Here is a 71332-nt window from a genome sequence, read left to right as displayed (position 1 = left end):
TCGTAAGACTATCCTTATACCTTTTCAGTTGTCCGCCAGCGTTACGTTTACTATTCGTTAGGTGACTATAAAGTAGCTGCTTTGGCAGTCTACTCTCGTCCATGTGGGTAACATGACCAGACCAACGTAGTTGTTCATGAATAATGGTAGCCTCGATGCTCCTACAGTTGGTGTCAGCGAGAATACTGGCATTTGTTCTCTTGTCTTCCCAGCGAACTCAGAGAACGTAAATATTACATGGAGTACAAGACACCGCAGTGAAGACTCCTGAAGGGTCAATGTATCCTGAAGAAGACAAGTGACGGGACGAGGCACTGTCTGAGTTTGATGAGTCTGTTGAAGCATTAAGTGTTACAAGGTCAGTATGACCTGACTTCTGCATGTAATTGAATCAAGGGATCAGAGTTGAGTACAGGTGAGGGAGGACAGGTGTGTGTGTGTGTGGAGTGTGTGTGTGTGCGTGTGCGTGCAGGGCAGATGGGTGGAGGACTGATAACCCCGACGATAAGAAAGATGAGTTGAACCATTGAACCTAATAACCATAATAGATTGTATGGTTGGTGACTATTGGGAAACATTAACTCAGACAAGAAGAGGGAAGAAGTATCATAACTATAGACGGACGCATAGACGGACGCATACGAGGACGTGCTGAAGGATGCAAGCGTGTGTGTGTGTGTGTGTGCGTGTGTGCGTGTGTGATGGGAAGCCCGCATACCAGCCAGTCCTCCACACGGAACAGAAGCGCATGGTAAGGTTGGAGAGTTTCTTCACGATGGGAAAATTAGTCAAGTTTGGTTCATCATCCACCGAGAGACTGTGATGGTGTGGGAGGGAGGCGAGTTGAGTGACGCAGTGTGATGACGACAGCAGTCAGAGGATTATTATTATTATTATTATTATTATTATTATTATTATTATTATTATTATTATTATTATTATTATTATTATTATAGTTGTTGGTGGTGTTTTGTGATATTCTTGTTATGTTTCTTCTTATTATTATTATTTGTAGAGCGTTTTAATTAGAAAGAATTGAAGAACCCACGAAACATATTCTAACCAGTCCATGTTACCAATCAAAGGTGTTTCATCAATAATATTATAATCTACACACACACACTTTGTAACAGGCGTAATTATATCAACACCTATAACTCTATACACATCAATTATTAAGAGAAATATTCGATTATATATCAAGAATATTAGAGGTCTCTTCTTTCTCTTGTTATACTACGGATATATTATATTTAGTTAGTGATAAATAACAGTATATTAGGGAACATACGGAGGTGGTCATGGTAGAAGCCCAAGTCGATCTGAAATCCATCCCTGTCTGTTATACTACTGTAAACAATATTATACTCTGTTATACTACTGTAAACAATATTATACTCTGTTATACTACTGTAAACAATATTATACTCTGTTATACTACTGTAAACAATATTATACTCTGTAGTACTACTGTAAACAATATTATACTTTGTTATACTACTGTAAACAATATTATACTCTGTTATACTGTAAACAATATTATACTCTGTTATACTACTGTAAACAATATTATACTCTGTTATACTACTGTAAACAATATTATACTTTGTTATACTACTGTAAACAATATTATACTGTTATACTATGTAAACAATATTATACTCTGTTATACTACTGTAAACAATATTATACTCTGTTATACTACTGTAAACAATATTATACTCTGTTATACTACTGTAAACAATATTATACTCTGTTATACTACTGTAAACAATATTATACTCTGTTATACTACTGTAAACAATATTATACTCTGTTATACTACTGTAAACAATATTATACTCTGTTATACTACTGTAAACAATATTATACTCTGTTATACTACTGTAAACAATATTATACTCTGTTATACTACTGTAAACAATATTATACTCTGTTATACTACCCTATCATCCTCTACTATACTACACTATATCACACTCTGTTATACTACAGTGTATTGTATTATAATCTTTCTATACTCTTCTACGTTAAATTTTATTACTACGTAGTAATATATAAAATCCAGGTAAGTCCAACGGGTAGGATTCAGACAGGTTAATTAATTTCCATAAAAGTCAACCTCTAGCCATTGCTTCAGCATACTTGAGAGAGAGAGAGAGGGGGCGAACGAGAGAGGGGAGAAAAGAAAGAGAGAGAGAGAGAGACAGAAATGGACAGAGACAAAGAGAGAGTGACCACTCCCTACCATTGTTACAGGCCAGGTAACACATTAAACTTGACAGCAGTACTCACATTCCTGTCTCAGATGACCCATTCACATTCTTCCATGCTGCCTCATACCGATCGAGACTCACCAAGGAGAGAACTCTCTCTCTCTCTCTCTCTCTCTCTATATATATATATATATATATATATATATATATATATATATATATATATATTTATCCATTAATCTATATATTTATCTCTCTCTCACTCTCTCTCTCTCTCACACCAGCTGAGACATGTCAACCAACGAGACGCCAACACATAACAAAGAAGTGACGTCACGTGTTACAGACAGAAGGAGAAGTAAACAATAAACAAACACACAAACAATGAGTGACCCAGATGGTAAACAATGGGGTGATAAACAGTCAACAAACAAACAATAGTAAGGATGTAGAATAGAGATAGTGACGTTAATAAAGATTAGAAATGAAAGAGACTGAATGTTTAAAGGGAAAGTATGTGTCTGTCTGTCTGTCTGTCTGTCTGTCTCTGTCTATTTATTATCATCTAATTATTATGAAAGTCAAACAGAGTAATATATATGACTTTACAAAACTAAGATGAATCGTAATGTCAATTTGTATGTCTAAAATATACACAAATTAGAAGTAAATTATTAGAAGGAGAAATTAGAGGTTTAAGAAAAAAAAAATAATTGAGAACTGTAAGAGCAAAGGTAGTGGTCACGAGTGTAAACAAGGTAGTCACGCAGATAATACCTACCGGATGCCATTGAGCCTCACAGGAACCAATGAGAACAGTCGTATATCTAGCCAATGTAATATGATTCGTTCACATTAGGGCAATCTTCTTTCTCATGCTAGTTCCGTGTTAACCAATAAAAACCCGGTATATTTTGCGAGGACATGATGATTCGGGTTACGTCTTACGAACTAGGAAGACACGTGAGCAGTTTTTTTTTCTTCAAATTAGCCAATTAAAATACCGTCAATCTATCCAGCACGCTGTAATTTGCTCACAGAAGTTGAAGACAAGGAAGACACGTCAGCTGAGCCACCCGGATACCAGTCAGGAATGTACCAATGAAAATCAACATAATTTTACTCCGTGCATTGTGATTCGCTCTAAGTTAAGCCCTTCTGTTATTTACCTTACATTCCTAGTTATCCTTGTATACACGCAGTTACAAGCTTATAAATACGTCATAGTATTAATATTATGAAAGTCTTTGATGTTATTTATCGTCTTGAGATCGTATTAAGATTGTAGCGCACTGGTTGGTGTTTAGTATGAACGAATCAACTAGACTGGATTCACAGTGACGATTAAGAAGTGTTGTGAATCCGCGTGAGGGTTTAAAAAGGAGTCACTAGTGGATATGAGTGGGATTAATGGTGTGTGGGGTGTGTGTGTGGGTGTGTGGGGTGTGGGGTGGGGTGTGGGTGGTGTATGGGTGTGTGGGTGTGTGTGGGTGTGGGTGTGTATGGGTGTAGGGGTGTGTGTTTATTACTTATTGTCATGTTCTTTTCTATCTCTGTGTACACTTTTAATATATATTTTTCTTCCTCACTTTGGTTTGTGTTCATTGTTGATATTCTCTTTACTGTTTTTCCTCATTTTACTCTCTCAATGTAAAACAAGCACGCGAAGAGAGAGACATACACAGACGCTGTACGTAAAAACAAGTATAGTTACGTTTTGATAAATGCGCATTTCAAACAAATCTAACTACATACATACATACATACATACATATATTGACACACACACACACACACACACACACACACACACACAACATAGGTTAAGCTTATGGGTTCGAGGTTAAAGACCAAAATGACAGGTCCTGATGATGCCACCTGACCCGGGAAGGAAATCATCTCAGGTCATCTCCCAGGCAGGTCATGGGGACTCACCATGGATAATAAAAAGGTCACAGAAGGGGGTCACAGAGAAGGATTTAAACGTGTTGTTCTCAGGTGGATTTGATGCCAGGAATGGTAACTTCGTATCGTGTGTCGTCATGACCTTGGGATGAGATGGGATGAGTCTAATGTGATGTTAGCTTGTGATTGAAATGGTTGTGTGTGTGTGTGTGTGTGTGTATTTGTGTGTATGTGTGTGTGTGTGTGTGTGTGTGTGTGTGTGTGTGTGTGTGTTACCTTAGGCGAAACAAAAGTCCGGGTAATATTGTGTTTAGTTTAGTCTTTTGTTATATCAGGATGGAAACAAATATACCAAACAGAGGAGGAGACAAGATCCGCCTTTAGGAAGAACACCAACATCACCCAAAAAAAAATTAAATCCCCGTTTTATGATTTTTTATTTACTTAACATTATGTGGACTTTTATATCTTTTTTTTAACATTACATTTACTACTACTTTAGTATGTGTAATTTCCCCCAATAGGCCTGTAATATTTCCCTTATTTTTTTATATATTAAGTCAAACTAAATCAAGTATCATATAGCAATCTTGATCATGTTGAGAACCATCTTATAGGCCTTAAAATATATAACTATTTTAATAAGTTAATCATTAATGGAAAATGATTGAAGAATTTTGACATAGGTTAGGTTAGGTTAGGTTAGGTTAGGTTAGGTTAGGTTAGGGTAGGGTAGGTTAGGTTAGGGTAGGTTAGGTTAGGTTAGGGAAGGTTAGGTTAGGTTAGGTTAGGTTAGGTTAGGTTAGGGAAGGGTAGGTGATGAGTGTTTACTGGACCAACCTGGAGATGCAACGAGGAACCTTTGTCCCTTAATGGAAGGTCGGGAACGTGGGAGGAAAAGTCTCTTAGTAGGTTAGTCAGTCAGGTAATCAGTTATTATTTTAGTCAGGCAATTAATCAGTTAGTCAGAATCAGTCAGTCAGCCAAACAGACAGTCAACCAATCGAACAGTCAACCAGTCATACAGTCAACCAGTCATACAGTCAACCAGTCATACAGTCAATGAACAGCCAAGGAATACAACACCAGCTGCTGCTCCTGAAGGGGTGAAGAAGCGCAACCCGCCAGGCCCCACACCTTCTGTCCTTCAGTGTGATGACGAAGCTCTAGTGTGTGTGTGCGTGTGTGTGTGTGTGTGTGTGTGTGTGTGTGTGTGTGTGTGTGTGTGTGTGTGTGTTCTGATGTGAATGAAAGAGTGGACATAATGTATGCGTTTGTTGATGAGAATGCACATGTGTGTGTGTGTGTGTGTGTGTGTGTGTGTGTGTGTATGTGTGTGTGTATGTTTGTTGGTGCGATTACAATGGCTTAGCTTCTGAGTACAATGATTAGCACTAATTACTAGAGTACAATGACCTTCACCCTTTGAGGTACGATGATTTATTCCCAAAGAGTACTATGATATTATATTCAGGGAGTTAAGTCATTATACTCAAGGGTTTAAGTCATCATACTCAAAGGGTTAAGTCATCGTACTAAAGGGTTAAGTCATCGTACTCAAAGGTTTAAGTCATAGTACTCAAGGGGTTAAGTCATCTTACTCAAAGGTTTAAGTCATAGTACTCAAGGGGTTAAGTCATCGTACTCAAAGGGTTAAGTCATAGTACTCAAGGGTTTAAGTCATAGTACTCAAAGGGTTAAGTCATCTTATTCAAGGGGATGTCATCGTACTCGAAGGATTAAGTCATTGTACTCAAGGGTTTAAGTCATTGTACTCAAGGGGTTAAGTCATCGTACTCAAGGGGGGTTAAAACCTACGGACTCGTCTCAACAGTTCTCACATTGAAGGTTATAACATCTTATCATTATTTCTCAATATATGTTTCTCACTAGATCTCCTAAAACAGGTTTCTTATTTTTCGTCTTATTGTCGGTAGAAAACACGGTATCACGACACTCAGAAATTACCGGTATCTACTTTTGCTATGTACTTTTGCTATGTACTTTTGCTATGTACTTTTACTATGTACTTTTACTATGTACTTTTACTTTGTACTTTTACTATGTACTTTTACTATGTACTTTTACTATGTACTTTTGCTATGTACTCTTGTTATGTACTTTTACTATGTACTTTTGCTATGTACTTCTGGTATCTACATTTTGTTATGTGTTACTATAGGTAATTTTTAAGAGCAGGTAACGTCATCCCTCAATTGTTTAAATTACTAGGTTAGGTTAGGTTAGGATAGGTTAGGTTAGATCAGGATAGGACTGGGACCAATTAAGGATGTAACTTCTTAAAATCAGGATATACTTGACCTTTGACCTATTCTATGCCCAGTATTATAAGGTTAGATTAGGTTAGGTTAGGGACTATTAAGAATGTGACCTCTTAAAATCAGGATATACTTGACCTTTGACCTATCCTATGCCCAGTATTATAAGGTTAGATTAGGTTAGGTTAGGGACTATTAAGAATGTGACCTCTTAAAATCAGGATATACTTGACCTTTGACCTATCCCAAGCACAGTATATATGGTTAAATAATTTAGATTAGTCTCCCCATGTTAGTGATGACCAATAAACTCTAAGGCTCCTCCCTGCACACTAGAGACTCACCGCCATTTTCTATACGTTATGATAATAGACGTAAATATCCTTAATTATTAAAGTACATTGATCTAATTGGATATAGAGAGCATAATTAATATCACTAGTTAATTATAATACTTATTTTTGTATCTTAGTGAAATCCCAGTGTAAGAAATAAGAGACATAAAAACAAGAGTTTATGTTGACTGTAAACTATGTCCTGTGACAGAGAACAGAGGAATACAGGAAGAGGGTGATCGAAGGCTGGTTTAAGACCTGGACATTCCTGGTCAGAAAGGAAGTCTAAGTTAAAAAAAATAACTGTTTACTTGTTCAATATTATTACCAAAATAACATAAGATTTCATTATTACAATACTTTAGATGAATATACATTATTTTCTTCTTTCAAGGGTTGTTATTTTGATGTTAAAGCAAGAGTAAAACGATTGTTGGACCGACTTCACCCGAGCCCCACCCCTTCTCACCCCCTCTCACATCCCCCTGATACCCTCTCACATCCCTGACACACTCTCTGACAATACCTCTGACAATAGCCCTGACAACTCACCCCCGAGCGAACCCCACCTGCACAACCCACCCCCCCCCCCCGGACAAAACTTCTCCTTGGACATGTCAAATATTACATTAATATCATAATAGTTTGATAAAGAAAGCATTATGAGCATTATATAGGAACACACATTAACACTAACATTATAATTGTGTAACCATTATATTGGACCACATGTTAACCCTAGACATTATAAAAGGATAATTATACCTTATCTAGTCAAAGTCAGCAAACAAATAAAGCACATTATTAAAAAGTTCATTCAGCGTTCATTGTACCTGAAGCTGTGACCTACACCTTCAGAAGCTCCTCCAAGGTCTTCCTCCCATTCACACAGTCCAGACACAGGTTCTTGACACACTGTTGATGTTCCTTTGTGACTTATGTGACTCTTTATCTTGGAGCCTCACCACGAGAATCCTTAACCAGGGCTGTTGATTCAAGAGCCTGAGTCTTTATGATACTTTCAATGGCCTTCCAGTTGGTTGGCTGGTCATGTCCCACTCATAGGCTGATGGTGCGATCCAGCCTGTCAATGGTCGCCTGGTGGACATTACATAACTGTAGTGGAAATTGACGGAAACCAGAGTCAGATCACTAAAGTCAGGTCATTCACGTAACAGTCTTATATTTATGTTTTGTCCAGGGGAAAGAATGTCAGTGGCTTATGTAGGATCCTCTATTATTCTAGATAGTCTTGTCCAGGGCCTATTTTGACGTCCAGTACCTTTCTCGCCTTTATGGTTTGTGCTGGTAGACAGATGTATAGGTCTGCCTCCCTCTGTGTGAAACGGTACTATTTTCGTCCTCTTAAGACACATTGACAAGTTGTGGCCTCTCATGCTGGTGGCGCGAGATATAACCAAGAAATAGACTGGGTTACGTTTCCCATCCCTTTCAATATGTTGAGATGTCTATGAGACCTGCCTAACTGAGTCTTGTCTGAAGAACCGTTAGTCATAGGTCTCTCACACTGAAAAATCGAGATGATATAGTTCCTGAATCATCTTTACCGGTTTGTGTTGTACCTTTTCTTGGGATGCTAAGTCCTTTTGAGGTAAGGTTTCCATGCCTGTATACAGTAGACCTGTGGTGTAATGGTCAGCATGTTCCCCTCGTAAGCTAGCGGACCCGGGTTCGATCCCCGGGCAGGGTGAAACTAAGGGTTTTCTTTACGCCATTTGCCTCTGTCTACCCAGCAGTAATTGGGGACCTGGATGTTAATCGATGTGCGGATCGTGTTCCGGGGTAATGGTTAGCCGGTGGAGTTGTCCGGTCCTCTCGGACTGTTCCTTGACACTGGGTCATGCAACTCGTTAACTCAGGGTGTGGTTGTTGTGTTGGCGACAGCTTCTACACCTTAAATAGTGACCCCAGGGCCGGCCATCCTCGTTACACGAGGGGCAACCATTATTATTTCAGTAGTCTAGATGGAAACGTACGAATTACTTATGAAGTCGAAGGATCATTTTCTTATCTTTGAAGGTATTATGAATAATTCTTAAAGACTGATTGGCTTTTTTCTCTGCTGTTCCTACTTTTTGCGCCGTCTTTAATGACTGGAGGGGTTGAGGGGAGGAGGTTGGGAGAGTGGGCCAACAGTGGCCAGGGCAGCTGCCGCCGCAGGAGCACGCGCCGAATAGGTCTTGACCCCCCGCTTGTGTGTGTGTGCTGAGTATATCAACAAAAACGCTGCCAGATATGGATGTGGACAAATCCTCATTAAATACACAAAAAAACCTTTAAGCAGCCAAACAGTTACAGTAAGGTGTGCCATCACTTAGTCTTGGGTAATAGTCGTTTGTTACAGTCACAGGAATCAGTGCTTGTCCTTCATCTCCTGAGGAGGGCTGAGTTACTATCATTGCTAATGATTATGTTGATAGTTTGCCATCTGGTGAGAGAATGTCCGAGTCAAAGTTGTCAACTATGACCTGAACAAGTCCATCCTCGTGACTACCGACCTTGAGTATTTTGTTGCTTAGTAGCAGCAGCAGCAGCAGCAGCAGCAGCAGCAGCAGCAGCAGCAGCAGCAGCAGCAGCAGCATACCTTTTGAACAATTGTGCTTCATCGTAGCTGCAGGTTACACCATAGTCATGCAGACAACTCAGCTGAGTTTTGTAAGATCAGTGGGTTGACTTTGACAGCTGATGTGACCATGTATAGAGCAGGCACTGAATGCTTCAACTTTGGGGAAACTGCAGCCAGTAGATCCACCAAGGAGGTAGATGTTGCCTCTTGTGCTGTGTTGCTGTCAAGATTGAGTGTGTGTGTTGATTTGTCCAGGAGTACAGATTTACATTCTGTGATGATTTTTTTGGCTATTCTATTAATACTTGGCTTGACATCATCCTCGTCATTGTGATCTTTCTCTACCTTCAGCAGCTTTGCAGCTTGACTATGAAAGGTTATGATGTGCGCATATCCAGGTGATGACAGAATAAGGACCTCGCTGCCGAAATGATCTAATACAGCATGAACTAATTGTGACCGGGAGAGTATTGATCCGCCATGATCTTGATACTCTCTAAAGAGATCAATGGAGTTCCAGAGCCTCGTTTTACCATGAGTTAGAACATCTATGGTGTATTGGAAGGCCTGGTGTTCATTCTGTTGAAGACCCGATGTTAATGGACCACATTCTTTCCTTTTCTGGACACGCTTTGTCTTGGATTTGGAAGTGTATCTTGATAATGCATTGTCAGATCCTCTTCGAATATTCTGGTTTCTAAAGTGTTGTGAAGGTTATAGAATGTACCCAGGAAAGTCCTTTGCTCTGTATGCAAGGCTGGGTTCTGTCACAATTGTACTTATATTCAAATATACAAGCTGCCTCCATCATTCAGAGACCTGTAAAGAGAACCACCACCACATTTAGTCTACCCATCACCACATCATGCACATTGAGATTGTGAGCTCTATAAATATAAGTTGGCCACCACCAGAACATTTTGGTTACATTTTGAAAAAAGAAAACGGCGATGAATGAATTAATCAATTGTCTTCATATCACTGGTAGTAAAGATCACCTTTACCTGAAACACAATTAAAATATAGTTGCATATATAGGTCATGGTTGCATATTATTCTCGGTGTGTCCATTTATCTATCATTTTCCCGAGACGGTGAATTTGGGATGACTCATAGGGGGAACATATTCTAACCCTCAACTCAGGAGATATCTCTTGCTAGAACAGGAATAAATCACAGGAAATGCTCATCATTGATAAAATTTAGATAATATTATGGGGGAAACACCATGAAATGACACTACCATTTGACTTGTGGAGAGCTGGACCTGAAACTACATATGGCAGCCATTTTTAAATTAGCCTATAGAAAAATTGCCCAGAGGTTAGTACACCACACCCAGCTGGAATCATTTAATGAGACACTATATTAACAATCAAGAGAGAAAAAAAACTATTTCCGGTAACAAGGGGTTGACCTATATTTCTGCCAGACTATATTATGTTCTGTAAGACTCTGGTGTTGGGAATATTTACTGTCAAATAAAACAACTATAGTATTTCCGCGCTAACCTGGCCCAGTGGACCATAAGCCACGCCCCTCTTCTATACTAATAGCTGATTGGTTCATATAAATTTCAAACTAAACGTGTTCACAATTGGTAAGCAGATCTGTTATTACCTCAAATAATGTTATATATCTGGACTATCAAGATGCAAATAATTTCAAAGCATTACTACTTCAGAGAGGATGTTAAATTTTTAAAAATATTTATTGTAAAATGTTGATATAAATACTAACTTACGTGTATATACGCTCAGTCCTGGGGGAGGTAAAACGCTCAGGGGAACCAATTAGCTATTTGTAGCTATAGACGAGGGGCGGGGCTTACGGGCCAGGTTAGCGTGGAAAGGGTATAGTTAAAAAAAGTGTCTATGATGTAAGTGTGACTCTGCCCTAATTACTGTACATCACCCAACAGTCACTAACCTAATGTACCTCTCAAACTGAAGGCAAACTTTGAGCATAGTTTTGATGTTACAATATTTCTGTGTTTTATCTCAAGTGCAACAGTTTATTACATCTTATATCACATAAACCTGTTTCTGAACCTGACCACAGATGGACCTCACTATCGGCAGTCAAGTATAGACCATAAGCAACTCCTCACGTGTACTGTACTGTATGTCAATGGTGAAGAACACAAGGTCTTAACGGAGATAAACAAATGCATTTTTATTGGTTCCAGGACAACAATTCTCTAGATAGAAGAATCAACAAGTGATAATCTTGTACATATAAACAGGAGAGAGAAGGCTAGTACACTCCTGCTGACTCCATGGGTGGCGCTGTAGTACATCAGATGTGTTTGGTACAGTTGTGTACAGGAGTATGAAGGAACTTTAGTTCAAGATCATAAAGGAACGCTACTGCTGACAGTAGACTGGGGAACGTACGTCTGGCGTAACCACCATAGTGGAAGACACAAAAAAGGTTTGTTTGAGAATACTTGTGCTGGAGAGTTTTTTAATGACATGATCCTAAGAGTCAGGGAAATTATCTGGTCCTCGAAGGATGGTTCATCTTACTCGAAGGTGACGCCGGCAGCTCGCTGCTCCTCGGCGAAGCGGATCTGCTCGATTGCGTGGGCGGGGAGGGGGTGAGATGTGGGCAGCAGGTCAGATACGGGCAGGTAGCCTCTCTCGTCAGCGGTGAAACGGACCTCAGCAGTGGTGCCGTCAGGGAGGATGAAACTGCCAAGGATAAGAAGTAACATTTGAATAAACAAAAGATACGAGGAAAATGGTTTACCTTAGACTGTACCTCTAGGGCTTAGAGGTACAGTCGACAGATATTGACTCATATCAGGAGACAGGTAAGGTCTGGTCAGTTGGACTACATTAAAATGAATAATTTCCACCTCATCTTACCTTATTCTAAATGTGTATTAAGAAAATTATCTCTCCTTTCTGTCTTTCAAGAAAACATTTTAATAATCATAGCTTAAAGTGTGTGTGTGTGTGTGTGTGTGTGTGTGTGTGTGTGTGTGTGTCTTAAGGGAGGGTTCATGTACCTTGTGATGGCGTCGCTAACTGCTCTACCAGACAAGACAAACTTCCATCATAAACCTTTGGGTCTTGAAGACTCTCACTCGTGTCATCAGGGGAGAACATTTGTGTTGTGTTGATCAAAGTGACTCTTACATTTCTGACAATATGTCCTCTGTGATTTTATATTTTTCACTTTCACTCTGTTGCATCTTCCTCTTTGGCTGTTTCTCCCCAGCATCCGTTTTTGTAATTCATTAGCAAAAGATACCTTCCCATAACCTACCTGTAGACTCCCTCCATGTTGGACTGACCCTCAGCACCTGGAGTGCCGGAGACGGACATGCTGATGCCGTTATCGGCCTCGAAGGCGTAGTTGAAGTTGCCGTCGCCAGAGTCGCTGCGCTCGTCTTTGATGATCTCAACAATGGGTTTCTGGTCTCCCTGAGGAGCGGCGAAGGCGACGGCGGCCAGGCAGGCGAAGAGTACCTGCAGGAGGCAAAATCGTGATTAGTGACCAGGAGTTTACAATGGTAACCCAGCGCTGGAGTCTCTAAAAGATCAATCAACACTGACGGATATTAAGAATTTCCTATACACAGTGTTTGTGTCAACTCCCTCCAACCTCCGCTGTACCACGTGAGGGTAACAGGTCACATGGACAACAGCCACAGTGATTACGCTACACTGTGGGGCTGAGGGCGTCTGACGTGGGGATATATACACATTTTTCTGAGAAAATTCTCTTATTTATCCCCATTTCACTTTCTTTCTCTTTATAACCTAACTCTAAAATTTTATTCCTTCAACTTCTCACTCTATTATATTTCCTTATCACTGTAAAACACGAAATTACGTTTTCTGTCCTGAATAAAGAAACGAATGTTACCTTACTTCAGTATACACCAAAACATACAATTTCCAACATAAAACATTCACAAGCTGACTATATTATTGAGTCATCGTTCACTTACTCCTCCACTAACTTGTTCTTGGCCACGAGAGAACACACGCTCTTTTATGTACCAAACACCAACATACTGTACACCTTCAAGCATTAGTCATACACTAACCCACTGCATAAAACACAACAAAAACACACATACAAGAACCATCCAAGGACAGTATGTTGTGTATGGGGGACCTTTACGACATTCCATACACACTCATACAACTCCCAACGTACAACATACATTAAATACACGTTAACCATACGATTGTCGACCACGTCTGTCCATACAGTACTTAACAACCCTCTTGCTATAACCCACAACACAAACATACAACTCTTAGTGTACAAACAAAACACGGCGCTGACTACAACTTATCTCTGACATAAACACAGAAAGAATCATCCTACAGCATCCTAATAATATCCCCAACTACGTGTAAGATACCAGGAGCACTTACCAGCTTCATGTTGACGGTATCGAGGATCAGCAGAGGATGATGTTGAGGACGGGGAGCAGAGTCCTATATATACTCCTGTCTAGGTCCTGCGGGGAGAAGAGATTTGGGACGAGCTGATGAAGGTCGTATACTTAGTCGATACAGGTGAAGGCAACGATGACCTCCTCCTCCTCCTCCTCTTCTTCTTTTTCTTCTTCTTCCTCCTCCTGCTCCTGCTCCTCCTCCTCCTCCCTTAGAGTACCTCCCCCTTTCTTGTCCTGTGAAAGTAGTGAGGAAACAGGTGGTGGTGTTCCGTTTTGTATAATTTAATGTCGTAATATCTGAAGATTTATAGGAGAAAATGGTTCGAATTTCAAACGAGTCGGATTCGAATAAAATTATACCGGAGATTAAAGGTTCGAATAAAAGGTTCATTTACGAGTAAGGTTTATTTTTGTGGTATAAATATATGAATACAGATTACTAGCATTCGAATAGAAGAAAATGAAGTTCGAATCAATGAAACACCCGGAAACTAATATTCGAATTAAATGTATTTATCTCTAACTGAACTATATACATTTACCTAACAAATATAGAAACTTCGCCAGGCATTTGTTCGTCTGCCTTCTGCCAACTCTGACGGAAGTATTTTTTTTATATACATGAAACTAATAATCGAAGAGTTGTGTATGTGGAGAGAAACGTGATAAATAGATAAATAATATTAAAGGCAATACAGAATAACTTATAGTTGAGAAGGAAGGAGGATACAGGAATGACAAGCAATATGTGATCCCTTGTAACAGAACATCGTGATGGACTTGGGGGGAAACGAAGAAAAAAAATAACAGTTTGGTTTAGAAATTTTACAGTGACGCAGCTTTATAACGTAGAGAGAGAGAGAGAGAGAGAGAGAGAGAGAGAGAGAGAGAGAGAGAGTACAAGATACGTTATGTACTTATAGAAAGTCTTACTAAGCTTACAAAATGATCATCCCTGTACTTCAAGCTGACGTATTAAGCTTACAATCACCTCTATACTTCATGCTATGGTACTAAGCTTACAATCACCTCTATACTTCAAGCTGTGGTACTGAGCTTACAATCACCTCTATACTTCAAGCTGTGGTACTAAGCTTACAACCAAGGTCACATCAACAGCAGCAAGTGAAAGAACATAGCTCTTTCAGACACGTACAGCAATCTGCATAATCAGACACAAAGATAATATTTACTCACACACGCCACACAACACAACCTAGTCTCACTTGTTGGCAAACTGGTGGTAAGAGATATAAGATGAAAAAAATAGTGAAAATGTATAGAAATAGTAATGTGTGGATAAATAGGGTATATGTGGTAGTAGTAGTAGTAGTAGTAGTAGTAGTAGTAGTAGTAGTAGTAGTAGTTTAAACAATCAAGTCTCCTCTTCCAAATCGATTCTGTGTGTTTTTACTAACTGTCTTGTAAACTGTTGTAGTATTTCACACAATATTTTTTTTACAGTTTAACGAAATATTTACAAAACGAAAGAAGACAGAAGACTTAGAATAAACGTGGCCTTCGGTGGGTCGTTTATATGCAAGAGACTTTAATAAATCAGTTAGTTGGTTTTGTCTTCAAGGTTTAATAGCTTCTGTGTGTGATTTGCATCTATTCAACTCATCATCATTATCATCAAATCCATCATCATAATTACCCTCGTTATCATACCATCGCCATTATCACCACACCATCATCATACTCACCCTTATCATCATTATTATTGTTATTATCATCATACTATATCACCATGACTAATATCACCACACCATCATTATCATCACTTTCCTCACTACTACCATTATTACCATCACCATCTGCCATTAATCGCTGCCACACTTGTAATTTCTTGTTTCTTAGTAGTAGTAGTAGTAGTAGTAGTAGTAATAGTAGTAGTAGTGGTAGTAGTAGTAGTAGTAGGAGACGATAACAAGACAAATAAGGACGGGCCATAAAACGCTTGGGGTCCAGTACTCAACCCAGCGGCACTCCTCCTTATGACTACATCAAGAAGGTTTATATAGTCAAGCGAGCTGTGAGTATATGCAGTCAACCTACATGTTTTACCCATTTGCCCGGATGTTTTTATAAGTGTGTGTGTGTGTGTGTGTGTGTGTTTTTCAACTTTCAAAATTTTAGTTAGATGTTATGATAATCTTTAAGTTTTTCATCATCTTCGTCTCAGGAAAAGTTGTGGTTTGTCGATTTTCCTTTTTTTCTGATGTTATTGGTTATCTAATTATTGTTGTCATGTTCTGAAGTCATAATGAAGGTGAATGTCTTGGTGGGTCTTAGTTTTAATGTGCCCCGGTTACAATAGGCCCCAATCTCAATTGACTCCAGTAACACTGCGCCTCAGTCCTAATAGGCCCTAGTCCCAACACTCAACGTTCTAACCTAACCTAACCAAACTCTTAGTATTGGCTGGAACCATCTAAGATTAGCGTCCATCTCGCATATAACCAACAACCAAGATCTATAACACAGATCAGTTTTCTGTTGTAACGAAAATCAAAAGACAACAGAAAACTCGACTGTAAATCTGAACGAGAGACGAGACAACAGTCCAGCCATCATACGCCACCAGGTACTAACAAATTTTTACTTCCTCCGGGGTTAAGCACGTGTCAAGAGGGTCATAGAGTGGAAGGGTATGTTGGTACTTATCCAGAAGTTCCCAAAAGGTAACCCCCCTCCTCCCCCCCTTTACCCTCCACTCACCCCTCTGAGGTCCTCCTGTTCATGGGGTATAAATATGCGATTCGATTCGGGCAGTGAACAGTAAGAGATGCGTCTCCCATGCAGGACACACGATTGACGTACCTGAGTTCTCCTGAAGGAAGTTTTGGGAGGTGGGAGGCGGGATAGGAAGGCCTCAGAATGGATATTGCCTTTTATTATAAACATTCTGACAAAAGGAATCTGTGGTTTTACGAGTTAACAATAGGAGGCTGTTGGTTTATGAGTTAACAATAGGAATCTGTTGGCTTATGATTTAACAATAGGAGGCTGTTGGTTTATGAGTTAACAATAGGAGGCATTTGGTTTATGAGTTAACAATAGGAATCTGTTGGCTTATGATTTAACAACAGGAGGCTGTTGGTTTATGAGTTAACGAGGAATCTGTTGGTTTATGAGTTAACAATAGGAATCTGTTGGTTTATGAGTTAACAATAGGAGGCTGTTGGTTTATGAGTTAACAATAGGAGGCTGTTGGTTTATGAGTTAACAATAGGAGGCTGTTGGTTTAAGAGTTAACAATAGGAGGCTGTTGGTTTATGAGTTAACAATAGGAATCTGTTGGTTTATGAGTTAACAAGAGGAATCTGTTGGTTTATGAGTTAACAATAGGAATCTGTTGGTTTATGAGTTAACAATAGGAGGCTGTTGGTTTATGAGTTAACAATAGGAGGCTGTTGGTTTATGAGTTAACAATAGGAGGCATTTGGTTTATGAGTTAACAATAGGAATCTGTTGGCTTATGATTTAACAATAGGAGGCTGTTGGTTTATGAGTTAACAATAGGAGGCTGTTGGTTTATGAGTTAACAATAGGAGGCTGTTGGTTTAAGAGTCTAACAAAAGGAAGATGTTCTGTCAGAGAATAAAGATCATTCTAAAGTATGAGACTCACTCGAAGGTTTTTTTATATAAGGAGTGTAACAATAGTGGATCCTTAATATAGGCGTCCATTAGTGTTTACCATCGTTACTGGACTGCTGTACTGTAGAGGAGAGAGCTCTATAAGCGTCTGGAAGAGATAGGAATGTGATCTTTTTTGCTGTGTTGAGGTATTTTATAAGGGTTCTTCGTGATGTAACTGTCAACAGGGAGTAAATATGACGAACTAGTTTCATTCTGGCCGTGGCAAGAAGATGATGACACACAGGTTAAAGGTCGAGAGTGATTTGACAGCCAATAAAACAGGGCCACGTCACGTTCTGGTAGCCAATAAAACAGGGCCACGTCACGTATTAGTACCTAATAAAAACGTGCCACGTCTTGACTTGGAAGCCAAAAAAATAACCAAGTCACGCCCTGGTAACCAATAAAAGAGGGCCACGTCACGGACCGGCAACCAATTAAATAGATACACGTCATATGTTTACGGTTAATAAAACAGTATTGGGTCACGTGCTGGTTTACATATTTCTATGCACTCGCTCTCACAAGACGCTGTAAATAACATCGGCAGACATTTATGAGCATCATAAAGTGGTGGTACATCAGAGTGGTAACGGCAAATAGGATTAAAAGTTACTTTCAACTTATACATATGAATTACTCTCCTCTTCCATGCCGCGAGGGAGAGTTAATTTTAGAGATGTTACAGCGGAACTCTCAAACACTTTCCTTTTCGATTCCTTCTTCAAGTTTCATTCTCACCAACTGGACTAAAGTCTCCGTCTCTTTCTTCGTCTCCTTCTTCACCTAGTCCATTGAGAGCCGACAATATTATTACCTGTAATTAAAACTCTCATCTGTGACTCAATCTCCAAATCAGTTAATCAGTGGCTTGACCTTTGACCTGATTCCCCAAGACTATCACAATGACCTTGACCCTGTATTGTCACCATCGGCTGTTTTCCTTATCAATAGTATAACAATAGCAAGGTATCGGTACTACTTGATGAGGAGCTCCGAGGTACAACATAGTGACATAGTGGCTTAATATGTGTTTATTATGGCATTATAATCGCCAAACTTCCCATCATAAACAACATGGCTCGGGATTTTAATGGCGATCGCGTGATTGGTTGTCTTAAAACACCAACATTATAACCCCTAAGTTGTAGACAATGTTTACTGTAGTACTAAAAACATTGATGCGATCTCCACTAAAGTCTACTATAAGCCAGTGTATGTATTTTTTTTTTTGAGACACCCTGTATGTTTGTGTACTTATGACAGCAAGTTTATGAAGGTGTCGTGTTTATTCCCGACAGCAAGACTTATTGAGCAGGTGATTAACTTGTCACCGCTTAGTACAGTGGTGAGGAGATGTGTAGAGAGGCCCGTGGACACCTCTGTGGTCTCTCTCTCTCTCTCTCTCTCACTCTCTCTCTCTCTCTCTCTCTCTCTCTCTCTCTCTCTCTCTCTCTCTCTCTCTCTCTCTCTCTCTCTCTCTCTCTCTCTCTCTCTCTCTCTCTCTCTCTCTCTCACCTTGGCAGACCTCCTTGCTTAGTTTACATTCAAACACTAACACTTTACCATAAATGTTAGTCTAAACAACATATTCTTAACTGTAAACTCTTAAGACAGCCTTGATACGTGTTAACTTAACAACAGATGTTAAATGAAAGTTAATCTAGTGATTTTAATATAATGTAAAGAAGAAAGACTTAATTCACCGTCATCAAAGGGTCAAATCACCGTATTCAAAGGGTTAATTCGTCGTATTCAAAGGGTTAAATCACCGTCCTCAAAGGGTCAAATCAAATCACCGTCCTCAATGGGTTAAATCTCCGTGCTCAAAGGGCTAAATCATCCTCCTCAAAGGGTTAAAAAAACATAACCCATTTGTTTACTTCAGTCAACTGTTTGGTCGAGAGTTTACTGTTTACCTTCCTCACTCGACAACAAACAATTTCTCATGCATCTTTACACTCTGTTGATAACGAAGGGAGAGAGAATGCTAGCTAACTCTTATCTAACCTGGTCCATGTGTGTGATAACATTTTATATACCGTGAATAATGTATAACCATTATTATTATTATTATTATTATTATTATTATTATTATTATTATTATTATTATTATTATTATTATTATTATTATTATTATTGTTGTTGTTGTTGTTGTTATTGTTATTGTTATTATTATTGTTATTGTTATTGTTATTGTTATTGTTATTTTTGTTGTCGTTGCTGTTGTTGTTACATACAATACACACATATAACTGAGTGATTTCAATGATGGCATAGATAGTGTTCCTGTAACGGTAAAGAAGAACGCTACAGGTCAAGACAAACTATCCATTAATGTACACCTGCAACACAGTCTCTAATAACCAGGTAAATATAGAGGCAATTAGTTTTTTTATCCAAATTATCACAAAAAAGGAAATTAAAATATATGATAATTGTAAAAAAAAGTTAAATAAATGATAATTGTCAGTTTGCTGGTATATTTATTGTGTATATACACTTCTTCACCCCAGGGAATATACAGATTAGATGAGGGTAAGATTTAAGTATCTAACAAGTGTCGTGTAAGAAAATATAAGTACAGTTAGATGATGAAGTGTGATATGAGGAGGTTTAAGTACACAGAGGAAGACTGCTCGAGTACGTGAGGAAAGATATAAGTGAAAGAGAACTATGAGGCAAGAAATATAAGTATCCAAACAAAAAAGCGAAATCAGCCAAGCAGGATAGTAACTAGCTAATGGAAGTAGGTGGCGCCACAAAAATATATACTATATGTAGGTCTCTTACATCAGATGAACAAGACACGGTAAGAGAAGTATGGACTAGCATGTAAAAATGGACAATTAAGGTCGACATCTGTTCCGTTTTTAATGGCCTCGGGAAGGTTCACCACATCGGCGAATGATTGAGTCAACTTCATTCTTACTCGAAGGTGATGCCGTCAGCCAGCTGCTGCTCGGCGATGGCTATCTGCTCGATGGCGTGGGCGGGGAGGGGGTAGGGGGTGGGCAGCAGGTCAGACTCAGGCTTGAAGCCGTTCTCGTCAGCGACGTAGCGGACCTCAGCGATGCTGCCGTCGGGGAGGGGGAACCTGGTGGAGAGATTAATAGCGGAGTCAGCGAAGTTTGTGCCATGTCAGATGTCGTGCAACACGACTCTAAAACGTTAATAAAGCAGCCTACTGATTCCAGCCTCAGGGGCTGGACTGAAGACCAAGCTACTCGTATATGCATTTGAATTGTTGTACGTGAGACCACATCGAGCTAAGGCACATTCTCTGCGTTACCAGAGCTCTGAGAGGTAAGGAATACATTTTAGTTGAGGATAAATGTGAACTAACTAAGATTTCTTTTCATATTATAAACACGCTACACTGCGGGACTTAACCTATTGATATCCAGTGTTAATCCCTGAAGGATATTCTTAGAAATTACAAAAGTCTGTTTTCTTAATTAGATTGGTAACAGAGACTCTTGGCTTAAGGTTTTTAAAATTAATTTGACAGAAGATATTCATAAGGTTTTATCAGAGAGCTCCAGACAGTCAGAGATGTTAAGTAACTGCATTAAGAGATCAACAAGACTCACCTGAAGACGCCCTCGATGTTACTCTGTCCAGTCTCTCCCGGAGTTCCGACGGCTGAAACAACAATACCATTGGCTGTCTCGAACTCATATTTGAAGTTGCCGTCGCCTGAGTCCTGGCGCTCGTCGCGGACAATTTCGATGATTTCCTGCTGAGGGCGAGGTGCGGCGACGACCACGGCGGCCAAGCAGGCGAGGACCACCTGAAGCAACACAACAAGTAGAGTGTCGTCAGTAACACACTATTTCCCTTTACGTCTCATGTGAACTTTTCTTGGAACATAAAACCCGGGCCATGGAAGCTCTAGTAATGAACCATCGTTATCTTAAGTACTTCACAAAATATTAATGACCGTTATCGTGAATTTAATACTCGTGAAGTGACAGAGTGTGAGGTGATAATATATAATGTTAAACTATCGCAGAAGACGATATATTATGACTGAGCTGTGTCCTCTAGTTTGACCTTACAGTATCTCACAGATTCTCGTGTGTCACAAACCCTCAAAGTGTACAGTGTGTTAATATACAGACGTCAAGAAAAATAACCATCTCCTCCAGGAAGGAACTCACGAGCTTCATGATGAACAGATATGTAGGAGAGACGAGAAGGAAGAGCTGCCTGACAATGGTGATGCTTCTACTGATGCCTCGAAGACGGAGATGAGATTATATATACACAAAAACACTCACCCCACACGCCCACCCCTAGCCTCAGGAGCTTGATGTGCCTTGATGGTGGTGAAGCCGCAGTTTCTTGAAGGTTAAGTGAGTGTTGGTCGGTCGGTCACGTCAGGAGAGAGAGAGAGAGAGAGAGAGTGACACCTATCTTGACAAGGACAGGTGATTCGTTCCTTATCAGCCGCTGACAGCTTCACGGTGTACAGGGGAGTAAGAGGCTGGGAAGAAATTCTATGTCGTCATATTTTCCTAAAATTTATTTCATCGGGTGTCTTACTCTGTTGTTTTTATTATATTTTATCTATATTTCTCTTTATCACTATTTTCTCTCTCTCTCACTTTTTTCACATTCACGTATATTTTTAATAGGATAATTGGCCTTTAGATTTATCATTCTCTTCCTTTATTTACCTTTCTATCTATCCATCTTTATATTTTACCTTTTTCTAGTCCATCTTCCTCTATTTGTCTCTCTCTCTCTCTTTCTCTCCGTCCTCTCTCTTTCTCTCTGTTTCCTATAATCACAAACTATGAATTAATCATAACTCCTAAACACACATAATAATGATATAAGTAAAAATTAAACTACTGTTATGTTGCAACAATAACAGGAGGCAAATGTATGTGTGTGTGTGTGTGTGTGTGTGTGTGTGTGTGTGTGTGTGTGTGTGTGTGTGTGCGTGTGTGTGTGTGTGTGTGTGTAGGGGAGAAAGTGTCACTCTGAAGACGTGCAAGGTCACCTGTTCATACTTGTGGTAGAAATGCTAGAATCCTCGAGTATTTACTTATCTAAATATGACACGTCACTGTGCAATGTTAAGCGCTATTGTTGAGGAGGGGCTGGGTGAGGAGGGGCTGGATGAGGGAGGGCTGGGTGAGGAGGGGCTGGGTGGAGGAGGGGGCTGGGTGAGGAGGGGCTGGGGTGAGGGAGGCTGGGGGAGGAGGCTGGGTGAGGAGGGGCTGGGTGGAGGGAGGGCTGGGTGAGGGGAGGGGCTGGGTGAGGAGGGGCTGGGTGAGGGAGGGCTGGGTGAGGAGGGGCTGGGTGAGGAGGGGCTGGGTGAGGAGGGGCTGGGTGAGGAGGGGCTGGGTGAGGAGGGGCTGGGTGAGGAGAGGCTTATATGGGAGAACTTTACATATAGCTACGAGTATAGTTCCTTCCCGGTGATTATTTTGTTTATTGAACTGTTGACTGTTGATAAGGAAGTGTGAAAAATTTAAGGAACTCTCTCTCTCTCTCTCTCTCTCTCTCTCTCTCTCTCTCTCTCTCTGTGTGTGTGTGTATATGATGTGTCAATAAAATTCAGCATCGACTTAAGGCCAACAACTTGTATGTTTACTCTCTTCTGTAAACAACAATGTGACTAACGGTACTTGTATGACTTATAAACAATAACAAACAGATCCTCACGAGTCAAATACTGCTCCTTGTGTTTGTTCAGGACGGAGGGAGTTATGATAGCGTCACATTGGCCTCCTCCGTGTGTGCGTGTTTGTGTTTGTGTGTGTGTGTGTGTGTGTGTGTGTGTGTGTGCGTTTGTGTTTGTGTGTGTGTGTGTGTGTGTGTGTCTGTGTTTTATCTTTCATGCTGTACAAACAATAAAAAAAATATTCTTATTGTCTAGGTATTGTTGTCAGAATCCTTTATCAGTTGTGTGATATTATTTAACGCAAAATTTTAAAGAATATTTTTTTGGATTTTGAGTACGTGTGTCAAGACCCTAAGGCTGTTTAGAAAAGGTCAACACAATACCCCAAATTCTTATCACTTAACTCTAAAATCTCTCCAAAAATTCTGTTATGAAGAGTACATCTGCCCGAGACACTTTAGACCTTCGAGTGATGGTCCATGATGCTGTGTGTTGGTAAAATGTGGAGTAGATGAGAGACTGATGTAAATAGTAATTGAGGTAAGACTGAGGTAACGGTATCAGTTTTGTTGGCACCACTTTGAGGGTCTTCTTATTAACCCGAGTGTCTTCTGATACCTATGAGGGTCTTCTGAAACACTCTTTGATAAGCTCCGGGTTAAACCATCGTCTTCATAGCGTTAACCCTGAAGGACGAGCTTTTGACAGGGTAATGGCTTAGAGTTTGAATTATCATTTTTAAAGGGCTTAGGAGGAACTATGAAATTTATTTATTAATAGATAATAAAGAACATGAAGAAACTCTGATAAAAATTGCATGTTCTAAAACTAGGAACAGTGTCTTGCACCATCTAGGTAAGACTCGGCAGGAAGTTATCCGTAGCTCTGCGTGTTCTTAAAATGCCCAAGATATGTCAAGATTGCATAGAAACTCCTGTTGCAGTAAACATTTATTATACAAATATAATTACAATATATATTTGTCTAGTTCCATGACAGACTCGATGTCAATCAAATAGTCATCGGCCATAAGTCATTATCAACAAGAGTTCAGAGAAGACAAGAGAAGAGGTGGTCCAGGCCAGGGTTATGTTCGTCTTACTCGAAGGTGACGCCGGCAGCGCGCTGCTCCTCGGCGAAACGGATCTGCTCGATGGCGTGGGCGGGGAGGGGGTGTGGCGTGGGCAGTAGAGGAGACTCGGGCTGGAAGCCGTTCTCGTTGGCGATGAAGCGAATCTCAGCGATGGTGCCGTCGGGGAGGATGAAGCTGTTGACACAAACAGAAAGTGTGGAGAATGATTCGTAAATGATTGGTTCAATATATAAGCAACACAGTGATTGATATGAAGGTTAAAATTGTAAGGATTAACTCTGATGCTGAGATCCTCAGTGGTGACTCACTCACACTATCTGTAGAATCCCCCATGTTAACTTGACCTTCAGCATCAAGTGTGCCATAACCTACCTGAAGGCTCCCTGCATGTTGACCTGGCCCTCAGCACCTGGGGCGCCATAACCTACCTGTACGCTCCCTGCATGTTGACCTGGCCCTCAGCACCTGGGGTGCCATAACCACCTGTAGGCTCCCTGCATGTTGACCTGGCCCTCAGCACCTGGGGTGTCATGACCTACTTGTAGGCTCCCTGCATGTTGACCTGGCCCTCAGCACCTGGGGTGTCATGACCTACCTGTAGGCTCCCTGCATGTTGACCTGGCCCTCAGTACCTGGGGTGCCATAACCTACCTGTAGGCTCCCTGCATGTTGACCTGGCCCTCAGCACCTGGGGTGCCAGAGACGGACATGCTGATGCCGTCGTCGGCCTAGAAGGTGTAGTGGAAGTTTCTGTCGCCAGAGCAGCTACGCTCTTGTCTCTCGTCTCTCTGAGGAGTGGTGACGACGCCCAGGCAGGTGTGAAAAGTGAAGGAATTACAATTGAACTGAGTAAAGAATATGAAGGAAAATAGGCTTCCCCGAGCGGGGAGCCTAAGGGGAGTTTATGGCACCCCAGGTGTTGAGGGACAGGTCACCATGTCTATAGGTAGAAACGCAGATATTCTCCTCTGGTGTATTTCATAGTTTTTTAATTCCTGTAAATCCTATAATTTTTAATTATTAAACATCTACAAACTTATAAAACATTCTGGTTTTGATAAGTTACTATATATAAGAAAGGATTCATTCTACATATTTAGTTTTATTATTGTGTCATCAGCATCACCCTTCCCGACGCCACCATGCGAGAACAGCTTCCAGCCCGAGTCTCCTCGCTGCCCATTTCCTACGCCACGCCATCGAGCAGATCCGCTTCGCGGAGGAGCAGCGAGCTGCGTCACCTTCGAATAATAAAAAAATGGAATCAGGCCTGGAAGATTTCCCCTTGTTGATAAATTCTGGTAAACACTGACGTGTGAGGGATGAGGCGTCTGGAGCCCCTTAGTTCAGTATTCACTTTGCCCTGTCTTACAAGGTTATTACTGGTGTTTCTGTACTTAATTCTGGTCCTTGCTTGTTGTTATTACTCATTCTGGTGAACACAGAGAAGATTAATATGAAGAGGCTGTCAAATATACCTCCAGTGTTCAGCGTGCGTTTATTGTACATTATGTGGTAGACCGGCCGTCAGCCACTCATGATCATGGCTACCGTCCGGATTTCTGTCTTTGGCTTTGTGTGTCTATATTTGTCTGTCAGTGTATCCATATGTAAATACCTGTCTTTTTTTTTTATTCACCTGTCGTAGCTCCGCCCAACTATGTCTGCCCGTTCACCATCAGTCATCTTGTACCACCTTGCTTGAGTGACCACAACTTTCAGAGCAGTATATCTTACCTTCAAGACTAGCGGTCACCTTCGGGCGCTTAACTATAAGAATTTAGTACTTGTTTTCTTTAAAATTTATGAAGATTATTTAAAAAAAAATGGAAACTGAGAAGAACTTTTCATTTGAGAGTAACTTTAGGTCAGTAAATTAGGTTAAAAATATAGTTGGAATTAAGGGAAAAAGAAAAGAACATTGTCTATCAGTAAATTCATTGTCTATTGATTGCCAAGGGTAACACACACACACACACACACACGCACACACACACACACACACACACACACACACACACACACACACACACACACACACACACACACACACACACAAACTGCCTCAAGGAAGAGATAACGTGAGAAAGTTTGGAAATATTCAGTGATATTCAGGTTGTTGATGAAGACGATGATGATGATGGGGGACGATGATAATGATGATGAAGTCAATCATGATGATGAAACCGATGATGATGATGATGATGTTGATAATGATAATGATTGTTTATAGAGAAGATGATGAAAATGACAAATATCAAGAAGGATGGCCCTCTTCTTGTTTATATAACACAATGTTAATTTTCAACCTTTTTAAGTATAGTTAAATCTACGGTATAGTTTTATTTTGGGGGGATTATCGTTTTTAAACAGGTAACACTGAAATCAGTCTGGTGTCACATAATTATTGACTTCTTAGGATTTTCTTTTTCAGTTCTAAAACAGTCATTTTTATTTTTATTTGTTTTTATTGTTCGCTGAAGTATTTTTATTTATGGATTATCTTTTAGGAATATCAAACCTTTCAGTCCGATGGTTGAGGCCTGTGAGTACGTGAGGGAGGCGGGCCTTCTACACACTGTGCTCAGGGTCAGAAAAAGAAGAATATGTTTGCAAAATATTCATTTATTACAGTTCAGTGGTAATGATGGAGTGTCTGGTGGCGGAGCGTCTCTAAGAGACCCAATACGTGTCCAAAATGTGCTGTAATACGTGTCCAAAATAGTGTCCATATACGGACTTCCGGTCACATCGAGAGTAGTCGAGCTGTAGGGTCATTTTCGTCTTATTCGAAGGTGATGCCGGCAGCTCGCTGCTCCTCGGCGAAGCGGATCTGCTCGATGGCGTGGGCGGGGAGGGGGTGTGGTGTGGGCAGTAGAGGAGACTCGGGCTGGAAGCCGTTCTCGTTGGCGATGAACCGAATCTCAGCGATGGTGCCGTCGGGGAGGATGAAGCTGTTGACACAAAATAAAAATATGGAAAATGAGTCGCACAGGATTGATTCAATATACAATTAAGAATGAATGATTTAAGAGTTTGTAATTATGTGTTTTTATTTAAATTTGTATGGTTTAATCTGACGCTTTGATCCTGATGAGGAAACAACTCATAGTATGAACTGGCAATACACCACAGAACATTTTAGCCCTGTCTTTAGACTCCCCCTTATGCTAACTTAACCTTCAGCACCTGGGGTGTCATAACTTACCTGCAGGTTCCCTGCATGTTGACCTGGCCTTCAGCACCTGGGGTGTCATAATTTACCTGCAGGTTCCCTGCATGTTGACCTGGCCCTCATCACCTGGGGTGTCATAACTTACCTGTAGGTTCCCTGCATGTTGACCTGGCCCTCAGCACCTGGGGTGTCATAATTTACCTGCAGGTTCCCTGCATGTTGACCTGGCCTTCAGCACCTGGGGTGTCATAATTTACCTGCAGGTTCCCTGCATGTTGACCTGGCCCTCAGCACCTGGGGTGTCATAACTTACCTGCAGGTTCCCTGCATGTTGACCTGGCCTTCAGCACCTGGGGTGTCATAACTTACCTGTAGGTTCCCTGCATGTTGACCTGGCCTTCAGCACCTGGGGTGTCATAACTTACCTGCAGGTTCCCTGCATGTTGACCTGGTCCTCAGCACCTGGGGTATCATAACCTACCTGTAGACTCCCTGCATGTTGGACTGGCCCTCAGCACCTGGAGTGCCAGAGACGGACATGCTGATGCCGTTATCGGCCTCGAAGGCGTAGTTGAAGTTGCCGTCGCCAGAGTCGCTGCGCTCGTCTTTGATGATCTCCACGACGGGTCTCTCGTCTCCCTGAGGAGCGGCGACGGCGACGGCGGCCAGGCAGGCGAGGAGTACCTGCAGGAGGCCCAAGAGAGATATTTGCAATAATCAAGTTTCATGTGGTTTTACCAAGGGATCACTGTTGTTGACTGTAGGGACCCAACATCAACAACATGACTGGGAATATTGAAAATATTAATAAATGTTCTGTAATAAGAAGATGCTAGTCATCGATTTGACACAGTTTCCCCTTAAATCATCACTGAGTCGCCATCCCCTCCCAAGCATCCATTTTATTCTCTGTCATATCACAGGGAATATCCTCGGACATATAGACGTAAAGTCTTCTCCCTGGGACAAAGGTTAAGAATATTGAAAACTCTCTAATTATTTTTTACATGCTTATGGTTATTTTCATTTAATCCGAATTTTTTTGTTCTACCTTTAACGAAACTGTAATGTTCTTTTAACTTGCTCGCAGTCTGTAAGCTTTGTTTACCCTAAAATAATTCATATAATAACATTTGTAATTCTTGTTTATATTTATGAAGGCAATGATGTTTTACAATAACCATCAATGGAGACACAATCCTCCCAGTTTATTGTTCTTAACATATACAATCAACGTGTATCTTATTACTAAGTTTGTCTAAGAGCTTCTAAAGAGTAAAATTATTTCAACAAGAGACTGAACGTTTACCTTATGGCTGAAGTGAGTGGCTATACATACTAACTAGATATGTATTACTCTTACTTATTTTTAACATTGATAGTAACACCGGTCTTATTCTTTAACATTTACAGCTAAGTTTTCTTCACTACACTGAGCTGTCAAGAAACCAACTTAGTTTGAGAGCTATATACAGTGTTACGGTTTACGGCAACACTGAGCGCTAAACAAACACGACCCCATGATGCTGCATACTTACCAACTTCATGATGGCTGGATGGAGTGTGTGTGTGTTGTGGCAGCCAGGTGGTCGATCCCTCCTTATATAAGCGCCTTCCATCGGGTCTGGTTGCGTAAGTAGGTCCTATAGTGGGCAAGGACATAGAGAAAGGGGGAAGGACTCGAGTATGGTGAAGGGGGGGGGGGGATGGTGGGTGGGGGCTACTGTGTTTGTATGGTGGGGATGGGGGAAGCGTTAGTGGTGGTAAGGTGGCGTGACTAGGGATCTGATCAAGCCAGGGGATAAAGGTGGTTCTGAGTCATTAGCCTTTGCTCACCTTCCCGTCTCTCTGTTGTCGACTAACTCCCAAATCAAGTATTATAACTTTACATGGTGTAGCCTGCCCCCCATCCTCTACAGTGAAGTGAAGCCTGCCCAGCCTCCCATCCTCTATAGTGAAGCCTGCCCCTATCTCCTCTATAGTGAAGCCTGCCCCATCCTCTATATGAAGCCTGCTCTATAGTGAAGCCTGCCCATCTCCTCTAGTATAGTGAAGCCTGCCCTATCTCCTCTAAGCCTGCCCCCATCCTCTATAGTGAAGCCTGCCCCATCCTCTATAGTGAAGCCTGCCCTATCTCCTCTATAGTGAAGCCTGCCCCCATCCTCTATAGTGAAGCCTGCCTTATCTCCTCTATATAGGCCTGCCCCATCCTCTATAGTGAAGCCTGCCCTATCTCCTCTATAGTGAGCCTGCCCCCATCCTCTAGTAGTGAAGCCTGCCCTATCTCCTCTATAGTGAAGCCTGCCCCCCATCCTCTATAGTGAAGCCTGCCCCCATCCTCTATAGTGAAGCCTGCCCTATCTCCTCTATAGTGAAGCCTGCCCCCATCCTCTATAGTAAGCCCCTATCTCCTCTATAGTGAAGCCTGCCCCCATCCTCTATAGTGAAGCCTGCCCCCATCCTCTACAGTGAAGCCTGCCCTGCTCCTCTATAGTGAAGCCTGCCCCATCCTCTATAGTGAAGCCTGCCCCATCCTCTATAGTGAAGCCTGCCCCATCCTCTATATAGTGAAGCCTGCCCCATCCTCAATCACCCACATAAGTAAAATAAATTCATAATCGATTATAGAAACACGACAACACGCGACTATAGTTTCACTCTACTATGACTCACCTAACCTAACTTAACCTAACCTAACCTAACCTAACTTAACCTAACCTAACCTAACCTAACCTAACTTAACCTAACCTAACCTAACCTAACCTAACCTAACTTAACCTAACCTAACCATCTTTATGCCCGGTTTTCATTTGTGTGGTCCGGTGTGTAATGTCACGATGGTATGGAGGGTAGGATGTGAAGGGTAGGATGTGGCGTAGAAGGAGGGATGTGGCGTAGAGGGAGGGATGTGGCGTAGAGGGAGAAATGAAGGTGGTCGTTTTATGGTAATCTCGGACGCCCCAGTGTTCAAGGGTAGATTTTAAGGAAGGAAGAGGGAAGGGGTGGGGAGGAGGATAGGAAGAGGAGGGAAGGTAAGGAAGGGGTGGGGAGAAAGAGGAAGAGGAGGAAAGATAAGGAAGGAAGGGGGAGAAAGAGGAAGAGTAAGGGCAAAGAGGGCGAAAGGGAAGGGGCAAAAAGGGAGGAAGGTGAGGAAAGGAAAGGCAGAAAAGGAGGGAGGGGGGAAAGGAGGGAGACGAGGGAAAGGAGGAGAGGAATGGGGAAGAAGAGAGAGAAAGGGGAGGGGGTGGAGAAGAATAAGGAAGAAGGGGGAGAGGAGGAGATGAGGATTGATAAATCGAGAGGGAGAGAGGGATTTCATGGTGGTGGGTCAGGGTACAAGATGGTGGTGGGTCAGGGTACAAGATGGTGGTGGGTCAGGGTACAAGATGGTGGTGGGTCAGGGTACAAGATGGTGGTGGGTCAGGGTACAGGTACAAGATGGTGGGTCAGGGTACAGGATGATGGTGGGTCAGGGTACAAGATGGTGGTGGGTCAGGGTACAGGATGATGGTGGGTCAGGGCACAAGATGGTGATGGGTCAGGGTACAAGATGGTGATGGGTCAGGGTACAAGATGGTGGTGGGTCAGGGTACAAGATGGTGGTGGGTCAGGGTACAGGATGATGGTGGGTCAGGGTACAAGATGGTGGTGGGTCAGGGTACAGGATGATGGTGGGTTGCGGTGGGTGGTGGGTGAAAGTAGCTGTAGTAGTTAACAACCACGTGTTCATATCTCTCTTCTACCCAATACAGACGCAGACAGACAGACAGACAGACATTCAACCACATGTGTCTATCATCTTAACAAAATACTTTACAGCCATAATAAACATGTCTAATCACCTCTTTATTCAGTTAGTTTTGTAAACATTAATTTATTGATGTAAAGAAGATAATGAGTGAAGATTTTTATTTCATTATTTATTCAATTATAAAAGCGTTACTGTATTCATTATTTTTTTTTATCATGAATCTTTTTATTATATTTTCATGAGGTAATTTCTTAAGGGAGGATTATCGACGTGTGTGAATTATTTTATTGAACGTGTGTAGAAAGGAGGATCATGGTCGCCCAAATTAATTATATTCCTACAAACTAACCAGAGTAAAGCCAGCAGATTTATTCACCCTTAACAATAACATCCAATAAAATCTGCCATTAAAGATAGAAAAATAAGTTTCCTTTTTTCTTGTTGCTCATATGACCAACTAGGGTAGAAGTACATGGTAAAATACATATTGGCCTGCAAATATTTTATTGACTGTACACAGTAGAGAATGATATGGGCAGACTGGTGGAGAGAGATATCGATTGTTTAACTTTTATTACATCTATATATAATATTGTTTAGTAAGGTCACCCTGTGTACTTAAGCCTCTCACAGTCCTTGTACTTCAGTTGCCTCTGAAGATGTCTTGAATAAAGACGAAAACTAATGTGCTCCATTGTTTCCCTTTTTCCTGTGTGATTTTATCAAGATTTATCTTATCCAAGTTTTCATTGTGGATATATATATATATATATATATATATATATATATATATATATTATATATATATATATATATATATATATATATATATATATATATATATATATATATATATATATATATATATATATATCCTTGTTTCTCATGAGTTTTTCCTACTCTAATCAGGTGTTTGTACAGGATTAAAACTGAAGCAAGTTGGTGAGAGGTAAGAACGCCTTACCACCAACAAATTACTTGTCTACTTTGGCTGTAAAAGTAGTTGCAAGTTTAGTGCTGTAAATATGACTAACACAAGTAAGGTTAGTAACATAATACAGTCAGTAAGGATAGAAGTACACAGTTAAAATTCATATTGGCCTGCAAAAATTTTTATTGACTGTACACATGTGTATCTGCTGGATTGTGTTCAGAGGTCTGGTAGGAGCTGGAGGGGAGTCAAAACCTGTGATCAGAGTTCTGTATGTACAAGGAGGAAGTGTCGAGAAGGTGACGAGGGCGTTGGGCAGTTGGGTCAGAAAACCATTGATTTACTCGAAGGTGATTCCTCGAGCGCGCTGTTCTTCAGCGAAGGCGATCTGCTCGATGGCGTGAGCTGGTAGGGGGTGGGATGTGGGGATGAGGGCAGACTCGGGCTGGTAGCCGTTCTCGTTGGCGATAAAGCGAACCTCTGCAATGGATCCATCTTCCAATGGGAACCTGCAAAAAAGGTAAATAATAAATATATGATTTCCAAAAGCATATCTTCATCACCATCAGCAAAGAGGAAAAAATAGTTTATCAACAAAAGTTATGAAAACAAAAACAAAAATTAATTGTCACCTACCTGAAGACACCCTCCATGTTAACCTGACCCTCGGCGCCGGGCACGCCAGTCCTTTGCTCGGAGATGCCGTGACTCGTCTCAAAGTTGAAGTTGAAGTTGCCGTCACCAGAGTCGCTGCGCTCGTCAACCACCGTCTCGGCATCTTTCTGAGGTCGGGCAGCTGCCAGAACCACGAGGCAGGCAAACACAAACTGTCGTGGTGAGTGAGGGAACAAAGTGAATAGAGTTAGTGTTGATTCCGAGAGACTCTTTCTGACTGAGTATGGCAGATTGAGTAATTAATTGGCTTTTTGGTTGATTCATGGATAAATACTTCGTCACATCGGCCAAGAATATAACATCCTTGTGTTTATAAATATGCGTCTTTAGTGAAGATTTTGACGTCCAGAGAAACCTCAAATTTTGACATTCTCCTCAAATTTCAATAGAAGTCTAACATACAAGGTGACTCAGTAGCTTATATATGTTCAGTGATGAGACAACAAAAAGGTCATATGAAAGGGTAAGTGTATCACGGCTGCCAGCATATGCTAAGACCCAGTAGCTTATGGGTGACAGCCTGTACACGGTCACAGTCAAGTTACTCTTCGGTGGAAAAAAATTCAAGAAAAGGTGCAGTTCCATGGACGATTAAACAACATATAGGAGGAAAAATACCCTGATTCTATTTTTAATAATAGGGATGAAATGTGAAACAGAAGACAGAATTATTTGAGGCTAAGTAGACGGAAATCAATCGTGATGAAGGATTTAATATAAATTTCTCAGCCAAAGGTTTAGATTAATCTGAAGCAGCCCTCGGTCGGTCGACTTCCCTTCTCCCTCTGACTCTCTTGTTTATAATCACTACTGGTGGACATAAACACTAAGAGACCGAGCAAGTGTCGTTGCCTTTATCCACAGAAACACTGGAGTAACCAACGAAGACATGAATGCAAAGCTGACCACCTGCTTCTGGATGTCAACACGGAGAAGACTTAGCCAGGCAGCAGCTGTGTTGGGTCAGTACTCACGAGCTTCATGTTGGTGATGTTGTCGGTGTGAGGATCAGCTGAGGATGTTGTGTGTGTGCTGGAGGCGAGCTATATATACCCTCACGCTTGCCACTAAGACAGGTAGTAGTGGTTGTACTCAAGGTCCTAAAGTGAACTGGGGTAGGGGGGAGGTGTTGGAGGAAAATGCGTGAGAGGTAGAGAGAGGAGTGATGACGATAAGAAGTGATGAAAGAGAAAGAGTAACTTAGAAGATGGGGAGAAGGAAAATGAGCTGGAGGGAAGGATATGGCAGCCAGGGAGTGGGGTGATAGAAGGTTGGGGGGAGGTGAAGAGGGAGACAGACTTGAGGCTAAGTGAAGAAAGAAAGACATTGGAGGACAAAGAGGAAGATTTAGAGATAAGTTAGAGAGAGGAGGAATAAAAGATGGCGTAGGAAGGAGAGAAAGAGACATTTATTTATATACGTCGTAAATTTTTATGTTGATTCTTGATAATATTCCAAACTATAAAACTTAATAAAAGATGAACACCTGAAATCGTAGAAAATGGGAAACTATTATTGTTTTGTTGTTAGTTTGACTTTCTTTCACTTTGAACAAATAATAATCTATATGAAGGAACAACGTGTTTTGATGCTGAGAAATATGGCGTATTCAGTTTGTTATTGTTCTGAAGGACGACGTAAGCCTGGAGGAACAGCAAGGTAGAATCTGACGTAAGCCTGGAGGAACAGCAAAGTAGAGTCTGACGTAAGCCTGGAGGAACAGCAAAGTAGAGTCTCACGTAAGCCTGGAGGAACAGCAAGGTAGAGTCTGACGTAAGCCTGGAGGAACAGCAAAGTAGAGTCTCACGTAAGCCTGGAGGACAGCAAGGTAGAGTCTGACGTAAGCCTGGAGGGAACCAGCAAAGTAGAGTCTCACGTAAGCCTGGAGGAACAGCAAAGTAGAGTCTCACGTAAGCCTGGAGGAACAACAAGCTGAGAGTCTGACGTAAGCCTGGAGGAGACAGCAAGGTGAGGAGTCTAACGTAAGCCTGGAGGAACAGCAAAGTAGAGGTCTCACGTAAACTGGAGGACAGCAAGGTGAGGAGTCAACGTAAGCCTGGAGGACAGCAAGTAAGAGTCTGACGTAAGCCTGGAGAACAGCCAAAGTAAAGTCAGCAGCAAAGCCCTGGAAGAGAACAAGCAAGTGAGTCTCCCACGTAAGCCTGCGGGCAGCAGGTGAGTCTAACGTAAGCCTGGAGGACAGCAAAGTAGAGAGTCAACCCCGTAAAGCCTGGAGGAACAGCAAAGTAGAGGTCTGACGTAAGCCGGAGGACAGCAGGTAGAATCTAACGTAAGCCTGGAAGAGGAACAACAAAGTAGAAGTCTCACGTAAGCCTAGAGGACAGCAAGGTAAAGTCGGCATGTATGCCTGGAGAGGACAGCAAGTGAGAATCTAACATCAAGCCTGGAGGAACAACAAGTAGAGTCTCACGTAAGCCTGCTGGAGGACAACTGAGGTAGAGAGTCTAACGTAAGCCTGGAGACAGCAACCAAGGTGAGTCTAACGTAAGCCTGGAGGACAGCAAAGAGTAGAGTCTGACGTAAACCTGGAGGGAACAGCAAAGTAGAGAGTCAACGTAAGCCTGGAGGAACAGCAAAGTAAGAAGTCTCCGCGTAAGCCTGGAGGAACAGCAAAGTAGAGTCTAACGTAAGCCTGGAGGAACAGCAAAGTGAAAGGTCTAACGTAAACTGGAGGGACAACAAGGTAGAGTCTGACGTGAAGCCTGGAGGAACAGCAAAGTAGAGTCTCACGTAAGCTGGGACAGCAAGGTAGAGTCTCACGTAAGCCTGGAGGAACAGCAAAGTAGAGTCTCACGTAAGCCTGGAGAAACAATAAAAATGGAAAACGACTTATTCTAACAAAATCAAGGAAGTTACAGCATCACTAACAAGGAATATTTATACTTTAATTTTACTCATAAAAAAAAACTAAAATTCATCTTTTTTTTTTTTTACCAACTGTTGATTTACATTTCTTAACTTTCACCCACAGAGGGTTTCTTATTAGAGCAACATTACGATGCAGTAGTGAATAGAATTAAACTATTATCAGGAACTTTTGTATAATAAGTTTTAAGGTTTGTTTATATTTTCCTAACTCCCCCACCTTGAAAATAAATAATAATAAAATGAAACAATAACAAAAATATCAAGGTAAACTTCTTCACTTTCAAGGAAGATAAACTCATCACTTAGGCACTAGACTCACTCTTAGCTTCTTCTCGGCATACGTACCTGACCCTGCTTGGGCCGTCAACACCAGCCTGTACCGTTAACACCTGCCTGGGCCGTCAACACCAGCCTGTACTGTTAACACCTGCCTGGGCCGTCAACACCAGCCTGTACCGTTAACACCTGCCTGTACCGTTAACACCTGCCTGGACCATCAACACCTGCCTGGACCATCAACACCTGCCTGGACCATCAACACCTGCCTGGACCGTCAACACCTGCCTGGACCGTCAACACCAGCCTGTACCGTTAACACCTGCCTGCACCGTCAACACCTGCCTGGACCGTCAACACCTGCATATATTATAATATTACCTCAAGATACATAGACCAAGAGGAGTTAACAGGGTGTAAACATCGCTCGTGTGTTGTAAGTTAATGGTCGAGTCGAGAACAAGGATGATGACAAGGAAGAAGATTACTTTTTGTTTCTAAGTTAATTCTAAGTAGAGTTATTGTCATTGTTGTTGTTTTTAAGTAGAAAATTACTTAATTGTGTCTTCTTCTTTTTTTCCACTCGATTTTATTTGATGTTCGTTCTTTTATTTTCACTTCCTGCCTATTGTATTCTTCGTTATCCTTATATAGAATTATTGTATATTTCTCCTATTCTCTCTACCATTTCTATATCTCATTTATCTTTGTTTTCTCTTTTATCATTCTTGTATATTTTGTTAACCATTTTTTTTATCTTCAGTCTTTACTGGATCAGTTAATTCGCCTATTATTATTATTATTATTATTATTATTATTATTATTATTATTATTATTATTATTATTATTATTATTATTATTATTATTATTATTATTATTATTATTATTATTATTATTATTATTATTATTATTATTATTATTATTATTATTATTATTATTATTATTATTATTATTATTATTATTATTATTATTATTATTATTATTATTATTATTATTCACTAAGTCATATCAGGTATATAATCCTAACTTGTAATTCACACTCCCAGTTACTTTTTTCCCCCTAAAGAGCAGAGGTTGACATAGGGGGTTATTAAGGCACAATATGAAGGTTGACACTTTATTAATGTAATTGTCTGCCTCGTGTACATGGTTATTCTTATGGAGGTTTAGTTAATGTCTTATGTTGAAGTAGAGGAGGAAAGTTATCATTTTAAATCTTCAAGAAATATGTTTCCTTTGATCTGAATAAACAAAAGATACCTGACTCTACCTGGCCAATGGTGACGTAATAGACTGTAATAGACTGTTCGCTTCTCTGGTTCACTTAAACAGAAGGTCAGTTCTATGTGTTGACTTGATTTTAGGTCAGGAATCATATACCGATAACAGAATTAGGACTCTCTCTCTCTCTCTCTCTCTCTCTCTCTCTCTCTCTCTCTCTCTCTCTCTCTCTCTCTCTCTCTCTCTCTCTCCGCCGGCAACAGCTCTCAGATAATATGAGTTACCTCTCATCTCTTAATAGAGTGATTACTATCTTAGAATGATATCTGATAAAAGAAACCTTGGCAGCGATAGAGAGAAAGAGAGGGGAAGGAGAGAGAGAGAGAGAGACAGGGAGAAAGAAGACAGGGAAGGAAACAGGAGAAAGGGAAGATAAAGAGAGAGAAGACAGGGAAGGAAACAGGAGAAAGGCAAGATAAAGAGAGAGAAGACAGGGAAGGAAACAGGAGACTTATTCATTAATCGAGTCATTTGGTTGATTTAAAAGACAGACAGACAGATAGAAAAACAGACAGAGAAGATAATAAAACAATATTTAGAGAAACAAAAAAACAAAACATTGATACACGAATTAAAGAGAATGAGAGACAGAGAGACAAACGGAAAAAAAATAAGAAAAAGACAAACAACTTCAATGGCTCAAACTGGCACTAACAAGGTTCAAGGTCTTCATGTCCACACACACACACACACACACACACACACACACACACACACACTCACATGATCTACGTGTGTAAACATTAATCTGTATGTTCACTGTATGTTCCTTTACCTTTCTCTAATGAAGGCTTTTGTTAAACCACCAATGTATGTAATAAGTCATTTATGTCCAATGTATATTTTCAGCCTTCGGGTTGCAAACTTTTTCAAAAAACCGATTATTATTATTATTATTATTATTATTATTATTTTATTATTACACACACACACACACACACACACACACACACACACACACAGTAACACCGATTGCTGTCTCTATTAGGATAAGTCCTTGAGGGATCTTGTTTACCCGAGGATGCATGAATATTAAAAGAGAGAGAGTGAGGAAAAAAAGAATAAAAGAGACGAGTTGTGTTTTATTACTTGAGCTCACATTGGCAGACCTCCAAGTTGGCCGAACGGTACTTTGTAGGTTGACGATTATTGAGAGAGGATTCGTATGTTAGGTTTAGGTTAGGGTTTAGTTAGGTATTATAACGTAAAGACTATCACTATTTTTCAATCATATATGGGGTCAGAGCAAATGTCCTTAAGCTATTGATTATATATTAAATTATCCAATAGAGGTAAACAGAAACTAAAGTTAAAGAATAACTCGTAGAATAAACTAAGTGTCATGACGGTGTTCAATTTGATATGGACGTCATAACGTTCAGACAACAATGGAGTAAAGGATTTTTTTTTTAATCTATTTCTTACTTTTATCTGTGATTATACTTACTTGTTATTATATTTGTATAGTAGTAGTAGTAGTATTAGAGTAGTATTAGTAGCAGTGGTAGTAGTAGTAATAGGATTTGCTATTGGGGGAAGCTGGAGGCCAATTAAGAAAAAAAAAGTTGCAGATATTGACTGTGAGGCAACAGTCACTGAATGCCGCAAAGATCTGCGGCTCAACTAACTCAACACAACTAGGGTAACTACTTTTGTATTAGGATATTTAATTTTAAGGTAATAAAATGGCGGCTAGAGGCCAAAGTGATAAGTTGCAGTAACTGTTGCTGCAAGTACCAGAGAATTTGAAAAAAAAAGTAGCTATAGCGCAGGAGGTGGGCACCTCGAACAGGTTAACTACGTTACCGATAAGGGCAAATGGTTTCAGTCCCAATTAAAAAAAATTTACAGATGCCAATGCTCTAAGGAACGGTAGGGCAGTAGAAGGTTTGCTCTCCCAATGCGTGTGTGGCTCTTCCTATGACGTTGATCACGCCATGGTGTGTGTAGGTTATGTATATAAGCTACTGTGCCGAGTAGCAACCCTGTACATAAGCTACTGTGCCAAGTAGCATTTATATATATTATCACGTGGCAACACTGCACGTGTTATGTGGCAACATTGCCCCGAGGCTGCCATATGGCAAGGCGCCTCAGTCTGACTGCGTGAGCTGTGCATGGCACACAGCGTCACCACTTGTATTTCTCTCATCCACAATAAACGAACTCAGTGTTACTCAGTGTTTCCCTAGCCATCACTGCATTCTTCAGGGCACACTAGTAACCTTCAGTGTGCAAGAAAGGGGGCTTCATATGCATGCGGCATGACGAAGTAAGGGATCTCACACAAATATGTTGAAGGAAATCTACCGTGATGTCAGGGTAGAACCGACCCTCCTTCCATTGGACGGTGAGATTTTTCACCATAGGACTTCAAACACATCCAACGAAGCCTGTGTTGACGTCAGTGCTCGAGGATTCTGGAGGCGGGGACAGCGAGCTTTCTTCGACATCAGGATTTTTGATCCCATGGCCGCATGTCACCGTAACTTAGCTCTCGATGCTGCACACAGGAGGAACGAGAACGACAAGATAAGGGCGTACGAGGAGAGAATTCAGAACGTTGATCAAGGCAGCTTCACTCCTCTAGTGTTCACAATCTCTGGTGGGATGGGACCAAGTGCATGATGCTTCTACGCCAGACTCGCGGAGGTGATATCCTAACAGAAGCAGCAGCCCAGAAGTTATGTTGCAGCCTGGATGAGATGTCGACTGTCCTTCTCTCTTCTTCTGTCGGCTTTGCTCTGCATCTGGGGAACGAGAGCATCGGCCCCAAAGCCGACAACAGCTGCAGATATCGACTATGAGGCAACAGTCACTGAATGCTGCATAGATCTGCTGCTCAACTAACTCAACACAGCTAGGATATCTACTTGTGTATTAGGATATTTAATATTAAGGTAATAAAATGGTGGCGAAGGTATGGCTATTGGGGGAGGATGGAGGCCTTAAAAAAAAAGTAGTCGTAGAGGTAACAAGCCACCACACATCCCCGCACATCCTCCACGACACACATCCCCGCACAGTCTCCACAACACACATCACCACACAGCCTCTACAACACACATCCCCGCACAGCCTCCACGACACACATCCCGGCACAGTCACCACGACACACATCACCACACAGCCTCCACAACACACATCACCACACGGCCACCACGACACACATCCCCGCACAGCCTCCACGACACACATCCCCGCACAGTCTCTACAACACACATCACCACACAGTCTCCAGAACACACATCATCACACAGCCTTCACAACACACATCACCACACAGCCTCTACAACACACATCCCCGCACAGCCTCCAACACACACATCACCACACAGCCCCACAACACACATCACCACACAGCCCCACAACACACATCCCTGCACAGCCTCCACAACACACACATCACCACACAGGCTCTACAACACACACCACGGACAGCCCATAACACACATCACACGGTCTGGCAACACACATCACCTGGCCACACAGCCTCCATACAACACACATCCCCTGCACAGCCTCCACAACACAAGGTCACCACACAGCCTTGGCAACATACATCCCACAACACACACACCCCACACACAGCCCCCACACACCACAGACCCAACACACTGTCATCAGCCCACAACACACACCACAGATCCAGACACACTGGCTGTCAATACACATCACCACCACACAGCAAACACACACTGGCCCCACACAGCCCCTACACACACACACAGCCCACACACACCACACAGCCTGGCAACACACATCACCACACAGCCTCTACAAACACACACTAAATGCACACAGCCCCTACACACATCACACAACACACACACCACACAGCCCACAACACACCATGGCTGGAAGCCCCACAACACACATCACCACACAGGATCTGCAGGTACATCACCACACAGCCACCACAACACACATCACCACACAGCCCACAGAAACACACATCACACCACAGCCTCACAACACACACATCACCCACACAGCCCACAACACAAGCGGTCACCACAGCCTACAACACATTGATCACCACACACAGCCCCACAACACACACACACACAGCCTTCACAACACACATCACCGCTGCCAGCCTCTACAACACACACCACACGGTCTTCACAACAAACACACACGCTCACACAGCCTCTACAACACACATCACCACACAGGATCTACAACACACATCACCACACGCCTTCACAACACACATCACTACACGGTCTTCACAACACACATCACCACACAGGATCTACAACACACATCACCACACGGCCTTCACAACACACATCACCACACGGCCTTCACAACACACATCACCACACGGCCTTCACAACACACATCACCACACGGCCTTCACAACACACATCACCACACAGGATCTACGACACACATCACTGTCAGTATTACTATTTCTATACACCTACACACACATTCGAGCACATACGTACAGACACCCACACACCATATATTAAGTTAATCTTCCTATATTTTAACATCGTTCTACACGTCACTTCATTGTGTTTGCTAAATCTTCTTTTCTACTTAACATAATAATCGACATTTTGGGGGTTTTGTATATGGAAAAAAAATTACCGCACAGGATAATTATAATAGAACACAACTATAACAGGCAGGACGACAACGGATGATGGCTCAGGACCAGGTCTTCGTCTTGATGTTATTTGAACGGGATAGGGCCGGCACGTTGGAATGAGACATCCACAGCAGCAGGTTTTAAGGGCAGAACAGGAGGTCTTGGGGGCAGAACAGGAGGTCTTGGGGGCAGAACAGGAGGTCTTGGGGAGTCAACAACACGGTAGCCGTTCTCGTCGGCGATGAAGTTGACCACAGTGACGGTGCCGTCAGGATGAGTGAAGCTGAATGGACGCAAAGATAATATTTACAGCTATATATTAAAAGACTTCTAATAAACATCTTTCATGAATCAAGTAACTCACAGAGGAAGGCTCAACAAGGTTTACTTACGAGTAGGATCCCTGCATGTTGCTCTGGCCCTCTACCCCAGGGGTGCCCTGCCTCTCCTCCGTGATGCTATTGCTGGTTTTGAACCGGTAGTAGAAATTTCCATCTCCATCATCCTGGCGCTCGTCTACCACGGTCTGGGCGTCCCGGTCAGGATGGGGTGCGGCGGCGGTCACGGCGACCAGGCAGGCGAGGAGTACCTGGTCCCTCAGGGAAGACAACATGTTGAGTCATAAACCTTACCTGAGAGTTATCATTAGTTTGATTTGTTTTTTTTTTGTTTTTTTTTATGTCAAAATTTTTCTTTCTATAGAATCTTAATATTAAACAATGACATAAATGAGCGGAGAAGAATGTCAGTATTTGTTGAGTGAAATCTTTAACATTTTATAAGCACATTATAATCAACATTCCTTAACCTTCTTCTTGGAGCAATATAACTAAACGTTGACCTATTATAACAGAACACTTACAAAATACCCCAAAAATACAGACAAAGGATTGGTCTAATAATAGCAGGGACTTCGGAGGCAGGAGGAAATATATTGGTTATAAATTTGACTGATCCATCAGCCATCACAACTGTCATTTAAACAATGAAAGGTAAGCTGGCGTTTGTTTACAACCAAACGCAAACAACAGTCTCTAATACTAATAAATAATGAACAGTAAACAACGATATTTTGATAATTTAAAATGTTTCTGGCCATCACTCACGAGCCTCATGTTGTCGGTACGAGGATCAGCTGAGGATGTTTGTGGTTCTCTCTGGTATATATATACTGTATGTATACCCACACACCAGCCCCGAAGGCCAAAGAGGTGCAGATAAAGAAGAGGTGGAGAAAGCTGGAGGCGGGATAAAAATAGTAATATAACTCTTATGTATTGAACAGTTAATTTGTGAAGGTTACAGGAGTAAGATAACTGGGAAATTAAATAGTTGATGCAACGTGTTTTTAATTTGTGGGTAAATCATACATTTTTTTAACGTTCCCTGTAACTGCTTCACTTATTACAAATTATATATATATATATATATATATATATATATATATATATATATATATATATATATATATATATATATATATATATATATATATATATATATATATATATATATATATATATTTTTTTTTTTTTTTTTTTTTTATAGTGTTTAAGTCTTTATTTACGTCCAATACATAGAGACGGCATTGCTACATACAGAGACCAACTGACAGTCATACACACATCACCACACAGCCTCACACACACCACACAGCCTCTACAACACACATCACCACACAGCACATCACCAAACAGCCTGTACAACACACATCACCACACAGCCTCTACAACACACATCACCACACAGCCTACAACACACATCACCAAACAGCCTGTACAACACACATCACCACACAGCCTCAACAACACACATCACCACACAGCCTCTACAACACACACATCACCACACAGCACACATCACCACACAGCCCCCTACAACACACATCACCACACAGCCCCACAACACACACCACCACACAGACACAACACACATCACCACACAGCATCCCCACAACAACACACATCACCACACAGCCTCTACACACACATCACCACACAGCCCTACAACACACATCACCAAACACCTCTACACACACCACACAGCACAACAGCCTACAACACACACACCACACAGCCTCTACAACACACATCACCACACAGCCTCTACAACACACATCACCACACAGCCTCTACAACACACATCACCAAACAGCCTGTACAACACACATCACCACACAGCCTCTACAACACACATCACCAAACAGCCTGTACAACACACATCACCACACAGCAACACACATACAACACACATCACCACACAGCCTCTACAACACACATCACCACACAGCCTCTACAACACACATCACCAAACAGCCTGTACAACACACATCACCACACAGCCTCTACAACACACATCACCAAACAGCCTGTACAACACACATCACCACACAGCCTCTACAACACACATCACCACACAGCCTCTACAACATACATCACCACACAGTCACTACGACACACATCACCACACAGTCACTACGACACACGTCACCACACAGTCACCACGACACTATGATCTGGTTTACCTCGCCCTTAGCAAATCCCTCGACAAGATCCCCCTCGAAAGACTCATGTTATTGGAAGGAAAATTCTGAACTGGATTATAGCAAGGTTAGTGGACATGAAACATAGAGTCAGCATTTATTTCAGTAAATCCGATTGGGGTAACGTCACTAGTGGAGTACCCAAGGGTCAGTACGCGAACCCTTACTATCTGTTGTATACGACATTGGTATAGGCGTTGGCAGCAAGATAAGTAAATTTGCTGACAACACAAAATTAAGACGAATTATTTAATCAGACGAAGACTAAAACAAAAATACTGGAAAACCTAAACAAACTTGTGATCGATGTTAGCTACTTCGCTGGTTCAGCTTTGTGTTGACTGAAGAAACAGTCTTGAACTGTTTCAGTGAATTCCTCCTTTTCTGAATTCCCCTTAAAGTTAGTCTAATTTCTTTACTAAAGTTAGTCTCCTACTATACAGGCTTTGAAATAACTGGATACCCTAAATATTTCATTCCCAAATAAGTGGACCTTCAAGCCGATCAAGATAAGAAGGCATAAATATATTACTCCGATGAATGATTTTTCTCTATCATTGGTTAGTTCTTTCCCAACTTTTGGGGAATTCAAATTGTTTGTAATTTCCTTTTGATGCCACACTCAAATTTTCCGTGACATAATCTACTACCCCGCCTCCCCTCCTGATCTGCCTAATGGTGTGAAGTAATATTCAGTATATCCTCTAATTTAATATTCAAAAGGTAACTCACGCATGTCTAAGGTAATCCCAAACTCTGAATTCTTCCGTCTTATTTTTATACTTCTACTGTTTGCGTGGCAGACATTTAAGGTAGTCTTGCTCTGAGTTTTCCTTCACCCAAGGTTGGGTTTCATTCCTTAATTAATTTCGCTACGCTTATTTTGCCACCATATGCCAACTGCTGCCCCCAGATATGATCAGCGTTGGTGCATTACGACCATCGTTTACTCCAGCGTGAAGGCAGATGAATACATCACCATTCTCAATTACTCTTCTAATAGGTCTGGCTCCTTTGGTACGCCTATTTCTTGTTGATGACTTTAGTGATACTTCATAATACCCAGCAATACAATGTTTATGCGGCTGAAGGAGTCTCCAAAGTCTCCAAATGTTGCTACTTCCTTTGGTTTTCCAATAGTAATCACCATTGCCTGGCCATCAACGATGAGGGCTGCATCATCACCACCCTCCCCTTTACTCAATTTTGTCGGACACTGTACTTCTGCTGTTAGAACCTGGTAGAAAACGCATTTGGACCCTGTCCGTAGACCTCAATTCATTTCTGCCAGTGCTACTTGGACCGGTAGAGGCTCGTGGCAAAGGATTTCATTTAAGTTTATTGTTTAACCAGATTGGTGAGCTATTAGCTAATCAGACCTTGTTCCCTTTGTTTCTCTGCAGGGCTTTCGAAAATTTACCTTTTGTTAATTTTTTTTTTAATTTTGTTCTTCACAAATGTGTTGAGTTGCTTCTGTCCTTTCTCTCTAACATGTAACAGACTCTCTCCAATTTCCTGTGTGGCCATGTCTTTTGTCACAATATTGTGCAAGAATGGTACCCCTTCATCAGAAAATAATTTCAGTGACATCATAGTAGTCATCTATCTGTCTTCAATTTGGTTGTCATGTTTCCGTCTAGAACTCAAGGTTTCATTGTGCTGAGGCGTATCTTCAGGTTCTGTGTCTAGATTGTACACAATTTTTGTTTCTTGTGACATGTGTGATCTATACAAAACAGTAGAAGTGTTGGTTTTGCCAATTATGCCACCTTCCTTCTTCCAGTGGCATTGAGCCATCCCTGGTTATGGTCTGGGTCAACATGGTTAAACTTACGATTTGACCCCTTCACTACAAAATTCTCTTCCTGAAATTCATGTTGCACCTCTGCTGGAAGTTGGTGCATCCAGTTCACATACATCAATTCCCAACGTGCATAGTGTGTATGATTATATCTCATAAATAGTGGGAACTTGGCCTCAAATGCATAAAGCTGTCGTACTTCAGTTACTCAGTTTTCTGAAAAAAATATCAAATAATAACCTGCTAAAAAATACATCCATCAGTGTTTACAATGCTAAATATGAACTCCTTTACCCCCAAAACATAGAAAACGACACCAAACGTATTGTTCTAGCTACTCTACAGGCCAAGATATAGTAAATCTTATACCGCAGTGGTGATCGCGGCGGCCATGTTGTTTTCCGCGAATTTAAAGGTTAAGACCGGTCTGGCGATACGACAGACACCAAATCTGGATTCAGCACACTCAAACTAGGGGGTTACGTAGTGTGTCAACTTTTCTACAAAAGTGCTCTAGAACTTTAAGAAGTCTTTTCTTAGATGTTCAACCATTTTACTACTTCGGTGAACATAAACTTCTTAAAGATATTTTAGATGAGAACATTGCCGCAGAGGATAATCATACTAAAACACAACTATAAAATACTAAATTTCTCAGAGCTTATGCCAGTGTTCATGAGACAGGTAAAATCCTCAACAAAAGATGAGTGACAATCAGTGAGAGAAGTATTAGGCAAGGCAGCAATGAAAGGTTCGGGAGGAGGTCATTATTTTCATGTTAATCAAAGGGAATAGGGCGTGCAGGGGCAAATGCGGCCTGGGTAATAGTAATTGGTTTGGGGGGCGGAGGAGTTATTGTGGGCTCAACAAGAGGTCTTGGGGGCAGAACAGGAGGTCTTGGGGAGTCAACAACACGGTAGCCGTTCTCGTCGGCGATGAAGTTGACCACAGAGACGGTGCCGTCAGGGTGAGTGAAGCTGAGAGGAGATAAATAAAATATTGCACTTACGCATAGATGACCAAATCCTATCTGATTTTTTTTTACTTACAAGACTTCTTATAAACATCTTTCATAAATCAAGTAACTCACAGAGGAAGGCTCAACAAGGTTTACTTACGAGTAGGATCCCTGCATGTTGCTCTGGCCCTCTACCCCAGGGGTGCCCTGCCTCTCCTCCGTGATGCTGTCGCTGGTTTTGAACCGGTAGTAGAAATTTCCATCTCCATCATCCTGGCGCTCGTCTACCACGGTCTGGGCGTCCCGGTCAGGATGGGGGGCGGCGGCGGTTACGGCGACCAGGCAGGCGAGGAGTACCTGGTCCCTCAGGGAAGACAACGTGTTGAGTCATAAACCTTACCTGAGAGTTATCATTAGTTTGTCTTGTCTCTGTTTTCATTTTCTTTTATTGTCCAAATTTTTCTTTCTACAGAATCTTAAAATTAAACAATGACATAAATGAGCGGAGAAGAATGTCAGTATTTGTTGAGTGAAATCTTTAACATTTTATAAGCACATTATAATCAACATTCCTTAACCTTCTTCTTGGAGCAATATAACTAAACGTTGACCTATTATAACAGAACACTTACAAAATACCCCAAAATACAGACAAAGGATTGGTCTAATAATAGCAGGGACTTCGGAGGCAGGAGGAAATATATTGGTTATAAATTTGACTGATCCATCAGCCATCACAACTGTCATTTAAACAATGAAAGGTAAGCTGGCGTTTGTTTACAACCAAACGCAAACAACAGTCTCTAATAAACGTAAAATTATGAACACGCAATCAGCTGTACACTAAACAATAATCCAACAGCGACATTTAAAAAATATATATGTTTCTGACCAGTACTCACGAGCTTCATGTTGTCGGTACGAGAATCAGATGAGGATGTTTGTGGTTTCTTTGGGACTAGTTATATATATACCCACACACCAGCACCGGAGGCTAGAGAGGTGGAGAGGGAGAGGTGGAGAATGCGGAAGGCGGGATATACTATAATAGAAACGTAAGTCTCCTGCACGCAGCTGCAAAGGATGTGAAGGTCATGTGGGTAAGGGTGTGTGTCAGCAGCTGGGTGTAAGATGACGGTGTAGTTAGATTGTTTCTACTTGGTGGGTAAATCGTTAATTTTCTTATTGTTTCCTGTAAGGCTATGAGTATACAGTACATCTTTTGACACATAGTTGAGACGACCGGGTGTGGAGTCAAATAAACAACATTCAGTGAGGTTCATCATGACGTAGATTTACGTGGAGTGGGCGTTTTCATTTTTACGATGATGTAACATAACGTTGTAACGTCACCTCCAGGAGTAATTATGTAGTGTCATCATTTTCCTTTGCACATTTAACTCTTCGGTAACTCCTATCTCCGAATAGCAACTGAATAGCCACCGGTTAGATACAAGATTTACTATGAGTCAAGGCGCAGTAAACGAATGATGTTCGCCGACAGGCTTGGAGACCTCTGGCGGCTACAACCAGCAATATAATCTTTGATAAGTTTTACACATTGATGGCGTTCTTTCCGCCCACCAAGGAGATGGATAGGAAGCGCTGACAAACCAACAATATTTATTAAACAATGAATATTAATATTTTCTATATTTATTATTGAATAATATCGCTTAATTTGCCTAGACAACTGTCCATGGGTGATGATGCTCCCCTCCACCACTAAATCTCTCCCCCCATCCTACCTCCCTACACCCATCCATTCTTCCTCCCTTGACTCCCCCCCCCCCTCCTTCTCTCCTTTAACCAGAAGAATCCATATTTGCCTCAAATGTAAACAAATTAAAGGTGGTGAGGGAGTTCTATTGGCATAAATTACTTAACGTATCATATAATTTTTTCCAATTAGTGAATATAATATAAAAGGTAATCCAGAGTTTATTTTGCTCAAAAACAATTACAATTATTGTATAACCCACAAGAGTAAAATGTTTCACTATACTGGAGAATGACTGTGACATATTTTGCAATATACAATATAACATATATATTATTCAAGTTGTATTGACAATGTTGAGACGGCAATGCACTTTTTTAAGAGGTCAGAAGTAAGTAAATATTTGCATTTATTTTTTCTAATTATATGTTTACATACAAAGATTTATTTGGAAGGGCTTCATAATAACAGATTATGTCTATTATCACCAAAATATTAATTGGGTTATTAACAGCGAGCCATCGTCCGTCAGCGTCACTGGTCTGATTGTAATGTACAGTCTCGTTCAAGATTATTCGAACACTGCTGGAGACAGCTGGCAACTCAAGGCCGTTTGTTTACTATAGTACGTAGTAAAAATTATGAATGAATGTAAAAGTAATCGGTGATTGGTCACTTAGTTCCCTATTGCCTAATTAATGGTTGGACTTTGTTGTTTCGTATTATATTATACTACGTACTATAGTAAATAAACAGCCTTGAGTTGCCAGCTGTCTCCAGCAGTGTTCGAAGAATCTTGAACGAGACGAGACTGTATAATCGAAACAAAATTCCCCAAACAGTTTTGTCAGTTCCTGGCATCATTTACCTGGTGGTCATGTAGGTAAGAGAGGTTGGTGTTTTAACGCCTATATACTTAAAGTATAGTGTAATTATGATAAAAGGAATAATAATTCAGCAGCTATAAATCAAACACACAAATGACCCACAAATACCCCCACAGGAGTCCTGTCGCCTCTCCTACTGAACCACGAATCCCGAGATTCAGACTCGTGAACCCGAAGTATTTAAAGACAGAAAAATTTATAAGTGTCAACTGCTTCGGAATTATGAGTGTGAAGCTCGAGGCTCGTGGAACAGCAGGACTTGTATGGGTATTGCCAAGTGCTGAGGGAACTCTGGCCTTGTTTATAATTATATTCGTTAAACATGGCAGCTTACTGTAAATTAACCGCTAAATCGTCTTTCATCCAGCAGTTTTATTAGTTGTAATAAAACAATTATTGAACTATGAAACAAAATGATACAGAAATAAGGTAATTGCTAATGTCACAAACTTTTTAAAAAGCATCTTCTGGGTGTCTATAACTAAGCATTTAATTTTATATATATTTTTGTACAGGATAAGACTGCTCGAATATGTTGTCGATATTACGCCATCATGGTCTTGAAGTATAATCATCTTATAAGGAACAAACTTACCACGGTCAGTTAAGTGGAGAGAACTGATAGGGATGAATCTCTGTTTATTTACACAGACCAGCTGATCTCCTCGACCGCCTCCTAAGATATCATTATGGTGTTCACTCTTCTCTTCTGATCCTGGACGATCCCTGATACCACATTAAAAACAAACCATTTTTATTTCACGCTTAACATGTGAATCAGGTCGACATACTGCCTTAGTCTTTGCCATATACAGTACGTCATAAACACGAAAGTTTCCTGTGGTTGTGACAATATTAATATCAGTGTTAGTTTTAGTATTAGTAGTAGGATATGTTTAACCATATGTGTTTCATTAGGTCGTTGAAAAAAATATATTTTATGAGCCTTTAAATTACGACTTTCTAAACATGTTCAATTTTTACCCATAATTTTTCTATAAGATATTAAATATTTATTACTACAAAGATCTATGACATCTCATAGATTTCTTTCGCCCATCTATTTATTTTATTATTTTTTTTATTTTTTTTCTTCATATACCACAACGGAACAGAAACGTGAGGCAATAAAATAAGTAAAATGTTGAAGAATTAGCGAGACAACCAAATACCCTTCATCAGGACGATTTTCACCCCTGGTAAACCTCACCATCTAGTGCGTGAGCGAAGTACTAAATTACAAAACGACTCGGGAGTAACTGCTTTAAAACCCTAATCCTTGCCATTACCCCTATGCTGCCTTCAGTATGAGACTTTTCATTTATTATTAATCTTACCTACTTAACGTTATTAGAATATTGCAATTCATTATGTACTATACTATATGGCATGATGGAAATCAATCAATACAGGCAATGCAATCTCACGTAAATGATTTACATATTGTAGTGTTACTTCACTCTCATTTACATACATAGGTGACTTGTTTACATGGTATATACTGTACTTGTTGGGCAACATCTCATATGGTTGTGTTTTCAGTTATCATTAGTACTAATGGTTCCTTTGTGTTCACAATCATTCAAAGTACTGTACATAAACTGAAAACCTTGTGCCCCCTTTATACTGACAAATTAGTTTGCTTGCACTACAAAACCATCCCCAAAAATGTACGGGGGGAATAAACTATAATGAAATTTAAGCTAAAAAACAGTAGTATACGAATACTTCTTTTTATTACAAGAAGTGTCAGACAAACACAAGCACAACTATTTCTTAACACATGAAGTAAACATTCAAATGTTTCAGTTTAGGAGGAGAGCTGCGAGGATTGAATGAACCCGGGGTGAAGTGTTGGCTGCATCGAACAGAATTTCTGTTGAGTTTTGAGACTGGCTTATTTAAACACAGTTGTGCAACCTGTAACCACTTTTGACATCTGCTAGGAGGGGAAGGTGTCATTAAAGATAAATCTAATTAAAGAATTGTAAGAATTGTTTTTCATTGGTATTTTATTGGGGTAAAATTGTATTTTCATCCCCACACCTCTTTCAACATGGAAGTTTTGTTTGTGTGTTTTATGGTTATCAAACGATTAAAATCTTCATTGCTTTTTTTAAAAATAGAACGTTTGGCCCCAAATCATTACGTTACTAAAAATTTGTTTTTTACTACTATAACCGTGTTTACGTAAATAAGTTATTTAATTTCCGACGCTATTATGCATTTGCGACGAAATGTTATAGAAGAAAAGTTTCTTATAATAGCCTTTTCAGTATGTTACAAAAAAAATATCGATTCTATGGAAGTGAAAAACTGCAATAATACCACTCACTCTATTTTGGGCCAAGAATATGAAAGAGCACACACAAAAAAGTCTGTGATTAAGGTCAAACTCTCTAATAATACCCATTTCTGGCGTAAATCATGATCCTACAACCAGGGGTTTCCAACCTGTGGGTCGCAACCCCACAGGGGGTCGCGGAGGGTTGGCTGGGGGGGTCGAGAAACCTTGGAAGAACTTGGTAGCCTTGGGAGAACAACTTAGTACATCATCAGGAACATTACCAAAACTTTCATTTCGCTGATACGCCAATAACCTAGAACACACAACATAATGTTGTGCCGGTGGAGTAGGCACAACATCGATGAATTAATGACTGTTTTCTCTTTCTTCCCCTTTCCTTCTCAGAAAAATTTGTAAAACTGAAATGGCTGATGGCAGGGAGGCCGCGTGTGTTTCCGGGTTTTGAGAAAGGGGTCGCGAGTACAAAAATTTTGGGAACCACGTAACTAGAGTGTGGACAAGGAATTCACAGACAAGCAATTGTTATGTTTAAGCTGTCTCCTAATCTGGTTATGTTTGATAATGTTTGTTATACAATTAATACATGTAAAAAACAACATTTAAATAAATCCAATGCCTATAATTATGTTGAGAAAGCTATTAAAACTTTACAAACATATTACATAGGACCTAGGGTTGTGCACCTTGGTATTACTATTGACCATGGAAGTCTGAGTGATCCGGGCAAGAAGCAAAAATCTTCCTCGTCTGAGATATCACCACGGCGATTGCGGGAAATGGTTACCTGTGTCAGGGAGGGCAAACTATGAAATTCTAGATTACACTGTATATCAAACCAAATCGAAGCCGGATACTTGTGGTTGTTATTTTGTAAGTTAAGCATTTGCGTTAACTATCTTAGCATTGTTGTACATTTCCCTGCAAATTCGAGTGTTTAGTTCTAAAAAAAAAAGTCCTGAAAAGAGCACTGTCAGGTGACTTAAAACAAATTATCATCGTTTTAAATTTCGGGAAGTAAGGAACCATGATTGATAACCTCCAAATTTCGGCTCTGGTGGCAACGGTCAGAGGTGCCTTCCAGCTAGAGTCATAAACATGTATTTTTATCTCCTAGAGTATGACTGGTACTGTACACCGGCAGTGGTAAAGGAAGAGAAGGGAGGAACATTGATGGTTTGTTTTATTCATTAGAGTCGTTGAAGGCTCCATTGAATAAAAAGAAATTATCAGCTCATTGTTACCAAAGGGATGTAACTCCTGTTCATTTGGAAACAACACAGAATTCTATGTAAGTTCTAATATATATTGAAAATCTATTTTTTATTGTTTGAAGATAGTTGTATTAGTTAGTAGTAAAGGTTAGAAATCATATATTAGTAACGGGGATGAAGGCCGTTGGTAGAGGACCTCAAGTGTGGCATTACTTTAAAAGTCATAGTGAGAAAGTTTTTGGTCATGGCAGAAGTGTCAAAGAAGTCCAACTGCTGTATTGTGACGGTTTATTGTTTTACAAGATTTGTTTCTAAACAATCTTTCACAAGTAATACGTTTGTTACTAACACTGGTTTATTGTTTTACATGTTAGAATAGTAATACATTTGTTACTAACACTGGTTTATTGTTTTACAGCTTAGAACTTCAGTAGCGTCTGTGGTAAGTACAAAGCTTGACTGTTTGAAACTTCATTATATTTTCTATCAGTTATACGAGGGAAGGTTATACTAGGGTGCAGCTTTAAATATGTACATCCAGATTTATGATTTGTGTCGCGTTAAAAATTTCCTAAAATCCACCAAGAAAAATTTAAATTACCCTGAAATAGATATATGTGTCTATGAGTTTTAAGATAACAGTTAATTTTATCTTTCATTAGTTCATAAAGTGGGAATAAACTTTGAATATTGGGCCTTGCTTTATTAGGGAGCAGATTATATTTTTAATTATGTTTTATTGCATCTTACTAACCCTGCAGACCGTTCAGTACCAGAAACCCAGCGGTGTTAACATCAGGTACTGAGATAAATCAAGGCTTGTAACATTGTCAGCTTTAAGTTGAGGTTAGGTTAGGTTACAATTTATAGGTTTAATTAAAAGTGTAATTAACACGTATAATGAGATTTATAGAAGTACTGTAGAGTTTGTTTACCGGGTGAAGGTACAGTTCATGTATTTTACTGTAATAATAAGTACATTTTTCAGGTGCAGATTACATACATGTGTATTTCTTCTTTCTACATATTGTATAATTTTTAAATATGGAGTTTATTTTAAGTGCAGTTTAAGTTAATGTCGAGTTATTAGTACAATTCAAATGTATTTTTTTTATCGGGCAATGATTAAAATACATATGTATTTCAATGGAACACATGTACCATACCTACTACATGTATTTTTTTTTTCTGTTTAAATTAAATATTAAGTTTATTTTGGATAGAGTTAAGGTTTATGTGTATATTTCAGTGCAACACTTTTGTAAAACTATTTCTAAGATCAGCTTAAAATCATTTACATATGAATTTGGGTGCACACTTTTTTTGCGTGAAGAAGGTGAATATGTTATATCGTTTTGTTCAGTACAAATGCAAAGTTTTCTTTTTTCGTGCAAAGACTGAGTAGAAATGTAGTTCTGGAGAGTTACTTTTCTTACGGATGAAAGAAATTACAATCAGCAAAAATTTCCTGGACACCCGGGCACGATGGATTTGAGAATGAGCAGGCTGGGTCTTGGCATCTCGGAATGGTTTCAGATTCTTCGTTCATTTTTAGTTTGCTTAGTGCTTATAGCGTTCAAGAAGAATTTGGTGAGAGTGTACACAGGTATAGCTTATGGCAGCACAATTTATTTATTTTTTTTTTTTTACGTTTTGATGAAGTTCATGCATTTCCTTTAATGCAGCAGAGAGCAAAATACTATTACTGTAGTTTTGTTTCTTTAGTTCCTTGGGAAAAGGAGCACAAAAAGATTTCTTTCGTCATATTTCAATTTTCCTTTCATCAGTCCGAATGCCTTTTTTTTCTTACACACAAATATAAGGTTTACTTGGTTTTCCACGAAAGCAAATACAGTTCAGTTTGTTAACTCAACAGAGACGTAAATAATCTTCAGCCCAAAAATTTAATCCTTGGACAGTAATGTGCTAAATTTCCCAAAACAACAACTATAGTTTTTTAGATCAATACAAATGCACTCCAGTTAAAAATATATACACAAAAATTCGAGTTTCTATTGAGGGTTTGCACATCGATTAAGAGCGGACTCAATGCTGGCCCTGAGCACTATAAGATGTTTGGTCTTAAAAAGAACGATATTGTTGGGATTGTTTAAAAGATTGAAAAAAATACCACAGATTTTAAGCATACTAGAACAACCATAACACTTAATTGTTCAGAGTCAATTACAGTGTTCATAAGACAGGTAGAATTCTCAAGAAATGGTGAATTACAATCAATGAGTAGAGTGTTAGGTAGGACGGCAATGGATGTCTCAGGAACAGGTCATCATCTTCATGTTAACGGAAGGCGTTAGAGCCGGCTGGCTGATAGAGCCCCCGCTCGGCGAAATACTGGAGAGTTAGTTAACAACACGGTAGCCGTTCTCGTCGGCGATAAAGTTGACCACAGTGACGGTGCCGTCAGGGTGAGTGAAGCTGAGAGGAGATAAATAGAATACTAAACAATAGATAAACAAACCTCTTAATTCTCGTATATTATAAGACCTCCTATAAACATCACTCATAGATAGAATAAGTCAACAGGGGAAGACTCAACTTGGTTTACTTACGAGTAGGATCCCTGCATGTTGCTCTGGCCCTCTACCCCAGGGGTGCCCTGCCTCTCCTCCTCAATTGCATTGCTGGTTTCGTACCGGTAGTAGAAATTTCCATCTCCATCATCCTGGCGCTCGTCTGCCACGATCACAGCGTCCCGGTCAGGGTGAGGGGCGGCGGCGGCCAGGGCGACGAGGCAGGTGAGGAGTACCTGGTCCCTCAGGGAAGACAACGTGTTTAGTTCATAAACATCTGAGAGTTGTGTCAATATTTTGTCGTGTCTCTCGTTGTCTTGTTCTTAAAATACACAATGACACACTTAAATGGGTAAGAATGTGAGCTCATTTTGAGTGACATCTATAATATATTACAAGCACATTAAACACTCTCTTTAACCTGTGTTATGGAGCTACAGTATATAACCAAATCTTAAGCTATAATGAAGGTGGCTACAAAAATACCTCAACATACAGCATCAAGAGGCATCTAATAGTAGTCGGGGCTTCCGAGGCAGGAGGGAATATATTGGGACTCAATGTGATTGAGCCATCACCTCTCACAACAGTGTGTCATTTGTAAACAATGAAAGGTTCACTGAGATTTGTTTCAAGTCCAAATGTAAACAGCATTTTCTAATAAACGTAAAATAATGAACTTGCCGTCAGCTGTGCAGTGAACAATAATCCAACAGCGGTATATTAATACACAAAGATGTTCTGGCCAGTACTCACGAGCTTCATGTTGTCGGTACGAGAATCCCCTGAGGATGTTTGTGTTTCTTTGGGACCGGTTATATATATACCCACACACCAGCCCCGGAGGCTAAAGAGGTGGAGGGGGAGAAGGAGGGGGGTGAGGAAATAAGAGGGGGGAGATAATAGCAATGTAACTTTAATGTTTCCTGCAAGACGGAGGTAGTTAAGTTGTGAAGGTTAGAGGCGTGTGTTTGCGGTTGGGTGTTAGATCGCTGGGAAGTAAAACTATTCGTGTAACATTTCAACTCTTGGGGATTTTTTTCTCTGTATTTCCTGTAACTGCTTCACTTATTACGAATTAGGACAATATAATGAATATATATAATGACCCCGATTTTATTAGGGTGGGTGTGTAGGAGTGCATGGGCGGATTCTGGGCTACAAACAATAGAAAATAAGTTGAAATTATTCTTTACACAGATGAACACGCAAATATTACTCAAGGAGTATGATTATAATTGAACAACATTCCAGGTGACACCAAACCTGCCCGTTAAACGTTACCATGGCAGAGTAAATATCGAAAGCATAACGTAAAAATTCCACTTAACTTATTGTTTTGAATATATTTTTTATGCACAAGTGTGAATAATATTAGTTTATCTCTTATTAAAGGACATGTCATCATTTACATGTAGTTAAGTGTGCAGTAGTCTAAAGAAATAAGAACCTTTGTATCAAACTTTCTACATGTTAATATTTCACTTTCATCTTTACATCTCACTCACTCACGTGTAGGAGGGATGGAGGAAACTACCAAAAAAAAATAGAAAATAGTGCAATAAAATAGAGTGAGTTAAAGAAAATGAATTAAATAACAAATAGATTCACACACACACACATACACACACACATACATACACACACACACACACATATATACATACACACATACACACACACACACATATACATACACATATACACACACACATATATATACACACACACACACACACACGTACGTCCGTTGGGGTGAGGACATATTTGGCCCTGTTCTCATGACTACTCGGGTCAGGGTTGTTGATTCTCTACCAACTCCCTTCCCTCAATTGCTCCTCTCCGCCACGATACACCAACATTCTCCCGTCAAGAAAACAGTGTAAAGATTGATGACTAATCTATGACCAATGTAATTTCAGCGGCCGACGTAGAGCTCATAAAACACCAAGGAGGTGACACAATAAGATATTATATCAGTCTTGAGTAACCATTCATGATATACACCATCTCTCCCATGCTGACTATTGCTATTTCTCAAACTTTTAACACATGTGAGAGTAAGTATTTCTAAGTTGGTTTAACATCTTTTGTTTGGCTTCAGGAACCAGTTCATCAACGTTAACAATCTAATCTTTCACCATATTGTGTAGTATATTTTTCTCGTATCAATTGAATTAAAATTATTTACACCCTCTTGGGCTTTACCTACAAGACAAGGTCGAATAAGAAGGTTCTATATACTTGCTAACCACTGCAAGCTTGTGGTAATTTGATTCTTTTTTAGTATATTAAATGACGTTTCTTAAAATTTTGAAATTATATTACTATGTTTGGTATCATCAATTGTGATATAATTTTGAAATTTAATCAAGTTAATTTGACGCAACAACTCTTTTAGCTTAATCTTAACTTCTAATATAATTTTCCAAAACTCAAAATGGTTCACAAAAGTTAGGTTTGAAGTAACCATGAATACGCTAATAGGTACTGCTTCCTAACCCCTCATAAGTTCAATTACTATGAAGCACAAAACCTCCTTGATTAAAAGACATTTTGGCAGACTATAAAATATCATTTGCAAAGTTGAGTTTAAATACAAAGTTATTTTGGTTTCCTCCCAGTCGGTCCCTCAATAGTATGTTATGGCTAGCTGCAGTATTGAGAAGCAGCATCAGATTTGTTTCCACTAACCTGTGATCACCAAATCCACGCTTACTCCCAGACTATTGTGTGACAGATAAAAAGAACTTGATTGGCGAAAAAGTGTATGACCTGCTGCGTCAGTATGGTCTCTTCATAAATTAAAGCCACAGCAAATGAAAGAATATTAGTTGGTTCTTTCCTTCTCCACTCCATTCAGTAATGCTTAGTGGTTCATATGAGATAAAAGAAATTCCCACAAAACCTATAAAAAAATTACTTAATATTAACCAAAGATAAAATGAAAATCCTTATAATAACTCAAACATCAACCTTTACTGACCAAATTAGATTATGATAAAATAAAAAGTAGAGATTTATAATTTGCGCATTAGTGACTTATCTTTTCCCTTAAAACCACATGAGAAGTCAGTCATTACATTGTCCTGCTCATCTCTTATCTAATCATCAGTCTGACTTGCCACCGCCCTAGTTCCCCGTCCACACATTGCTGTCCGCCACTACTGTATAATCATACCACGTAACACAGATTCCTACAAGAACAACCCTATTCCAGTAATTGTTAAAACCATAAACAACTCAAATAGATAACGTGTTTTTTCATCCCTTGTCTATTTTTCCTTTTAAAAACGTAAGATGGAGGAAACTGCCGCCCCGTTTACACCCAACTCATATAACTCGTGTATCTGTCCAACCTATATATGAAGCTACCCAGCGTGTTCCAGTTAATGATAGTGTTTGGTAACTTGTTCCTCTAATCCATAACTCTATTTCCAAACCAATGTTTACCCATCTCGCGCATCAATCTAAATTTTTCTATTTTAAAGCCATTGTTACGTGTTTGCTCCTGGTTAGCGAGTTTAAGTACCTTTGTTATTTCACCTTTGTTTAGCACTGACTTCCATTAAAACATCTCGATCATTTCGCCCCTCACTCTACGTCTTTCGAGGGAGTGCAAATTCAGATGCTTTAATCTGTGTCTGTACTGAAAGTTCTTAATACCCGGGATTAGCCTTGTTATCCTCCTCTGAATGATTTCTACGGATGCAATATTCATTTTGTAACACTGTGACCAAACCTGAACCACATAATCCAAGTGAGGTCTCATACGCGAGATACAATTTTAGGATAACCTCGCTAGTCTATGAACCTTGTTAGCCTTGTTTCCAACATAAATGCATTGTTGTCTTGATTTAAGGTTACTACTTATCCTTTCATTACCCCTAAACCTCTTTCACAGTCGGATTTCTCTATATCAACGTTAATCATCTGATATCTGGTTTCCCTATTTACATCTCCTAGGTCTAAGTACTTTAATATTTTTCCACATTAAATTTCATCTGCTACTTTTTAGTCCATGAGAAAAGTTAGATCTTCCTAATTTTTCTGAGCCCTCGCCAGATTTAATTACACGCCCTATTTTAATGTCGTTAGCAAATTACTTACATTGATATCGATGCCAATATCTATGTCCCTTATGAATATGATAAATAGTAATGGGCCAAATACTGAGCCTTGGGGTACTCCACTAGTGACATTACCCCAGTCGGATTTAGTACCATTAATACTTACTCTCCCTTTATTGTATTTTAGTCATGCCCTAATTCAATTTAAAATATTCCCTCCAATACCATGAGTAGTAGAATCACACACACACACACACACACACACACACACACATATATATATATATATATATATATATATATATATATATATATATATATATATATATATATATATATATATATATATATATATATATATATATATATATGCACACTGTACACTAGGTAAATCTTTAACCTTCACATACACAAACATCGTTCTACTTTTCATTTCTTTGTGTTCATTAACCTTTTTCTTCTTCAGTTAACACATTTATCGACATCTTCGAAAGAATATCGTTTGAAGTTTTTAAATGATGAAAAAAAATGACTGCAGGGGATAATCAGACTAGAACACAACTATAACAGACTTAATTGTTCAGAGATTATGACATTGTTCACGAGGCTGGAAGAATCCTCAACATATGATGAAAGACAATCAGTGGGTAAAGTGTTAAACAGGACGACAATGGACGTCTCAGGAAGAGGTCATTCATTGTCGGGATGTAACGACAGATGATAGGGCCGGTAGGTGCAAGAGCTGGGGCTGGGCGACGTCTTGAGGACTAAATAAGACGGTAGCCGTTCTCATCAGAAACGAAGTTGACCACAGTGACGGTGCCGTCAGGATGAGTGAAGCTGCGAAGTAAAGAGAATACTTATGATTAGATATCCAGACCGTATCTGATTTATCCTTACTTATAAGACTTCCTGCAAACATCATTCATAAATCAAATAAGTCAAGTTTTACTTACGAGTAGGTTCCCTGCATGTTGATCTGGCCCTCTACCCCCGGGTTGCCCGCCCTATCCTCCGCGATTCCATTGCTGGTCTCATAATTGAAGATGAAGCTTCCATCTGGTCCTATTTGGCGCTGGTCTGCTAGGATCACAGCGTCTTTGTCAGGGCGAGGGGCAGCGGTGGCCAGGGCGACCAGACAAGCGAGGAGTACCTGTGTCAGGGAGGACAAGGTGTTGAGTCACTTTAGTATTCTTATGCTTTCTACAAGTCTTGTCTTGTAGTTCTATTGATCACTATTATGTTATGAATTTTCTTAAAATATGTTTCAATATTTCCCCTTCCTGTATATCTAGGAAATATTTGTCATAATGTATATTAGACGTAATGTATGTGACTGCCTGTGACACCCTTGTAACACTTCATCGTTCAGATAAAAGAAACCTCTTTGTTCTGCCGTCAGCAGTTATAAAACGTTTTCTTAAGTCATTATTAGCCTTAAATAGCAAATTTTACCTGAAGAGGCAACGCAGACAATTATTCGATAAAGACAGTGATTTTTAAGGACAAACAAGAACAATTTGGTGTGGAATATACCAAGACCATTTGTCGCCAAACAACTATTTTGTACATCTCAATATTATTCTAGTATACACGATGTAATAAACACACCGTTAACTGCAATGACATAGTGATATGTTAATGATCATCAGAACGGATACAAATCTTGCCTAGGAACAGTTACCAAGGCAGGGTGAATATGGTCAATTTTAGAGTGCTGCCCAGAACAGTTATCATGTGGACTTTGTCATATGTTGCTCAAACTTATCAAGATTGGTGCAAACTCGCATACCCATTCTAGAGTTATTCAGGAGACCCAAAGAAAGACAATCAGACAGGACTGAAAACAATAGCCTGTCCCTCACTTGAGGTGAGTGTAACAAAGCTGACTCCGGCCAATACTCACGAGCTTCATGTTGTCGTTGGGAGGATCAGCTGAGTGTGCTTTGTCCCCTGCCTGGAACCAGCTATATATACGCTCACACCTGAGCTGGCTCAGTCAGGAAACGGGTCAGAGGTTATAAGGTGGTGAAGGGAGGCTGTGGGTGTGGTAAGAATAGGAGGCTGTGGGGATGGTGGAGGTGGTGGGGGGAGGAGAGAGTAATGAGGCAGGTGTGCAGGAAAAAGAGAAAGGACAAGATGATCATAAGGTTAGAGGTGTTTATTTACCTGGGAATATAAGTTTGGGTGAAAGTTTAACATGTATGTACAACGTGTAATGGAGACATATATTATAGTACCTTAACCAGTGACCACCTTACCAGTGACCACCTTACTCCAGTGACCACCTTACTCCAGTGACCACCTTACTCCAGTGACCACCTTACTACAGTGACCACCTTACTCCAGTGACCACCTTACTACAGTGACCACTTACTCCAGTGACCACCACAGTGACTACAGTGACCACTACTACAGTGTGACAGTGACTTACTTACTACAGTGACCACCTTACTCCAGTGACCACCTACAGTGACCACCTTACTCCAGTGACCACCATACTCCAGTGACCACCTTACTACAGTGACCACCTTGCAGTGACCACCTTACTCCAGTGACCTACCTTTACCACAGTGACCACCTTACTCCAGTGACCACCTTACTCCAGTGACCACCCTCCACTCCTTACTTGACCACTCCAGTGACCACCACAGTGACCACCTTACACAGTGACTCTTACTCCAGTGACCACCTTACTTGACCACCTACAGTGACCACCCTACAGTGACCACCTTACTCCAGTGACCACCTTACTACAGTGACCACCTTACTCCAGTGACCACCTTACTCCAGTGACCACCTTACTCCAGTGACCACGTTACTCCAGTGACCTGTCCAGTGACCACCTTACTACAGTGACCACCTTACTACAGTGACCACCTTACTACAGTGACCACCTTACTACAGTGACCACCTTACTACAGTGACCACCTTACTACAGTGACTACCTTACTACAGTGACTACCTTACTACAGTGACCACCTTACTACAGTGATTACCTTACTACAGTGACCACCTTACTACAGTGACCACCTTACTACAGTCACTACCTTACTACAGTGACCACCTTACTACAGTGACCACCTTACTACAGTGACCACCTTACTACAGTGACCACCTTACTCCAGTGACCACCTTACTACAGTGACCACCTTACTCCAGTGTGCGTCTTACCAATGTAACTTGTTTGACTTCTTTTTTAAGATAAATTGTGGATGCAAGTTTAGTTAACATTAGTACTTAGATAACATGTACTTCAGTGTTGTATAAAAAGATTGTTTATTCATATCAATCTTTCTACACAGTCTTCTTTAATTTTTACCTTTACAACTCATTCACGTACGTGTCGAATGGATATTAAAAATAGTGCAATAAAAGTATAGTTGAAGGAAAGAGGTGAAATAACACACACACACACACACACACACACACACACACACACACACATCGTTTAACGTCGTTATCCATGACACTTCCTCGCGTTTACTAAACTTCTACTTCCATGACCATAATTAACGTTATCTCAAAGATATATATGATAAATACGTTACCGTAGAGGATAATCATACTAGAATACAACTATAACACTTCAATGTTCAGAGTAAAGGACAGTGTTCACGAGGTAGGAAGAATCCTCAACAGATGATGAATGACAGTAAGTGAGTAAAGTGTTAGGCTGGACGACAACGGACGGCTTAGGAGGAGGTCACCATTTTAATGTTAACGAAAGATGATAGGGCCGGCAAATGCGGCGAGTTGCTCTGGGCGAGGTCTTGAAGGCTGATTGGTAGGTCTTGGGGAGTCAACAACACGGTAGCCGTTCTCGTCGGCTATGAAGTTAACCACAGTGACGGTGCCGTCAGGATGAGTGAAGCTGAGAGAAGATAAATAGAATACTGTTCTTACGAACAGATGACCAAATCCTATACATTTATTTTTTTGACTCACAAGACTTCTTATAAACATCTTTCATAAATCAAGTAACTCACAGAGGAAGGCTCAACAAGGATTACTTACAAGTAGGATCCCTGCATGTTGCTCTGGCCCTCTACCCCAGGGGTGCCCTGCCTCTCCTCCGTGATGCTGTTGCTGGCTTCGAACCGGTAGTAGAAATTTCCATCTCCATCATCCTGGCGCTCGTCCACCACGGTCTGGGCGTCCCGGTCAGGATGGGGGGCGGCGGCGGTCACGGCGACCAGGCAGGCGAGGAGAACCTGGTCCCTCAGGGAAGACAACGTGTTGGGTCATACACCTTACCTGAGTGTTGTGTCAGTAGGTTGTCTTGTCTCTCCTTGTCTAAAATTTTCTTTCTTTTTGACTAAATTTCAAAGTTTTCCTTACTATTGAATCTTCAGTAACATGTGCCACATGAATGAGGTGGCGAGTGATAACTTTACCATTTTACAAGCACATTAAACACAACAATGCTTGACCCACATCTTGGAGTAATATAACTGAATCTTGAACTGTTATGAAAAGTCACTCGTAATATACTTCAAAATACAGTAAAAAAGTGGTCTAACAATGGGAGGGCCTTTGTAGACAGGAATACTTATTTTATTTTCAAAGACGCTGGGCCATTAGCTGTCATAACAGTGTATCATTTCCATAGAATGAAAGGAAACCTGAGGTTTGTTTACATCCTAAAGCAAACATCATTTTCTAATACACGTGAATTAATGAACTGGCTGTCAACTGTTCAGTAGACAATAATCCTACAGCGGTATATTAATAATCAATAATGTTCTGGCCAGTACTCACGAGCTTCATGTTGTCGTTGGGTAATCCCCTGAGGAAGGCTCCTGTTTTCGTCTGGAACCTTATATACTGTATATATACCCATCCACCAGCCCCGGAGGCCAAGGAGACGGAGAGGGGGGAAGGGGTGGGCGAGAGGAAATAGCAACGTAACCCCGGTTCAAACAGCAGCTAAGTTGTGAAGGTCATAATGTTGGAGATCCGTGTTGGTGGCTGGGTATGATCACGGCAAAGTTTGATTGCTCATATTTAGCCTTTTTTGCGGGAGGGTGAATGTTAACTTGTGTCCTGTAACTCCTTCATTTATCACAATTAAGACAATAAGATGAGTATGTGTTGATCCCAGTTATATCAGGGTAAGTGGGTAGCGGGGCACGTGTGGCTTCTGGTCTATAATCCCTAGAAAAAACTCAAGCGAAGCTGTAAATATCCATGGCAGGGAAATGTAGAAATAGTGACGGAGTTACACTAAAGTAATGTAGTCGTCGCTGGAGACTGCATCATATCACCGAAAACTATTGTGTTATAATTGTGCAAACACTTATCATAGTAATACTTGGTCAATTTTGGCACGTCTTACACTAAAACCTTATCATATGAACCTTGTCACATGTTATTTTGGGGACACACAGACAGACAAGACTGAAAATATTACCATAAAAAAAATTCGGTGTCATCCGGAAAGCACGCACAGTGTGACCCCTCGACCTTCACACAGTGCCACCGCCAGTTTCTATATTCTCCTTAATGTGCTCACACATCGGTATAACAATAAAATTCGCAGCTCGTAAGAACAGTCGACACAGTCAGTGAATAAGTGCATCGACTCACAACGCACGCGCCAATGTAACAGGCATCACTGCTAGATAAGTGTCCAGTACATGAGAGGATTCCCTGTACAGGCTCACGTGTTGTTAGCAGAGCGTGGTATTATTGATCTTTAATAACGTCAAATGACACCAAGACTGTCTGGAGAAGGAGGGATACTTGGTCATGAAGGGACGACGTTATGGTGATGGCTGGAGACGTGCAGGAGGAGGACATTGCAGGATGTAGTGAGGTAGTTTACATGTAGTGCGGCAAGACTCCGCCTTGTCCACGTACTGCCGGTGGCACCTACAGTATATCCAAGGTGTAAGTCTTCTATACACAATCAGTTGAGAACGATGCAAGGGTACAGGAGATATGTCAGGGAGTGGAGAGGAGAAGTAGTGGAGGGAGTAGAGGGAAGGGAGAGAACGTTCTGCCTGTTATCCCTTTCATATATATCTAGAATTAATTATTATTAGTATTATTCTGCAGCTGACCTCACTATAGTTAAGAATTGTATAGGCTACTGTAGAAGGATGGCTCACTCAAATGGGCGAACTCGTTCACCCCCGACTGTGGCGCCACCAAGCGACTGCAAAAAAAAGAAAATAGGCGCCGGGCAATGATTAAAGAGAGAAAGACGCACATTTCGGCGAATGCATTGTTTTGTATTGTTTTATGTACATTAATTTTCAATCTCCAAAGGGATACATTTACTGTGCAGCTTTAAATTGTTCCAACATCACCAAATGAACAAAAATCTGCCTTTCATCACATTTCTAAAGTCGAGTTCTTAACTTACTTCTGTCAATGTTTTTTATTTAATGTTTTAAGTGTTGATATTGGTCCATTCTTCACAGTTGCTACAGTGAACATCAGAATATCATCAATGGACATTAGGTAAATAAAGTATCTAATATTAATTTTATTTGGCACCCATTCAGTATAGGCAGACAACCGCCAGCGCCGGAAAGACGCTGCCGCCGTCCGTCTCACACTAGGTGTATCCCCCCACACGTACAACATCTGCGGACGACCCTGGCGGTTTCGTATCGTCCTTTCGAATCCCCTTAGAACTCTTTAACGAAGACATCATTAATAACTCATATCATTACGTCACATCTGCCTCAGTTTGCAGTTGGGCTAGTACGAAATTATTGACACCTTCTTCTGCGGTGCTCCTCCAAGCGTTACCGTGTGGAGTGATCGTCTCCCAGGTGAGGGGTCAATTTGGCGCTTTTTCGGGATTTTTTTAAGACTATTCTTATACGTTTTCCGTTGCCTACTAGCTTCACGTTTACCATTCCTTAGATGACAATAGAGTAGCAAATTTGGCAGTCTACTGTCGTCTAGGCGGATAATATGGCCAGTCCAGCGTAACTGTTCATGGATAATGGTAGCCTCGATGCTCCTACAGTTCGTGTAAGGCTGTAAGTGATAATACTGGCATTTGTTCTCTTGTCTTCCAAGACAACTTGGAGGATGGAACTTAGCCTTCAATGGCAAAAGTTCTTAAGGGCCTTGAAGTGCCTCCTGTATGTGATCCACGTCTCGTTGTCGTATAGTAGGGTGGGGAGGACAATTACTCGATATACTTGCAACATTGTAGATAATTTTAGCTCCAACAGCTGAAAACACGGGTAAGGAGTCTGCCAATGGCTTGAGATGCACATCTGATCCAATCTTGAATCTCTTCATCGATATCCGCGGTGGTGGACAGGTGGGAGCCGAGATACTGAAAGTGGGTAACTTTAAAGAGGGTAGTGCTGTTAACCTGGATGAATAGTGGAGGTGTGGCTGAACCAGGGGCAGGTTGGAAGAAAATTTAAATCTCACGTACATTCACCTCAGGGCCAAAGTTCGCATGCATGTTCGCGTAGGTATTCAGGATCTCCTATAGGTCGCGTTCAATGTGAGCGATGTGGGAGATATCGTCTTCTTACTGAGGTTCAGTAATGAAACGGCCGACACCTTTCTTCCTGTCACTGGCACGAGTAAGGGAGGCATCCAAGAAAATGGAAAACGGGATTTTGTGCCAGTATACATCCTTGCTTTACCCCCGTTTGGATGGGGAAGAACTCAGACTGGGTGCCATTTGTAGGAAACTGCCGTTCATGCCATCGTGGAGTTGCGTCACAATGACAACGACATCTTACAAGGAAAAAGTTTTCAAGATTTTTTAAATTAAAAAATGACCGCAGGGGATAATCAGACTAGAACACAACTATAACAGACTTAATTGTTCAGAGATTATGACATTGTTCACGAGGCAGGAAGAATCCTCAACATATGATGAAAGACAATCAGTGGGTAAAGTGTTAAACAGGACGACAATGGACGTCTCAGGAAGAGGTCATTCATTGTCGGGATGTAACGACAGATGATAGGGCCGGTAGGTGCAAGAGCTGGGGCTGGGCGACGTCTTGAGGACTAAATAAGACGGTAGCCGTTCTCATCAGAAACGAAGTTGACCACAGTGACGGTACCGTCAGGATGAGTGAAGCTGCGAAGTAAAGAGAATACTTATGATTAGATATCCAGACCGTATCTGATTTATCCTTACTTATAAGACTTCCTGCAAACATCATTCATAAATCAAATAAGTCAAGTTTTACTTACGAGTAGGTTCCCTGCATGTTGATCTGGCCCTCTACCCCCGGATTGCCCGCCCTATCCTCCGCGATTCCATTGCTGGTCTCATAATTGAAGTTGAAGCTTCCATCTGGTCCTATTTGGCGCTGGTCTGCTAGGATCACAGCGTCTTTGTCAGGGCGAGGGGCAGCGGTGGCCAGGGCGACCAGACAAGCGAGGAGTACCTGTGTCAGGGAGGACAAGGTTGTTGAGTCACTTTAGTATTCTTATGCTTTCTACAAGTCTTGTCTTGTAGTTCTATTGATCACTATTTTGTTATGAATTTTCTTAAAATATGTTTCAATATTTCCCCTTCCTGTATATCTAGGAAATATTTGTCATAATATATATTAGACGTAATGTATGTGACTGCCTGTGACACCCTTGTAACACTTCATCATTCAGATAAGAGAAACCTCTTTGTTCTGCCGTCTGCAGTTATAAAACCTTTTCTTAAGTCATTATTAGCCTTAAATAGCAAATTTTACCTGAAGAGGCAACGCAGACAATTATTCGATAAAGACAGTGATTTTTAAGGACAAACAAGAACAATTTGGTGTGGAATATACCAAGACCATTTGTCGCCAAACAACTATTTTGTACATCTGAATATTATTCTAGTATACACGATGTAATAAACACACCGTTAACTGCAATGACATAGTGATATGTTAATGATCATCAGAACGGATACAAATCTTGCCTAGGAACAGTTACCAAGGCAGGGTGAATATGGTCAATTTTAGATTGCTTCCCAGAACAGTTATCATGTGGACTTTGTCATATGTTGCTCAAACTTATCAAGATTGGTGCAAACTCGCATACCCATTCTAGAGTTATTCAGGAGACCCAAAGAAAGACAATCAGACAGGACTGAAAACAATAGCCTGTCCCTCACTTGAGGTGAGTGTAACAAAGCTAACTCCGGCCAATACTCACGAGCTTCATGTTGTCGTTGGGAGGATCAGCTGAGTGTGCTTTGTCCCCTGCCTGGAACCAGCTATATATACGCTCACACCTGAGCTGGCTCAGTCAGGAAACGGGTCAGAGGCTATAAGGTGGTGAAAGGAGGCTGTGGGTGTGGTAAGAATAGGAGGCTGTGGGGATGGTGGAGGTGGTGGGGGGAGGAGAGAGTAATGAGGCTGGAATGCAGGAAAAAGAGAAAGGACAAGATGATCATAAGGTTAGAGGTGTTTATTTACCTGGGAATATAAGTTTGGGTGAAAGTTTAACATGTATGTACAACGTGTAATGGAGACATATATTATAGTACCTTAACCAGTGACCACCTTACTCCAGTGACCACCTTACTCCAGTGACCACCTTACTCCAGTGACCACCTTACTACAGTGACCACCTTACTCCAGTGACCACCTTACTACAGTGACCACCTTACTCCAGTGACCACCTTACTCCAGTGACCACCTTACTACAGTGACCACCTTACTACAGTGACCACCTTACTACAGTGACCACCTTACTACAGTGACCACCTTACTACAGTGACCACCTTACTACAGTGAACACCTTACTCCAGTGACCACCTTACTACAGTGACCAACTTACTACAGTGACCACCTTACTACAGTGACCACCTTACTCCAGTCACCACCTTACTCCAGTCACCACCTTACTACAGTGACCACCTTACTACAGTGAACACCTTACTCCAGTGACCACCTTACTACAGTGACCACCTTACTACAGTGACCACCTTACTCCAGTGACCACCTTACTACAGTGACCACCTTACTACAGTGACCACCTTACTACAGTGACCATCTTACTACAGTGATCACCTTACTACAGTGACCACCTTACTCAGTGACCACCTTACTTGACCACTACAGTGCCACCTTACTACAGTGACCACCTTACTACAGTGACCACCTTGCTACTACAGTGACCACCTTACTCCAGTGACCACCTTACTACAGTGACCACCTTACTACAGTGACCACCTTACTACAGTGACCACCTTACTACAGTGAACACCTTACTACAGTGACCACCTTACTACAGTGACCACCTTACTACAGCGACCACCTTACTACAGCGACCACCTTACTACAGTGAACACCTTACTACAGTGAACACCTTACTACAGTGAACACCTTACTACAGTGAACACCTTACTACAGCGACCACCTTACTACAGCGACCACCTTACTACAGCGAACACCTTACTACAGTGACCACCTTACTCCAGTGACCAATTTACCCAGTGACCACCTTACTACAGTGACCACCTTACTACAGTGACCACCTTACTACAGTGACCACCTTACTACAGTGACCACCTTACCCAGTGACCACTTTACTCCAGTGACCACCTTACTCCAGTGACCACCTTACTACAGTGACCACCTTACTACAGTGACCACCTTACTACAGTGACCACCTTACTCCAGTGACCACCTTACTACAGTGACCAATCTTACTCCAGTGACCACCTTACTCCAGTGACCACCTTAGTACAGTGACCACCTTACTACAGTGACCACCTTACTACAGTGACCACCTTACTACAGTGACCACCTTACTACAGTGACCACCTTACTACAGTGACCACTTTACTACAGTCACCAACACACAGTGACCACCTTCACATTGCCTGACATCGTTTTGTACATTTCAATTCCTTGTGTTTACTAAATTGTTTCTAGTACTCCAGTTAACCAAATATACCATATCGTAAATTAGAGAGAAAAATATATTTAGGATTTTTTAGATGAAAAAAATACCACAGAGGATAATCATACTAAACACATTTGTAACAGACTTAATTGTTGAGAATCAATGACAGTGTTTATGGGACAGGTAAAATCTTCAACAATGACAATCAGTGAGAAGAGTGACAGGCAACACGACAACGGACGGTTTAGGAGGAAGCCATTGTCTTGTTGTTAACCAAAGTTGATAGGGCCTACAGATGAAAATGAGGGCAAAAAAATAGGTCTTGAGGGCAGAACAAGAGGTCTTGGGGCCGAAAAAAGAGGTCCTGGGGGCAGAACAGGATAGACGGTGCCGTCAGGGTGAGTGAAGCTGAGAGGATATAAATAGAATATATACGAATACATAATAAAAGCTCATTTAATTTCTTACCTTAAAAGACTTCTTATAAACATCTTTCATGAATCAAGTAACTCACAGAGGAAGGCTCAACAAGGTTTACTTACGAGTAGGATCCCTGCATGTTGCTCTGGCCCTCTACCCCAGGGGTGCCCTGCCTGTCCTCCGTGATGCTGTTGCTGGTTTCGAACCGGTAGTAGAAATTTCCATCTCCATCATCCTGACGCTCGTCTACCACGGTCTGGGCGTCCCGGTCAGGATGGGGGCGAGCGGTCACGGCGACCAGGCAGGCGAGGAGTACCTGGTCCTCAGGGAAGACAACGTGTTGGGTCATA

The 71332-nt window shown here is 40.8% G+C and overlaps 9 protein-coding genes across 11 annotated transcripts; all 9 read right to left on the bottom strand.

Moving 5' to 3' along the window:
- Positions 1–11472: 11472 nt before the first annotated feature.
- Positions 11473–13822, bottom strand: LOC121879156 (cuticle protein AM1159-like). Its single transcript, XM_042385754.1, has 3 exons — positions 13720–13822; positions 12596–12798; positions 11473–12015 (listed from the first exon to the last, which is right to left on the bottom strand). Exons 1-3 carry the CDS (start codon positions 13726–13728, stop codon positions 11847–11849), a joined length of 381 nt encoding a protein of 126 aa, XP_042241688.1. The 5' UTR covers positions 13729–13822; the 3' UTR covers positions 11473–11846.
- A 6033-nt stretch (positions 13823–19855) lies between these two features.
- On the bottom strand, positions 19856–21615 carry LOC121879169 (cuticle protein AMP4-like). The gene is made up of 3 exons (XM_042385767.1): positions 21550–21615; positions 20980–21179; positions 19856–20483 (listed from the first exon to the last, which is right to left on the bottom strand). Exons 1-3 carry the CDS (start codon positions 21556–21558, stop codon positions 20315–20317), a joined length of 378 nt encoding a protein of 125 aa, XP_042241701.1. The 5' UTR covers positions 21559–21615; the 3' UTR covers positions 19856–20314.
- Positions 21616–26724: 5109 nt separating this feature from the next.
- LOC121879162 (cuticle protein AM1159-like) lies at positions 26725–28881 on the bottom strand. Its single transcript, XM_042385761.1, has 3 exons — positions 28831–28881; positions 27774–27976; positions 26725–27071 (listed from the first exon to the last, which is right to left on the bottom strand). Exons 1-3 carry the CDS (start codon positions 28837–28839, stop codon positions 26903–26905), a joined length of 381 nt encoding a protein of 126 aa, XP_042241695.1. The 5' UTR covers positions 28840–28881; the 3' UTR covers positions 26725–26902.
- A 3258-nt stretch (positions 28882–32139) lies between these two features.
- LOC121879166 (cuticle protein AM1159-like) lies at positions 32140–33724 on the bottom strand. The gene is made up of 3 exons (XM_042385764.1): positions 33624–33724; positions 32611–32801; positions 32140–32483 (listed from the first exon to the last, which is right to left on the bottom strand). The coding sequence occupies exons 1-3, from the start codon at positions 33630–33632 to the stop codon at positions 32315–32317; spliced, it is 369 nt and encodes a 122-aa protein (XP_042241698.1). The 5' UTR covers positions 33633–33724; the 3' UTR covers positions 32140–32314.
- Positions 33725–41693: 7969 nt separating this feature from the next.
- On the bottom strand, positions 41694–42903 carry LOC121879165 (cuticle protein AMP1A-like). The gene is made up of 3 exons (XM_042385763.1): positions 42805–42903; positions 42091–42287; positions 41694–41981 (listed from the first exon to the last, which is right to left on the bottom strand). Exons 1-3 carry the CDS (start codon positions 42811–42813, stop codon positions 41783–41785), a joined length of 405 nt encoding a protein of 134 aa, XP_042241697.1. The 5' UTR covers positions 42814–42903; the 3' UTR covers positions 41694–41782.
- A 3916-nt stretch (positions 42904–46819) lies between these two features.
- Positions 46820–47910, bottom strand: LOC121879177 (cuticle protein AMP1A-like). Its single transcript, XM_042385776.1, has 3 exons — positions 47902–47910; positions 47160–47356; positions 46820–47018 (listed from the first exon to the last, which is right to left on the bottom strand). Exons 1-3 carry the CDS (start codon positions 47908–47910, stop codon positions 46820–46822), a joined length of 405 nt encoding a protein of 134 aa, XP_042241710.1.
- A 7338-nt stretch (positions 47911–55248) lies between these two features.
- On the bottom strand, positions 55249–56453 carry LOC121879163 (cuticle protein AM1239-like). The gene is made up of 3 exons (XM_042385762.1): positions 56413–56453; positions 55696–55892; positions 55249–55561 (listed from the first exon to the last, which is right to left on the bottom strand). The coding sequence occupies exons 1-3, from the start codon at positions 56419–56421 to the stop codon at positions 55486–55488; spliced, it is 282 nt and encodes a 93-aa protein (XP_042241696.1). The 5' UTR covers positions 56422–56453; the 3' UTR covers positions 55249–55485.
- A 3831-nt stretch (positions 56454–60284) lies between these two features.
- Positions 60285–61736, bottom strand: LOC121879176 (cuticle protein AM1239-like). The gene is made up of 3 exons (XM_042385775.1): positions 61633–61736; positions 60683–60879; positions 60285–60566 (listed from the first exon to the last, which is right to left on the bottom strand). The coding sequence occupies exons 1-3, from the start codon at positions 61639–61641 to the stop codon at positions 60494–60496; spliced, it is 279 nt and encodes a 92-aa protein (XP_042241709.1). The 5' UTR covers positions 61642–61736; the 3' UTR covers positions 60285–60493.
- Positions 61737–63302: 1566 nt separating this feature from the next.
- LOC121879175 (cuticle protein AMP1A-like) lies at positions 63303–68968 on the bottom strand. 3 transcript variants are annotated; one of them, XM_042385772.1, is made up of 3 exons: positions 68865–68968; positions 67914–68110; positions 63303–63600 (listed from the first exon to the last, which is right to left on the bottom strand). In XM_042385772.1, exons 1-3 carry the CDS (start codon positions 68871–68873, stop codon positions 63447–63449), a joined length of 360 nt encoding a protein of 119 aa, XP_042241706.1. In that variant the 5' UTR covers positions 68874–68968; the 3' UTR covers positions 63303–63446. The 3 variants fall into 3 exon arrangements, with proteins under 3 accessions (XP_042241706.1, XP_042241707.1, XP_042241708.1); XM_042385773.1 differs by lacking the exons at positions 67914–68110; positions 68865–68968 and adding exons at positions 63744–63940; positions 64488–64546; XM_042385774.1 differs by lacking the exon at positions 63303–63600 and adding an exon at positions 67516–67797.
- Positions 68969–71332: the final 2364 nt, after the last annotated feature.

The sequence above is a fragment of the Homarus americanus genome, unplaced genomic scaffold, assembly GCF_018991925.1.
Source record: "Homarus americanus isolate GMGI-L3 unplaced genomic scaffold, GMGI_Hamer_2.0 scaffold18453, whole genome shotgun sequence".
Lineage (NCBI taxonomy): Eukaryota > Metazoa > Arthropoda > Malacostraca > Decapoda > Nephropidae > Homarus > Homarus americanus.
The sequence above is the reverse complement of the archived record's forward strand: the minus strand, read 5'-3'. Positions and strand labels throughout refer to the sequence as shown.

Bases quoted from the DNA above. Each gene is read 5' to 3' on its own strand.
- LOC121879156 (XM_042385754.1), bottom strand. The intron at 12,016-12,595 runs GTAGGTTATGGG...TATCCTTGGCAG, and splicing joins AACATGGAGGGAGTCTACAG to TTTCATCCTCCCTGACGGCA.
- LOC121879169 (XM_042385767.1), bottom strand. The intron at 20,484-20,979 runs GTGAGTCTTGTT...TCTCTCCACCAG, and splicing joins AACATCGAGGGCGTCTTCAG to GTTCCCCCTCCCCGACGGCA.
- LOC121879162 (XM_042385761.1), bottom strand. The intron at 27,072-27,773 runs GTAGGTTATGAT...TTGTGTCAACAG, and splicing joins AACATGCAGGGAGTCTACAG to CTTCATCCTCCCCGACGGCA.
- LOC121879166 (XM_042385764.1), bottom strand. The intron at 32,484-32,610 runs GTAGGTGACAAT...CCTTTTTTGCAG, and splicing joins AACATGGAGGGTGTCTTCAG to GTTCCCATTGGAAGATGGAT.
- LOC121879165 (XM_042385763.1), bottom strand. The intron at 41,982-42,090 runs GTAAGTAAACCT...GCGTCCATTCAG, and splicing joins AACATGCAGGGATCCTACTC to CTTCACTCATCCTGACGGCA.
- LOC121879177 (XM_042385776.1), bottom strand. The intron at 47,019-47,159 runs GTAAGTAAACCT...ATCTCCTCTCAG, and splicing joins AACATGCAGGGATCCTACTC to CTTCACTCACCCTGACGGCA.
- LOC121879163 (XM_042385762.1), bottom strand. The intron at 55,562-55,695 runs GTAAGTAAACCA...ATCTCCTCTCAG, and splicing joins AACATGCAGGGATCCTACTC to CTTCACTCACCCTGACGGCA.
- LOC121879176 (XM_042385775.1), bottom strand. The intron at 60,567-60,682 runs GTAAGTAAAACT...TTTACTTCGCAG, and splicing joins AACATGCAGGGAACCTACTC to CTTCACTCATCCTGACGGCA.
- LOC121879175 (XM_042385772.1), bottom strand. The intron at 63,601-67,913 runs GTAAGTAAAACT...ATCTTCTCTCAG, and splicing joins AACATGCAGGGAACCTACTC to CTTCACTCATCCTGACGGCA.